The sequence below is a fragment of the Homalodisca vitripennis genome, chromosome 8, assembly GCF_021130785.1.
Source record: "Homalodisca vitripennis isolate AUS2020 chromosome 8, UT_GWSS_2.1, whole genome shotgun sequence".
NCBI lineage: Eukaryota > Metazoa > Arthropoda > Insecta > Hemiptera > Cicadellidae > Homalodisca > Homalodisca vitripennis.
The window spans coordinates 66,489,026-66,549,973 of NC_060214.1; the positions used below are offsets into that span (position 1 = coordinate 66,489,026).

General features: G+C 32.0%; 1 protein-coding gene across 5 annotated transcripts; it reads left to right on the plus strand.

Moving 5' to 3' along the window:
• The first annotated feature begins 4,507 nt into the window (after positions 1-4,507).
• Positions 4,508-60,575, plus strand: LOC124367660 (syntaxin-1B-like). 5 transcript variants are annotated; one of them, XM_046824662.1, is made up of 11 exons: positions 4,508-4,624; positions 25,570-25,632; positions 31,305-31,382; positions 35,510-35,609; positions 37,731-37,805; positions 39,142-39,312; positions 42,494-42,606; positions 44,967-45,104; positions 47,692-47,802; positions 49,073-49,138; positions 58,808-60,575. In XM_046824662.1, the coding sequence occupies exons 1-11, from the start codon at positions 4,604-4,606 to the stop codon at positions 58,904-58,906; spliced, it is 1,035 nt and encodes a 344-aa protein (XP_046680618.1). In that variant the 5' UTR covers positions 4,508-4,603; the 3' UTR covers positions 58,907-60,575. The 5 variants fall into 5 exon arrangements, with proteins under 5 accessions (XP_046680618.1, XP_046680619.1, XP_046680616.1 ...); XM_046824663.1 differs by lacking the exon at positions 4,508-4,624 and adding an exon at positions 4,700-4,732; XM_046824660.1 differs by lacking the exon at positions 4,508-4,624 and adding an exon at positions 6,140-6,236.
• Positions 60,576-60,948: the final 373 nt, after the last annotated feature.

Here is a 60,948-nt window from a genome sequence, read left to right on the forward strand (position 1 = left end):
AGAAATCAATTAAATTTTGAATTTTGATCTTAGTTGTAAGGATTTCTTAATTTTTTAATGAAGTTTTAAATCTCATGTATAAATATATATATATATACATATAAGAAAATATAACTGGTGCACCCGAACATTCAATACAAAATTATGTAGGTCACAAATATAGAAAGAAACCAAACACATACAACAGTTCAACATAAAACAACAATAGAACTCATATCACACAAAAATGTTAAATACCTTTTCAAACTATTATTTTAAATAATAGATTACATATTATTTAATATCTGTAACATATTACATAGTCATAAACAATCAAACATGATTATCAACAATAAAAATCATCATGCGCATTTATAATGATTTAATTTTCTTCAGTTTTACTACAGTTTTCATTTATAAATTACAAATTTGTCTGCTTTAAAAATGTTATTAATAACAATTACATGAAATTACTATAGTGAAAAATTACAATACTTTATTATAATTATGTTTATTTGAACTGTTCTCTCACCACTTACAGTGATAGTTTCCATTATATAAATAATAAAAGGTTGTTCTTTATATAAAACCATACCCCAAATATTTCATTCATTGACCAAACAGGCCTAATTGAGCAATGAAGTTATAAATAGAACTTGATATTGTTAAATCAAAACACAACAATAATAAAAGATCTCCTTCAAATAAAATATATAAATTTGTTCTCTTAATATGAATAATGTATAAGAGGTCTTCAGTGGAATTCATTTAGTAAAACATTATATGAATCTATTAAGTTACACAATACTTTCATGATTAATGTGACAAATTGTTGGAGAGCAACACTAGAAAATTTGTATACCATATGTCAAAAAGTGAACATTATTGATCTAGAATAAACTCTACAAAAACTATAGAATATTTCTACTTGAGTGAAATGAACCAAAATTACATGCAACTAATGTAATTAACTACATGCAACTTAATGTATGGTATATCGCTTTTTGTTTACCAGCTACCTGTATGTGTTTTTTTATTTAAAAATATTATATTTTAAATCTTATCAACCAACTTTAACCAAACTGTAGAAAAAACCCCAATGTTGACAGGATCTACCAATAAAAAGGTTTGCTTGATGTGCAAATTGAATTTTAAAGTGGTGGATATTTAAAATATTTGAACAAAAATATCTTAAAAAGTACTAATTTTACAACAAAATCATAACAAATACAATGACACTTGAAATATTGAAATAACTGACTTAATGCAAGTTTAGTCCATCAATGCATGTCCATGCATTAATATGTATGCATATGCAGTGGCGTAGCGACAGAGGAGCGCGAGTGGAGCGACCGCTCCAGGGCGGGGGGCGGCGGCGGGCGGACGATAAAAATTGCGGGAAGCAGCCCCCTTCCACGCGCATCACGGCCGCGCAGTGTCTTTGTGTCAGTCAGTCTGTCATTGACCTTGGCTGAGACAAAAGGCGTCCGTACAGACCCAACCGAGTGATTGACTTACTTCAATTTACCTTTGCGTAGTGATTGCAGATTTAGCGTTAGTGCAAAGTATTGATTATATTATTTATTTTGTTGTGATGTGATTTGTGTGGTGTTGATTTATTACCTTTGGTATATAATGTCAAAAAAACTAAGTGGTGCTGAGTATCGGAAACGAAGGTTAGAGAAAGGTCACGCAGAAAATCTTGAACTTAAGAAAGAAAGAAGTTATCTACCTACTTTTCGAGGGACACTTCAGTAGTTGCATATTCTCAAGAACCCACTTGTAGCTCACAAGTACCTACAAGCGATGAGGACTTGGAGCAAACACCTGTAGGCTTACCTGAAGATGCAGAAGACCACGTCCTTCTTCAGGAACCTTTTTCTAAGGTAGGCCTAGTTAAAGCTGAAGGTACCGATTGGCGAGTTGAACCTTAAAGAAAATGTAACAGCTGTTATAAGTTCTTCTGATAAGGGCAATTTTGAAAACACTCTTACAGCCAAACAAAAACGGCAAATAATAAAATTAGGCCCTCATCAGCCTAAAGGGCCATTTTCAAAAGAATCAGAAGGGAGAAATAAAAATAGCGGGATTTGACGAGAAATGGTAAAACCAATTGAGAATAAAACGTAATTGGTTTATGCTATTCAAAACATCCTCAATGTTTTGCTATTGTCAGCCATGCTGGCTTTTCAATATGGCCTATACTGATGTGGGATTTTTGAAAGGTACGTCTGCTGATTGGGCACATTTAGGTCGAAACATAAAAGACCATGAAGAAGATTCGCAAAGTCATACAATTGCGTGTGAAATATACTATCGCTGGCAGTTAGGCCTAACAGTTGATAGTGAGAATCTGGAGGGAGATTAAAAAAGCCACTGATTACTGGAGACAAGTTTTAAGGCGAGTGGTGGACGTCATTATTACGTTAGCTACAAACGACTTACCACTGAGAGAGCACAGATTGTGTAATGACGATGAAGATGCAACTAAATCGAAAGGAAATTTCCTTGAGATAATACATATGCTAGCAAGGTATGACCAGGTCCTTGCAGATTTAATTAAGTTACCAAAACGTAGTGTTAAACTACCTTAGTCCTCAGATTCAAAATTAGCTGATCAACCTGATTTTCCAAAGAGATAAAAAAAAGAAATCAAGGAAGAAATGAAAAAAAGTCCCTATGTGTCTATTATCTTTGATACAACTCAAGATATAGCGAAAACGACCAGCTGAGTACAGTGTTTTGTTATATAAAGATAAAAACTGACGAAGGCGACAGGCCAGTACAACTAGTCATAGAAAGAAGCGTTCGGGGGCTTTTTGGAAGTGGAAAGCCAGAAATCAGAATACTTATCAAATGTTGTTTTCAATATCATAGTAATATTGATAGTTATTGAAAGTGTGTTGCTTGAAACTATGGACATAATTTCTAAAAAAAACTTCAAAAGTACCGAAGAAGACTTGGAACACGCAACAAAAATGCTCGTAAATCTCAAAACAAAAAATTAACAAACTTAGGAATGAGTGGCAAACAGTTAAAGCAGATGCAACTAAGCTTTGTTTGCAATGGAAAGTTGTACCACATTTCATTGACTCAAGAACAAAAAAGAAGACAAGAATGTTTGATGAAGTGCAAGTTGATGACCCTATTAAAGACAATGAGAAACGTTTTCGGGTTGAGGTGTTCAACCGTAGCCTTGACATAATCACAAACACAGCTGACAGAGCGTTTTGAGGCTGTTACTCACATTATTAGTAGTTTCCAATGTCTGAAGCCTTCTGTTTTAGTTGGAGCAAGTGATGAAGAAATCTTAGAATCAAGCAAAATTTTGATATTAAACTACCAAGATGACGTCTCCCTTAACTTAGGTCCACAGCTTGTAAGGCTAAAAACTTGTTTTTTAAGTCGCGTGGGGAAAAACTCAAAAGTATAAGGGATCTTGCAGACACTTTAATAGTGCGTGCTCAAGTTGGTTCCAGCTTTCCAGATGTTGTGAATGCTTGTTTGATTTTTTTTGACACTACCTGTTACAAATGCAAGTGCAGAGAAATCATTTTCAAAACTTAAACTGATAAAGAACTATTTTCGCAGCACCATGTCCCAAGAACGTCTGAGTGCCTTGGCAACCATATCTATAGAGCGCAGCAGAGCCAGGCACATCAACTTGGACGACACAATAACACAGTTTGCTAGCATGAAGTCACGAAAGAAGATTAGTTAAGATAGTAATATGCGAGTTGGTTTTGTAACTACTTAACTACTATGTTCACGTTTTAGATAATGTGCTCAAATTTAAACTAGGGTTTTCAATACATATTTATTAAATATGTTGAAATTTGTACTTTCATTCCAAACCCTATGGAATTGAATTGAGATTTAAATACATATTGCTATACACGTAAACTAGGTCTCTTACAAGGAACAAAACTTTATAAAGAATAGTAGACTGTAAGTTATTATAAAAAATGATGTTTGGTCAAAGACGCCTTACATTGCTGATGAAATGATGGCCAAGAAAGGGTTTGTTACGGTAGTGAGGTGAGGTGAACTGTCGGCACTGATTGATCATGTAGGTAAAAGTTGGGGAAGGGGCGCCAGCGACTGAGTCGCTCCATGGCGCCAAAATCCTCACTACGCGACTGTGCATATGTGTGTATTTTTAGCACTTTATACAAACAAAAACATTTGATATTGAAAAACAATAATATTTCTGAGTATTAAAAGATCAGTTGGAAAACTAATAAATTAAATTGTAATAGTCAAACATACATTGTAGACAGCTAGTTATCAGTAGTTTTTAATAAAAGATTAAAGGCAAAATAGGAATGAATAAGACATTACAGTCCACAAATTACAATAATTAATTAATATTTATTTAAATAGCCAAATATTTAAAACATTAAATGGCAGGAAATATAGGAACATTGTTTGAAAACAGAAATATGTTATTTTATGAAACAATAAAAGTAGGTCTACTATCTGTATGAGTCAAACATTATTATTGTGATAAGGAATTGGGAGTGGCAAAAGACAGTTCTGTGGTCCAACTCTATTTTTATTTCAGTTGATATTGACTGTCCAGACTGCAACCCATACTTAACTGCCAGAGAAGTCATCTGATGTAATGAGGGGCAGCTCCAGAGTAGTAAGTATATTGGTGTATTTTATATCAGATGATGTTGACCATCGAGACTGTGACTCACAAGTTGTCAGAGAAGTCATCTATTCATGACTCATGAGGTGCAGCTCCAGAGTGAGTATACTGATGTATTTTTGGAGGATTGCAATCATTACTAGTATCTCATCATAAGTATATATGTATGTATAAATGTACACAGTGCATTTATATCCTCAGATAATTTCAAAAGAAAATATAACTAGTAACAGAATATTTTTAATTCATTTGAAATACAAAGTTATAAACACTTGTACCTATTTTCTTTATTAAGCCCTTTAACAGTTCCAACATAAATTCAAGGATACACAGAAGTAAACAATAATCTAATACGTATAAGTTTGTTGCGTTATATTTTGATTAACTTATCTTTGCCCAGAAATCTTAAACTTGAATATCAAATGAAAATGTTTACTTTTTTCCACTTGTACCACAGTCAAAGGTTTATGGGTTTGTTTCTCTGTGCTTGTATTTTTATCTAATAGGTTGTTTTTATATTCAATTAGCAGTTACCCGCGGCTTCACATGCAAATTTCAAAATCTAAGATTTGTAGCCTTCCTAATGAAAACACTTATGGTGTAATATGACAGAACATTATGATAATTTTCAAACAGAAGTAGGCAAATACCTGGTTGGTACTTATTATTTCAGTCCCCATGATTGAGATTCAAAAGTGAAATAAAATGTTTACTTTTTCTTACTCAAATATTGCACGTGTAAGAGTAAACATTTTTGGCTTGAATCAATTACATTTCTGAGGACACAGTTGAGATTGCCTGCCTTAATTTCTCTGTTTAAAAATTATATACATATAACGGTCTCGGAACTTCGGCTAAATAGCGTCTTTTATTGGCCCTTATAATTTACTTCCAGTGTAGGATATTTCCAGTGCCATCAGTTAAAATTGGCTGTTGTCCATATAAATAAAGTATATATACATGCTTCTGTCTGAGAAACCCTATTTCTAAGGATTTTTTATTAACAAAGAGAGAGAGAGGGGGGGTGGGGGGGGGAGAGAGAGTGGGAGAGAGAGAGAGAATGTGTTATACTTCAGTCATATATGAAGAATAACTGTAGTCAGTATTAAATATAGTAATAATTTATTTGAAATCGGAAAACTACTTTAAAAATGGTAGTTTATCACTGTTTTTTCTCATTTATTACTGAATATTATCTTCTTAAAAACATACGTACAAGTATTTTATCAAAACAATTTGTAGTATTTCTTAAAATTTAGTTTGTTACTTGTACATAAAATATATTACATTTTCCCATAGAGATAAATTAATACACAGTGTGAAATTTAATAACAGTTATTCTAATGAATTATTTATGACCAGTAATGTTTGGCAGCAAAAAACACACCAAACATTCAGTTCAATGACATATCCTTCAGAAACAGCTGTCCCCAAGGAATGCCAGGTATAGTAGTTTACCTGAAAGTAGAGGTGTGGGAGCCCCCTTCCCCCCCCTACAAGTGACGTCACTGACCTTGGTGGGCAGTCAGACAGACCTACTCACTCAGTCAGTCATGAGTGTGCTGTTATCATGACTAAAGATAGACTGTTGGAGCTACAAACTGTAAGTTTTATTTGTTTTGTCTAAAAGACCACTTGTTTGTTCACATTCTAATGTAAACATTTGCTGACAACAATAACTCTAATGTAACATATACAATACCGAAAAATTAGTATTTATAAATTATTTTAAATTGCATTATTTTGCTTTTATATTAATAATATATGTAAATAATTTATTTTTATAACACATTTTTACAATCCTTATAATCATAATAAATATATTTTAGCAAGAAATTATGCATAATTTTCCATAAAATCTGTAGTTTCATATCTTGATTTTAATATTCATACCTGTTGAAGACCCTTTAGATCAGGAGTTTGAAATAAAACATTAAAACAAGGTAATATGTAATGTTTGTTAGTTTGATTGAATCTGTTTAGTTAATTTCATTAAATAAACATGGTGTCTAAGGCCCATGCTTCTTTAAAACAATCTATACTGCTCAGTGTAGGCCCACTCGAAATATGTGTTAAATTCCATCATAAACCATTACTAGTTAATTTTTTTTATCTACTTTGGGTGTTGATTTTGTTTTAAATTTCAAGCGCCCCTGTAAAATAACTCAGAGAAGTAAAAAAAGTTATTACTTTGAAAAAATTAAAATTAAACCCATCAAGTTCTAAAAAGTGTAATATTAACAATAGTCATATAAAGATTGTTGTGTCCAAATGCCTTTTATAGAAACAAGCAAGACATAAAGCAGTTAAGCGGGACAGTTAGCATCATAATTTAAGCGGAAGAGTATCGACTACTAGTGGGCAGAATTAATATGTTATACCAGTGCAATATGAATCATTTGACAAGGCTAATTACAAAAAAGAGGCTGAAGTTAAGAAAATAAGTAATTTCTAAAAAAAAAAAATAGACCAAAACATGTAATAACTTATCAAAACATATCTTTTTGTAAAATTAAATACACTTTTGGTTTTTAACATACTTTATATACTAGGATATTACAAAATCACAGTTAGCATGATTAGTTAATATATTTTCTCAAAGTTTAAGATACTTAGTTAGCATGGACGTAGTCAGCGAGGGGGTCCAAAGGGTCCGGATTCTTCCCAAATTTTCTGTTTTCGAATTACTTTATTTTAAACAATTATTATTATTTAAATAATTCAGTATTACTGACATGTACTGCTGAAAAATCATTCTCAACATTGAAACGGGCCAAGAACTTTTTGAGGAACAAAATGAGGAATGAGCGGTTGATTGCACTTGCTTTACTTTTTGTACAGTATGGAAAAATATCAGCTTCTACAGAGTAACTACTAGATATCATATACAAAAGTCACTATTTTACATCTTAAATTTTAGAGTTTAAAAATTTTAATGTTTTTGTGGAGGTCCCCAATTTCGTCTTGACCCTACAAATATTTTCCTGGGTATGTTATTTCTAGTTTAAAAATATTTGAAAATACTGGAACTTAACTCATTACACCCATTGTTCCATCTAAAGAACACTTCAGAGGCAGTGGAAAATGTAACCCCTCTTTTTCCATTACATAAGTCTTAAACTTAAAGACTGTTGTACACAGGGCAACTTTTCTTTGTAAACTAAGAAAAATCTTGGAATTGGAATGCTTATTCTTGGTACTGCTAAGAAAAAAAAAAACACAAAAAAGCTTCTAGATAATCATAACAAGAGGCAGACTCCAAAGATTGTCTTTTCAAAGATGTGGTAACAATGAGATGTAATCAGGCCAAGTCGAGGATGGTTTGGCAACATTGTAGTGCTGTATTATTGATTGATGTGACGTATTGATATAACCATATTGGAGATCAAAACCACCAGTTTAGCTTATGTGTTAGGTTTTATGAATATTAATATGCTGTCTATTCTATGGTACAATAATATAAAATATTCAGAAACATCAGCGAAGCAGTTCCTTTTAATAGATCTCTATCTAGCTTGTTACTTTATTTATTTTTTAAATACTTCAGTGTTTGAAACTCCACAATGCTCTATTTAGAGTAAAAAAATTATAGAGAGTTTTCAAGAATAATAATCCAGCTCTTCCTGAAATTTAAGGATGAAGAAGAAAAAGTCCTATAATTATACAATAAACAAGATATTGCCCTCACTAAAAGTAATAGGCAATGAGCTTTCAGCTCTCTACAAGTATGATTTACGTAGGCTTGTTTATTTCTGCGTTTCAACACATGAAACTGTTTACTAATAATAAGTTCTAGTTTTTATATCAATAACAACAAGAAAAATTTAGGTTTTTGGAGCATTTCAAGCAAACTGTATCTTTGAAAATTCATAACTCGGAAATTTGTTACCTGAATAAGACCAAATACTTATTCAAGACATACCGGTATACCAGTGTAACATAATTGAGGTATAATTTTAGAATAGTATAAAAATGTTATTAATTACTATCTTAACTATTATTCTTGAACGGGAGGTCCACAAAATTCAGCATTGGTCACGTTATGGAGCTTTTAGTCATTATCTTGAGCATATAATTTTGTGAACCACTACATAAAAAGTTTAATTTTTAGCACAGATTAAATTGAACAGCTTGTGTTAATTTACCGTAACCAATAATTGCTTGTTTTAACGTGCATACTGCCAGACTGCCCAGGGCAATGTTACCTGATGCCTAGTGACAACAAACTAACACAGTACAGTACTGCTCAGAGCTCAGCAACTTACTCACGATTGTGTCTATTGATCATGTAGGGACTACTGTTACAGATACTTATCTTCCCTATAGTAAAAGTTGACGCAAACCAAAAGTAGCCGGTACAGGTTATTGATACAGGTACTTTACACAATTTACCACCTTTCCTGGTACATACAAAGTACTAGGACTCATTTAACAGTAACAGTAATTGGAACATGTAACTGTACCATTTCAGAAGTACTCTATAATGTATCATTCTAAATCAATACGAGTACATTTTGTACTCAGTTACTGAAAGTACCAGATACAGGTATAAGTCACAAGAAAAAGTAAGAACTAACTTAACTTTCAAAGATGCTGCTTGACAGTGAAATTCAAATATTTTGAGTTTTCAACCAAATTGAATTATTATAGTATGTGTAGTGGTGTGTGTTTCGTAATATTGTTACAATGTTTGAATGTATAATTAGATTATGATTGATTTAAAAATTTCAACACAAAATGTTATTTTTGTCTAAAATGGACTACTAGGTGATTTATTATTTTGAAAAAATCCGCTCTTGGGGCGACAGGTCCCTGTTCGCCCCCGTTGGTGCGGGCCCTGTTTATCTAATTGTCTAGAACCATGCCTGGAAACAGTTCTTGAACTAGTGGCTCTGTATAGCTCAGTAATTGTCTTTATGTATGGTACAGCAGTGGTGGCAGTAAGGATTTAGAGGCCCCCTTTGCAAGGTTATTCATAATACCCCCACTCTTAAAAACTGTATTTCGGTGGGGCTTCCAAAACCATTGCTAAGGGTTTGCTATTGCCACCAATGTGATACAATATTAATCATGAAACAATATTACACTTCAGCATAAACTAATATCCATGAGGTAAGTGAAGAAACTGGAAAAGGGTTTGAGAAGGAAGGCAACGCCTGATGGACGAGAATACCTCTCTCACTGTCAAATACATACTATCCATAAAGATGATATCGAGTTGAAGACATGGTTTTAAATCCACTCCTATAACTATAATATTTTTTCCCAGGTCAAGCATGCACATTAGCTACAAGTCTTTACTCGCTACATGGACAGCAGTACCTGTTTTAGATAGTCTTCCTGAGATGCACCTTCAAATTTATTGATACAAAAATTAAAATTTAGTTAAGTTGTTTTGATTCACTGAGTCTTCTTTTGGTCACATTTAAGATTTGAAAGCATTTTATCCAGCAGAGAATAAATGAACTCATCAGTAGCATAGCTAGGCTTTGACTGTAGGAGGGGATGAATGATTGAAGAGCAGACCACACGGGAGATTATAGAATAAAATATAAATTAGATAGACATAATTCAAACTAAAACATTCAACTGAAGTGTTTCAACGCTCAAACAAGTTGTATTGCTGTTATACATATATTATTTTAATTATTTTGGGGTACTATCACCCTTATCCCCTTCCCCTTATAATAACGTCACTGAAACTCATTACAACTAACTGTGAATATTAAACATTTTGTTTTGGTTTTGTGAATAGCAGATAAGAGTCCTTAAACAAAAAAAGATCGTAAAACACAGTATCTTTAATGTCAGGCTAAAATACTGACATTCAAAATCTAGTAATTTATGTTTGACGAAATAATAAGTTGCAATTTTGTTGTGAAAAGTCCTGGGTTTGACTTTATTATTTATAATCTAGTCTTGATTGAATATTTACTTAAAATGCCCATAGAGAAATACATTTTTTATATGTTTTATGGTATGAATGACTATTATTTTAAACGTTATGAGTAGACCAACTCAAAATCAAGATTGCGTGTTCGTTTAACATGTATCTTACTTAGCTTGGTACGCTAAAAACCACGTGTATGCTAGTATTCCAACTGTGTTTGTAGGTAAGCAAGTGCAAACAGTGATATCTGTTATCAACACATTGTTGGCACATACGTAGCTGATATTTGCGTCAAGTGGAGGCTCAACCTCATGGTATAGTTCTTGTTACCACCAAATTTTCAAATGTAACTAAAAACTATACTGGTTTTCAGAAGTACCTGATATTCATTGAGTAACTTAACTACTTGGATAGTAAGTGCCAAATTACAGATCAAATTTTATCCTCATAAATAGTACCAAAGAAATAAATTCAATTGCAAAAACTTTATGTAAAACCTGAGTTAAAATATTAACACTTGAAATTTGTTGTGATTAAAAAATTTTAAAGATGTAAATAGTAAAAACTTTATCTGAATTTACATTATTGTAAAGTACTAAACTTAGAGAGTGAATTTATGAAACCAGTTCATTTTATGATCCTATTACAGTTCAAATGAATTTTATTATTTTTTAAAATTTATCCTTGTATAATGTTTAATTAAAATTTTAGAGGAATACAGTTTGTGTAATTATTTTAAAACGTCCAATTGTGGCTATGAATATTTTAACTGCAACCTGAATTGTTTCTACATTTTTTTTAATGTTTATAAAAACTTAAGAAAGTAAATTTTCAAACAACATAGTTCAAAGAAAATTTTAGTATTTATCAGTAAACCTCAATATAAAATTAATTACAAATTGTTATACTTGTTGAGTTATTTAGTGCACATGCACACACAAATATGGACAGACATGTTTTGAAAATTTTTGTTGAATTTGATGGACCAAAAATGTATATTTGTGCTAAGAATACGTAATTCGATTTTCTATACCATCACAATACGTTATCACATATGGAGATAATCAACCTCTGCTAATTTTTCATATTCTATACTTGAGAATAAATGAAGACTGGATAAACTACAGGTACTTTGTGCTATTTTTTTTATTTTCATATTTTGCTGCTAAATATTCTATCTAAGGGCCAATGCAGTGTTAAGAGACTTTTGTGCCAGAAATGTTCAATATAGTTTCTACAGTTTCCAACAGAATGCTCTGGGTGTAAGTCCAAGAGGTCTAGCAGTGCTAACAGACCTAAGTGCCCTATCCATTAAATCACTTCAGTAATTAAGTTGTTTGTTAAGTAAAATGTCCTGTGGCAATTAGGACTATCTAAAATAGGTACTACTGTCCATGTAACGAGTAAAGACTTGTAGCTAATGTGCATACTTGGTCTGGGTAATAATATTCCACAAACCTCAGCTGCTATCACATTCAGCTGAGGTTTCAGTCTGTATTAGCTGCTCTAAAAACATTTTCATTCATAGTCTCAGGTTGTAGGTCAATGATTTCAGACAACTATGTCAGAATTGTCATTGGAAACCAATTATCGCAATTGTATTAAAAGCAAGAAAAATTATGCACAGTTGGAGGGGTATGTTTAAAACCATGTCTTCAACTCTATCTTTAGGAATAGTAATTATCTGACAGTGAGAGGAGTATTCTCCTCCGTAAGGATTTGCCTTCCTTCTCTCACAATTTTCCAGTTTCTTCATTCACCTTATGATATTAGTTAGTTATGCTGAAGTGTAATACTGTTTCACAAGTAATATTGTAATCTTTAACTAAGATGTTGAACTTAGATCTTTCTGCAATATGACTCACATCATAATTTTATTGTTAAGCTATGAAATAAGATAGATTTTTACAACTTTTTTAAAAAGTTCATTTATCAAAAATCTGTAAAATATATTTGCTGATTTTAAGATTTGGTGTGGTTTTTTATTGCTTCTGAAAAGTTTGTCCTTAGTACCTGTAGCTTTTCCAGTCTTCAAATATGTTCTCTGCAGTGTCACAATCAATCGATCAGTTTAATTATTTGTAATTTCAAAGTGAAATACAAAGGCATCAAAAAATTTACAGAATTTCAAATTACAATGTTGATAACTTCAGAAAATTTCGTAGTAAAATAAAATAAATGATCTTGATGTACAGTCGATCAATTGTTATTATAGAACTCGGCTAGGCTGTAGTAGGGTCGTTCTGTCAACCATTTGCTGAACTACCCTTCAGGTCCTGTCTTCTAATTTTTCTCAGTTGTTATGGAATATAAAATTATGTATTCTATAGCCAGGAAAGAGTGGTTGTTTTTAATTCAGGATGAGGTGATTCTGAGATGTAGTGAAGGATGAAGCATGTCTGGTGTGATAGCTGTGGATGTTGTTGTTTCATGGTAGATTTTTATTGTCAGCATACATGCTTACCTCTTAAATCTACAGGTTGACCATTGTCACGATTCCCAGTTCCTTAAAAGTTACACAACAAGTCTCTAGAGGTTATAGATCTGCAAGTATCCTCTTAGCTCGTTTCTACAGAACCAATATTAATTTCATGTTGCTGTGTGAAGTTCCATCTCAAATAATAAGGCCATATATCTAATGTGTGATTCACACAGTCCAAAATACACCATTGAAGTAACGACTGTGTCACAGGACATGAAGAGTCCAAAGTATTAAAACTATTTTATATATGTCTACAAACATATGCAGAGTGTAATACCTATGTTGAAATAGAACTCAGATTAGAAAGATAGCATGTTGTAATTCCAGATACCATGTTTTACAGTGAATTGTAAAAGTTAAATTAAATGTTTGTAACTCTGAGGTGAATTTGCATAGCTTCGCTTTTACTACTTAGGATAGATTTTAATTTTATAATTGAATTTAACTTAAGAGTTAATTACATTTGATCCCTCTATGTAAATAATATTTACCATAATAATAAATAATATATACCATAAATATGCAGGGTGAAGAAATTTATGGTATATACTAAATAACGTGTTTATAATTCAATTTATAGTAAAATTGCACTTTTGTATTCATAAAATACTTTTTTATCTAATAAGCACTTAAACCAATGCCTTCTTGATGACAAGGCCATCTAGCTGAACTATGACATCAGCATGTGTTCAATGGTTCTTCACATCCTCAGGTGGGTGGCAAACTGTCTGTATAAAAACTTGGACTGTAATCATAGGTCAAACAACATATAAGAAGGAAGTAACAAATTCACTTCCAGAGGTTTGCAGATGTAGTGTGATAAAGTGCCCAGTATTAGTCACTGTGCAGATTGGTAGTCAAAAACGTATTTGTAAGTGATGATAATATGAGAAAAGTTTAACTGTCAATCTTTTTACCTCAAAATTATCTGACAGCAAGGTTTTTATTTCAAGAGTTACCTGTACTGGCAGCCATCTTGATTTTAGTTCCTTAGTAACAATGCTAATCCTCAAACTAGCATTAACTAACCATAAATCTAGGACAGAGATGTTCTAAATATTGTGCGGACAGACAGACAGAAATGAAATTTTCCAGCCCTTTGAGTATTAGGCTTTGCTAACGGTCAACCGATGGTTTTTATAACATAAATAAATTAAATGAGCTTAAATGAGTAACAACACTTTCGTGTGTGCATATATTGTAATGGGAATATTTTGTACTCACTTTGTCTATCAATCAATGTATTCTACATACTGAGTGTGAAAATAATTATAAGCAACATACAACTTTGTTTTTAAATTTCCAATCTTCTGATTATACAGACCACAAGACAGCAAGTTTGCAATCTTCATCAAAAAACAAAACCTGTGTGGAAACCCTGCTCCCCACCACTAAATCTCTGCTCTATGTGTTCATTAACAGATAATTTCAAATTTTGAAGTAACAACTTCTTGATCATCCTCTTGAGGATTTCGTGATTATATAATTCACAAAGTGAGCATTGCTTCTTCGCACAAATTCAATTTATAGCTTTTAACTCCTTTTTTTAGTAATCTAAAATTTAGTTGAACAGGACAAGGAAAACACAGCAACCTTGAGTAAGACCTTACTTTCCCAATAATCATTACACATTGTACAGTTAAAGATTAATTGTACAAATTAACTAATTAAATTAGATTAGTTAAAAATTAGCTCTTAAATACAGAACTTATTTATTAGGCAACCTTGAATAAATACAAATAGGGATTTTCATTAGAGACATAACTTTAGGAAAAGATGCAGATACAATTACAGGAAAAACGTTACTGGGAAAATATGCTCTTTCATTTAGTGTCTGTGTGTTTGTATGTGTCTTTCCTAGAAAAAAAACAACTCCAAAACGGTTTGCGATTGTGTTGCTATTGCAGCAGCCAAACTCGCAACTAAAAATAAAGAATTATTTCCTGTATTTTCAAATTAGAGACTTTCACAAATTCCATGCCGAATTTAAGGAACATTGATAAACACAACAACATTTTCAAGAGAGTAAGACCTATTCATAAAACGATTATGAATGTACCTAATTTCTTATTATTTGATCATAAATAACTGAGAAAATTCATTGTTACTGTTAAAATGGACTTATCTCTCTTTATTTCCCTACCCACATGTAAAGGCATAAATAGACCACATAAATGTATTATTAATACGTCACTGTTGATTTGTATTAATGCATTTAGAAATAAAATAAAAATAAAGCCTTAGTATTTTTATAAATTAGTAAAAGAGTACTAAATTCAATCTAATTTTGCAAGGATATTTACATAATAGTCGAAGCACAAAAGTTACACTTGTTTTAGAACAATAGTTTCAAGAATACAGAGTTAATTACAGCATTGTGTTTTATGTAATGCGTTCAAGCACTTGCTGTATCAATTATCCACTGACTACTGTACTGAAATGGAGGGTTTCGTTTGAAGGCCATGCTACCGAAAGTTGTCATGTGTACTACCTCTACTCACGCCCAGTCATGCACAGCCTACCGTGACTGACTAGTTTCAATTTACAACAGCTATTTATATAATTCCCACTAATTGCTTTCCCACCAGTCTCACTGCAAACAACCTCATTATCAAGGAGGCACTGGCTCCGACATTTTTACATTGCAAAATTTGAGAAAGTAGGGTTAATTTTAAAACTGTTGCAAAGGCATGAGTCAACAAATGAGGTTATCTTAATTTGTGTGCACATTTAATATTAGATTAATTGTATACAAGACTGAGAATCATGAATGTTCTCATATGCAGACAGAGACGGATTTCCCACTAGACCATCGTCACCGGTTGGTTCGAAGTGATTGGGGGAGGCACTACGCGCAGTACGCGGCGGCGGCGGTGGTTACTGAAAACGTCAGTCAAAAGGACGCTTGCTTTACAATCTTGCTCGTAAACCAAAAACATAATTACTGCAATTTGTTTTCTAACCTCTCGGTTCGTAAGTGCATATTTTTATTATTTCACTGTATCAGGTATATGTCACGTTGTAAATTTAACAGTTGGCAACAAGCGTTGTTTTGTTGTCTGTCAAATAGGTCTTAAATGGGTGACGTTCACGTTCAGTAGTGTTTAGCGTCATCAATTTTTTAACGATTCTTGCTTAAAATTTAGTGTCATGGTAATAGTTTTTTTTCTTTCCCACTAATAATAAATAAACTAAACACACAAAGAAAACTATGTGGTTCGGGTTATCGCAAACTTGCTAGTGAAAGAAATAAAAAGAAACTAACCTGTTACAGACGTATAACCTTTTTTTTAAACATCTTGATAAACCTAATGAAAATGGAAAGGCTGCTCGTTATAGCAAAAACACAACGTGTCAGATAGGGGTCCAGACAGTGAAAATAACGATCACGAAACAAGTGTCGCTGAACCAAATAATGTTGAACTGACCAGTGATAACGAACTTAATAACGTCGACGCCGTTGTACTAGCAAGCGAAACTTCAGATATTATAGTTTGACAACAAACTGGAGAAATCCTTACCGTAAGTGACGACCTGATTGATTGGAAGATAAATTATTCTACAATTGTTATTAAAACGAGTGCTAAATCAGAACAAAGATTGTGACTTTCAAAACTCATAAAGAGAATTTAGTAGTCTAATAAAATAAGATATTTAAACTTTTTTCATAGGAAACTATTAAATGGAGAAACGATTTTAAAAACTGCAAGTTTGGTATTTTGCGCTTCCTGCCGATTATTTGGCTCTCAACAAACATGTTCCAAACTAGCCAGTGAAGGTGTTTCGGACTGGAAAAACCTCGGAGCGATTTTGTCCGCCCATTAAAATTCAAAAGAACACATTAACTCCGAATTAGTGCTACTGACCCATAAAAGATGAGTTGGAACGCTTACTTCTCTTGCAGACAACCATAGGGTGAAACAAAACTAAAGGAAGATCAATTTACCAGAAATATGACTCCCAACCGAATTCTTGAAGAGTGTCAATTTTGCACAACTCAAACAGTTTCTTTAATCAAAGAACCCTAACATTGAGACAGATTGATGATTGGATTAAGAGTTAAAGTACTTTTAAAAAGAGAATTGTTTTAAAATATAACTCCAAAAAGTTACAAAATATTTCAATAAATCATGAACATGCATTCCTAAATATTTCTATGAGTACCAATAAAAAGTGTTAGAGAACTTTATCCATTCACATAGGAACCATTAAAAACAGATCAAAATCTTGTATTGCTTATTATTTGCATGGCCTTAAATTTCTGTTAGTAACTGAATCACAGCAGCCATATCTCACAATGGCACATGACTTCCTGTTTGTTTTGGTTATTCTCAGTATCTATGATAAGATTTTTGTAATTTGTGTGTCCGGTTATGGATTTGATGAAAATATTGCATAAAATTGCAAATGTGATAAATCTATCGTATAGATGTTTATCTGTTAATTTAGATGGACTTCTGCTCACTTATGACTCCTTACTTGAATTTTAAAGTCTCAACAGAGTTTGCAAAATAATCAATCAATAATCAACACTTTGTTTATGTTTGATCAATTCAATATTTTTGTGAGTAATTACTTCAATTTATTGAACATATTCAACTGTCTAGACTCTGTGACGTGATTTTGAAGTATAGTAGATGAAGGTTTTGCCAAATTGGGGTTCAGAAGGTTCAATTGATTATTCACAAATAAGAGCTATGCGTATCTAGGATGACCTATGGGGAGGGGTTACCTCTAAAAATTTTCCGTACCTCCTAGTCATGCTGGTGTACAGGAGCACCCCCTCCTGACATCGGTATATGTTAAATAATGCTAATATTAAAAAGTTTTAAGTTTTACTACCGTCTGAGAGCATTATTATTATTCTTATTCTATGCTCTAGAAAAACGACTATAACATAAGTGAAAACTTCTCCCTTTTGGAGGCTATCTTAAGAATTATAAGACACATCCTCCACCTAGAATTTATACACTCTAATATGAGCTTACCCGGATACATATCTTGTACAAATATATGTAATATATTTTACTTGAAAATATGGACGTGTATTTGCATTACTTAAATAATAAGTATTTATATTTAATATTTTTTTTATTTCGAATCATGTCAACCCTGATAAAAAATATTGGGATATAAATTGACATGTACTTTTATACAGGATATTTTTACTGTGTATACAACTACTCAAATTTTGAGACATTAAATTGGTAATTGTTTCTTTTTACCGCGCTGAGCTCTTGGCGTTCGCGGCTAGCATTGCACATAGACGCGGCAGACGTTTGGCGAAGAACAAACATAGGCATACAAAATATAAATTTTAAATATTGATTTATTGTTTCACTGAACGATGGCAAATGTCCGGAAAAATCCTGTTTCCTTCACAATCCTTCCATCGTCAAAAATAACCTTCAAACAAAGAATAAATTTTAAGTTAACATTATTTACAAAGCACGATATTTCGTTACTTTAATTGTGTAGTTTGGGTTTTCATAGAAAAAGTGTGACAGAAACACGTTATAGCAATCTGTTAATAGTTATCGTAGTAATTAATAAACGTACACGAATATAAATTATTTTATTTTTATATACTCGTGATGATAAGGACTATTGCTATATTAGACAACTTATTGCTAAAGTAAAACTTTACCATGCCAGGGGCTTGATTGTAACTATTGGCAACCCTTTGAAGATAACCTAGAAAATTATCACCAATTCTATTTTGTCAACAATATTTATTTATATATATTACATAATATATAATTTTATGTATGTTCTAGTGTGTAAAATAGAACATTACAACATTACTAACTTCATTCAACTCAAATATTATCTACATGACCACGACATTTCTTTACTTTGATTGTGGACATTTTAGTTTATGTGAACATTTAATTAAAATAAACTAAATGGGTTATTCTATAACCCCAGATATATCTGAAATTCACCACTAAAGGGTGAATAAATAAGTTCATTATTTATTTTTATATGTAGGTCAACAATTTGTAAACAATAAAACATATTTGATAAGCATCTAATTATGTATACGTCTTACAAAATTTTGGTTGAAACAATACCGGAAAAGTGTAACAGTAACAGCGAGTGACATTTAATCACTTTTAAGAGTTGTAACATTTTAAATGGTAAAATTAGCAATCTAGAGATTTTGTTCTTTTATTTTTGTTAGTACTAACACTATCGGCATTCATGAATAACACAAGTCACTAATACACGACTAGCACCAACAACGAAAGCGATGAGAACTACATTAAGACTAAAATCGTGAACAGACTATTACAAATTAGACGTTCAAACTGTTAAAAGGGATGAGACTGGTAGGCAGGCTCGCTGTCTCTCTCTCTCCCAAAAAGCAGGAACTGGGGTCTATTACTATATCTGTCGACCCTCATGTTGAAGACGGACTCATAATTCCAAAAAATTATAAAGTATAAGTCTTGTGTTTTACTATATGTTAGCTGTTATAGTTAAAATAACAAATCGATTTTTTTAAAACTGTACTATGATACATTGTTCAACTACGAGTATACTGTCAGTTTAACACAAATTAAAAATATACCTTGAATATTTGTTTCAAAGGGGGGATTACAACCCCAACCCTCTGGATACGCCTATGTCTATGGATCCAATTGCTTAAATCCGAATTTTGAAAATGAAATAAAGATTTATTAGGAATATTTATTGAAGAATGAAAACATCTATAGGTAGATTTTACAATCAATTCAATAACAACAATGCTTAATCAATAATGATCATATTTAAACTATAGCTAACTACAATACAATAAACATGTAATAATAACAAATGTTTTTATTTTCTTCAGGCATAACTTATTTTTACAAATATATTTCAGGGTAAGATAGACCATTAGCTCCTGAAATGTATAAACACAATCAATCTCACGTTTCTTACTTTTCTCATGTATACTTACCATTTTTGTTCCATTTTAATGCTAAGCAAGGGTTACTAACTCCAGTAGTCTTCTATCACAAAGTTACAATGTAAATAATATGCAAAATAGTCATAAAATAAGGAGAAAATAAATGGTTTAACTTGAAGTTATTCAGAATGTTTATTTGAGACTCAGAAAAGCCTGAAACAATAGTGAATTAAGACACTTGCACTGGAATTCACCTTAACCGTTACACATTGAAACTTAATTTGTTTTCACTCAACAACTGTTTGGTCACTAATGTTGCTATATGGCACATTTTACAGAACAAATTCATTTAATTCATATTCACTGAATCGTTAATTTTCCTCAGATTGTTATTGCTTATGCAACAAAATATTTGTATTAAAGTTCTTATTTGTGGAATACATCTGAAAGAAATCTGTGTCAGTCAGACGCCTGTAGTTTAAAATAAGACATCTTGCAACAATCATCACCTAAGTACGATTAGCATTAAACAATGTTTGTAAGGGACAAAATGCAAGGTTCTATATTTATTCATTAATTGAAGAAATATTCATCTATTGCACAAATAAATCACGTTATATCCAAACAACCGGAAGTACTACAACAGGCCAGGAGAGCCAGGACCTGGTCACTGCACTACTGATGTATTACCTTGGTCCTAATTGCAGACACTAATTATGTCTTAACCACAGACAACCTCAGGGTTACAAAATTGAATTTACAGATGTTTGTAAAACCAACAACTTATTTTGATAGCATTTGGAAAAGTCCCAGGCTTCTTCTCTGACTTGCCGACAATGGCAGCAATCCATTTCCATAAAAACTGGTTTGTAAGAACTGACACGCTAGAGTTAACACTTACTTGAGGACATTAAAGGTCACGGGAATGGAAATTTCTCATGTTTATTATTATCATTATTTGTAATTTTTAATAGTGGAAATTGCTCATCACAAAAAAATACAATTCCTTTCACTACACTTTAGCGATAAAAATATACATATTCTAAAAGTAAAATTCTTTTTTACCAGATGTATTTTAAGTACTGTACAATATGTCATAGAATAAATGTTTGTACAAGTGGGATTAAGGGTTTATTTATGTCAAGTAAAAACATATGTACCAAAACTTATGTATAAAATTTAATAGAAAGTATTCCAGATAAGTTAGTTTAATATGTCACTTGAAAGTCATATTGCAGTGATAATTCTGAGGATTAACAAAAAGCAGCCACTCATAAAGAAATTTAATGTCAAGGTCACTAGTGAAATATCTAGTGAAAACTATTCAAGCTCCCATACTGCAACCAAAAATTAAGGAAACTAAAAGCATTTCATTACAGTGTATCAAACTGCTATGGATACAACTTATAACATTAATATAACCTATTGGCATTTTAACAGGGTAGATTAATTGTAAGGCATATTTACACCAACACTTTTTATACATAAAAGGCTTTTAATACATCCGACTTTAGGTCTCTGACCCTCCGATGGGCTTCCAAAGTTGCAATGTTCAGAGAGTTTTTTTTATTAGCTTACAGCTGAATACTAAAAAACAAAAAAAAGTTGCAACTTCATATCAGTTGATTGGTTATAACATCCACTATCGAACTTAAAATCAGCTTATTTCATCATGAGAGTTTACAGTCATAAGATTTTATTAGGTGTATTGTCATTGCTTTTGGAAAAAGGAGAGGCTGATATCTTTTTAGTCCTACTCTACCCATTCTCTAAAAATCCATAGATTTGTGCGGAGAATTTAACAAGCAGTATAATAGGGAGAGTCAGGATAGTAATGACATAGAGCAAGAACAGCTTTAGGCCTATCCAACCCGTGCTGCTGCACAGGGCTTTGGTTAGGGATTGGTGCAAAATGAAAAGAAATATTAAAAATAAATACTATAAAAATAGAATTTACCTTAAAATTAATTACATTTATTATGGGTGTTGATACCGTTTCATAATATCAATAGTACAAGTAATTCCAGAAAGCTTGTGCGTTATTACATGTACAAATTTTCCTCTCCTGTTCTGAGAACTGGTGTGATTCAACACACCTGCCCTGCTCCCTTTCCACTCGGTCCCTGTCTGCGAATTTGAATTTTACTCAGTTAAAAATTCTACGAATTAAACTACATTGTTGTGTAGTTGCAACACTGCAGAGTATTAAGGGGTCGGGAGGTCTTGCTCTCCAAACTTATTGAAAAATCAACTACTACAACGGAGTATTGAAGGAAACAGTAGAACATGGAAAGAGTTACCACACAGACAGACGGACAGGCAGGACATATTTTTTACTCCAAAATCAGGGTTTTTATTTGGAGCAAGATGAAGCTAAGTATCAAATTTTAGGTCTCCACAATCTTTTTATCAAGACTTGGTGCACACACAGTGGACAATGACTTTATTTTTAATAAGGCCATGTCTGGTTCTTCGTGGTTCTTGTCTGGTTTCTGACAAGGGTATAATTCTACTTATAACTTTGGCATGAAATAAATCTTCATGCAATTCATGAATTTGAATTCCTAAGAACTGAAATCTACGGAAGTTACACTGATTAAGAAGTAATCAGTTACTATCACAGTAATTTCTTTCTTCCGATGACCCTAAGACTGAACCAAACCCCAATCACTCAGTGGTGCTACTGACACGGTATGATGGTTGAGCTTGCACTTTGATCATTACCTGGTCAGTAATGATTAAGAATCTTACATTTACTTTGGATTACAACCAAATTTCATTTAGTTACAAATACGATTCATTGTCTAATGCCTTCTCTAAAGATATAACAGGGTAGGAGTATGCCACATCACTTCATCACTGTAGTGTAGCATAACAAGTCGCTGAGGTTCCTTGCAAAATTTCATATCCATAGCTCATTTCATTTTCAAGATCCTGCAGACAAATAGACAGACAGACAGTCAAAGATGACATTTTTTACACTCCCCCTCCCCCTCCCCAGCAGACAAAAGAGAAATTTTGTCAGCCTACTGCTAATAAGTTTCAAAGACGCTCAGCCAAACCCCATGGAATGACATGCAACCACCATTGAACTTATTGTTACATACATATATATACGAGTAAATAAAGCTCCATGCAAACTTTCAAGTCTATATGTCAGTTTGTTGGAGCAGATAGACAGACAGACAGAAATGAAATTTTCCTACCCCTTGAGTAATAAGCTTTCTTGACTTTCAGCCAACTGAACATTAATTTTAATCTAGCACTATTAATTACCTGATTGATTGATATAACTTGTTTGTGTTATGTGTTCTTAACATAAACCCTTGATATGTATCTGCATACACTAACAACACCCTCTCTACTTTTCACTCGTAACAAATACTTTCACTAAAACTATGTACAAGTGTTGGGAAATTTGAAGGTGTAATCATTAAGTACTGGACTTTTTACAACTATTTAAACAATGTATATTAAAAAAATAACCATTATGGGAGATTATAAAATGGAAGCCATGAGTTGAGGGGTGGTGGATTGGGGTGGATGACGAAATAGGTCTTACATGGGTTAAGTTTTGATCTCGGGCCACCCCTGTCATAGAGCAACAACATAACATTACCCTATGGTAAGTACACCACATTATAGGATTTGAACCAGCACGATCATTCAGACTTAGAGTCCGACACATTAGATGCCGTGACCAATTATGTGTAATTAACTTGCATTACAATGCCTACTACAATATTTATTTAACCTAATAGCATCCAGAATTTCAATATACTAAAAAAATTAAATAACAAAACTGAAGAGTGTTTTGTACAAAAACTGTTTCCTATAACTAAGTTGAATTTTCAACTAGCTCATCAAAAAATGATGGTGATTTCTCCTCAATGTGATAGATCCTATTTGTAAGAAAAGTGATGGTGCAGAACAGTGACAGCTAAACAAACTGTACTGCTTATTCATCACTAGTTTCTTATCTTTATAGGCTTCCTTCAACAGAGATAAAGAAATCTTATCAAACTGCAATGAAGACATAGCTTTCAAGTAATAATGTCACTATAACCTTCTAAGTCTGAATGAATTTTGTTGACCTATATTTAAGTACAATCTTAATGCACAGAATTATTTATGTATCCCTTTCCTACTAAATACCAAGTGTCCCATCCTCCCATCTAAATTTTTAACGGTTCATAATTATTAAAACTTCATTAGGTATTAGCAATGCAGAGGGCTTTTTGGTATGGACGTCTTAATTTAATATACGCTACTTACATACTGTATTTTGCTTTGTAAGCAATACCAAGTAAAGTGGGGAAATTTTGATAGGTTGAGATATATTTTCGGGTCCTAATGGTTTTAACTTTATTTTAGCACAAGATCAAAATTAAATAATATTGCAATTAATAAATATGTTCAGATTTTATTATAACAACTGAACTATTTACAAAGTGTACAAATTATTGAGAACATAATCTAAATTGCTAGAGGCTTTAAAAAAGCTTGTTTTTAACACACACACACACACACAAACATTGTTATTGAAGGATATAAGTATGTATTCATGCGTGTTAGTTGTTAGCAGTAGCAAATTGGAGAACATGGTGGGCTCAATCAATTAATTTGTGTCATAATAAATTTACTATAGTACAATTTAAGCATTTATATTTAAACATATTAATATACTGGAAAAAAGCATTTGTATCAAATATCACTTTTTGAATGTAGTGCTTAGTTGGAATAGTGGTGAATGACTTGTGCATGGAGAAGATCTTAAATAACTATTAAAAGTAAAGGAATGACTGTCAAAAAAATAAGCAATGTAATTTAGTAAGCCAACTTTAATTCCCGCACGCGCCATTATAGGGGCATTGGGAATGTACGGTTAAAAATGCATGTAATGATAGATATTTAAACTGCATGTACTGTTAATGTTTTGCATGTATTCAACTTGTAATACTCTGAATAAAGATCTTTTGAACTTGAACTTGAACTATAAATTCATACAATTAAGTCCAATAATTAATTTTTGTAAGTTTGTATTGATTTTTATGCAATGCATTTCTGCTATAGGCATTTCTAAGTCGTGTAAAATAGAACTAACTATAAAGTATTTGCATATAAACTATCTTTAAAAATCTTCATTTTGCTTTAAAGTGCCATCAAAATTAAAATTACAGATACCTTAGTAATGTTTCTATATTGTAGACTCTGCAGAACTACCTTGTAATATCCAAATAGAGAAATACAGCATCTAGTTTGTAAAAGGAGAAATTGCAGTGTGCTATATTTTGACTCTATTAATTTTAATACCGAAGGTAGACAGTTAACAATAGATCTAACTACTGTTAATTACATCAACATCCAAGGATGACCATTGTGAAAGAAAGCACAGACAGATATAGTGGTTAATGGTAATATTATACAGTTTCATCAACATGTCCGTGGCAGTAACTGAAAATGGCATACACTCTTAAACAACAGCATGTACCACCTATGGTACACTCATGTGGTATTGTATTCCAGTAGTACTAGTTTGTACTAGAGTTTTGGATCATAATCGTTTTAGTTGTCTTCATGATTATAGGTAAAGAAGTTTGTCATAGTAGAAATATCTTTACAAGATTATTTAAAGGTTGTGTGGTAACTTGCTATTTTATATGTTTCAGAGTCAAGTAGAGATACGAAGTGGACTAGGAAACGGAAATGCTGCTGTCAGCTTTACAACACAGGTAATAGTACTAGCAGTAGAACTACACATATTTACAGCAAGGTAATAGTACTAGCAGTAATACTACGCATCTTTACAGCACAGGTAACAGCACTAGCAGTAAAACTTCACATCTTTACAGCACAGGTAATAGTACTAGCAGTAATACTACGCATCTTTACAGCACAGGTAACAGCACTAGCAGTAAAACTTCACATCTTTACAGCACAGGTAATAGTACTAGCAGTAATACTACGCATCTTTACAGCACAGGTAATAGTACTAGCAGTAATACTACGCATCTTTACAGCACAGGTAACAGCACTAGCAGTAAAACTTCACATCTTTACGGCACAGGTAATAGTACTAGCAGTAAAACTACGCATCTTTACAGCACAGGTAATAGCACTAGCAGTAAAACTTCACATCTTTACAGCACAGGTAATAGTACTAGCAGTAATACTACGCATCTTTACAGCACAGGTAACAGCACTAGCAGTAAAACTTCACATCTTTACAGCACAGGTAATAGTACTAGCAGTAATACTACGCATCTTTACAGCACAGGTAACAGCACTAGCAGTAAAACTTCACATCTTTACAGCACAGGTAATAGTACTAGCAGTAATACTACGCATCTTTACAGCACAGGTAACAGCAATAGCAGTAAAACTTCACATCTTTACAGCACAGGTAATAGTACTAGCAGTAAAACTTCACATCTTTACGGCACAGGTAATAGTACTAGCAGTAATACTACGCATCTTTACAGCACAGGTAACAGCACTAGCAGTAAAACTTCACATCTTTACAGCACAGGTAATAGTACTAGCAGTAAAACTACGCATCTTTACGGCACAGGTAATAGTACTAGCAGTAAAACTTCACATCTTTACAGCACAGGTAATAGTACTAGCAGTAAAACTTCACATCTTTACAGCACAGGTAACAGCACTAGCAGTAATACTACACATCTTTACAGCACAGGTAATACGGACCTGGACTCAGCTTAACCTAACCGTTTATTACCTATTCATGAGATAATACAATGTTGAAAATATGTCATATCCATACAATTAAAATGTCAAAGATTAAAATTCATAGTAGCCATGTACAAACTCCCCCCGGTTTTACATATGTATTAAAAAAACTTTGACCCAGGCTAAGCCCATTAATCTTTATTATTCTCTAAGCATTCTCATCGCATGTCTTTATCAACTATGTAATTCATTGCTGCAGAAAATCACACAAGGATAATTTAACTGTTTTAAACTAAAAACATCAAAAGTGAAAATTAGTTTGAAATATATATTGTAAAATGATGCCTATTACTGCCCTTGATTTTTTTAAATCAATGTTTAACCACTAGATGGTTTTTAATAATGATATAAGTCACAACAAACTATTGATAAATAAATCATTTAATAATATTATTTTTGTTGATAAAGCCATTCCATTCAATTTAATTTCCTTTGTATTAGTTCTTTTTTGGCATCTCTTACATTTGTTGAAGTAACACTATTATCTTGATCTTTATTTATTGCATGTTTAATAATAAAATAATTTCATTCTTTAATAGTTTTAACAATTATTAATGACATATTTTATTAGCATTGAACATAGCTTATAAGTTGATTTGAGATTCTTAGATAAACACCCTTGTCATCTCGTAGGATGATGCTGTGTTATTCAATTTGTTACTACTAATTAGTTATGATCTGCGATATTTTTAAACTAGTAATCTTTTTTCTTCAATTTTTATTTTCACTCATATTATATAGTACTATCATTTGTTAAATAAAATTATAATTTATCCTTTACAAAATTTTTGTATTGAAGTATTACTTAATTAACACTAAAGTAATTTTCAATTAAAAATTTGTTTTATTTAGCGGAAAAATTTATAAAATAAAAAAGAGGAGAAAACCTAAATTATCTTTCAAAAATATTAATTTTAGCATGGATGATTTAATATTGTGTTAAATATTTTAAAATTTTGTCATGCAATGTTGTTTGTTCTGGAAAATAAAAAATTAATATTATGGTTTTAAAGTGTTATCTTTTATGCGTTATATTTAAAACTGTTAATCATGCAGGTTTCTTAGCCAAAGGCCTTTAATTATGGCAATTTGTTACGTGAATAATATTTCAATATCAATGATATTATATATTGATACATATATTTTATAAAATATGGACCTACTCATTGCTTTTAATTGACAAGGATTTGTAGTTCAGAATCAGAATCTCTTTATTCACATTATCATTAAGACATGTAATGGTGTCCAATAAAATTTTACAAAGAAATATATCTTCATGTCTCTTGCTTTACAAATTAGGTTTTGTAAGTTCATAATATTCTTTCACGGTGTACAAAGGTCGTTCCATCAACCAGTTCTGGAGACTTCTCTTGAGATTTTTCCCACTGAGCCTTTTCAAATGCTGCGGCAATGCATTGTACATCTTGCATCCTGTGTATGATGGCTTCTTGCTGTACTTGGTAGTGCGGTGCGGAGGGAGAATGAAGTCTGTGGCCCTCTTGGTGTTATGTGAGTGTAAGTTCTCACCTCTTTGATTTGCCATACAGTCTGCAATCTGTTATCACTGAGAGGACATATATACCTACAATGGTCAGTATTTTTTAGAGACTTAAAAGCTCCTCTGCAGCTGTCTTGTGGATTTAGATCTGCTAGAATTCTGATGGCCTTTTTTTGTTGGATGAGAATTTTGTTCAGATTATTTACAGATGTTCCCTCCCCACACCGCAACTCCATACTACAAATGAGACTCAACAAGTGCAAAATAGGCTGTCCTTGCTGCCTCAGGCCCCTGCAATCCACTTCATCCTTCTGATCACAAAGATTCCTGTGCTGAGCTTTTTACACAGATTATTTATGTGTGCTGTCCCAAGTGAGTCCACAGTCGAATAGTTAGACCAAGTAGCTTTGCTTGTTTCTCTTGGAGAGTATCTGTGCTTTCTAACACTGGATCATGCTTCCTACTAAAATTTATGTGCATTGTTTTTGAAGGGTTTATAGCCAAGTTGTTCTGAAGGCAGTACTGAATTGTTTTGTTTGTTGAGCATGATATCTGTGAGTACATTTCTTGTGCATTATCATTTGCAAGAACCAATGTCGTGTCATCAGCATACAATAATAGTTTTTTATGTTATTGTTGCCAAGGTATATAGGGAGGTCATTTGTAACAGTACAAAGAGGAAGGGACCCAAAACTGAGCCCCTGAGGCACCCCTCTGTTCATCAAATATGGCTTAGATCTGAAAGTTAATTTCTTGCCTTTCTCTGATGTTTGAACCTCAACAATTTGACTGCGCCCTTGGAGATAACTTACTATCCACTTTTTTGATGTGTCTTGAAAGCCTAGTGTTGACATATTGTTTAGAATCAGGTCATGCCCCAGACAGTCAAAGGCTTTTACTGTAGTCTAGTAACACAGCCGAGACATGCTTTTGTTCCTCTAGCCGATCTGTTATGTTACTCTACTAGACTTGTAATGGCAGTGACAGTTAACCTTCCCTTTAGAAAACCATGTTTGGCTGTCTGTGATCAAGTTTTGACTTTCGAGTTGTAATAACATTCTCTTTAGTGCAATTTTTTCTCAATTATTTTTGAGAAAAGTGGATACAAGCGATATTGGTCGATAGTTTTCTGCCCTTGTTGCTGGGCCCTTTTTGTGCTTGGGATATACCTTGGCCACCTTTAACAGTGAGGGAAATTGTCCACTGCTAAATGATTTACTTATTATGCTAACTATAGGTGGGGCTAACTGATTTGCACAGTGCTTTACCATCTTTGATGGAACTTCATCAATGCCACAGGAGAGCTTTTGGCTTCAGTGATCCAATAGTTTCTAAACACCTCGTTCTCCTCAGTTAGTGTCAGGCTTAGTGTGTGGTTGCATTGTGAATGTATAATGCCTTCAAAGGTTGTTTCCACATTGTGAAACTGATTCCTCCTGCTTTCCTCCAAAGTTAAATCTGCCACTGTCGAAAAGTAGTTGTTAAGATGCTCAGCGATCAGCATCGGGTTTTCTTCTGTTTCCCATCTATTTCCAAGTGAAGTGCAGCATTGGAGGAGTGGCTTCTCTGCTTCTCTGCAGTTATGATGCTCCACAGTGCTTTAGGTTTGTTATTTGATTTGATGAGGTGTTCATTAGGCTGCATCACGTCTCAGATCTCGAAGTTTGAGGTCATAGGTTTTTCTTTTTTTTCAGCCATTATTTCTTTATCTCTTGTGGTTCCTGTGAGTTCATACATGTGCAAATGATTTAAGAAAATCTTCTCTTAACTTATTCACCTCATCATCATACCGGGTTTTCTGCTTCCCCTTTGGTTTTGTCCTAGCTATTTTGTTTGGACAGGCCAGGTTTAGGGCATTGATCACAATCTTGTGAAAAGCATTATATGCCAGCTCAACATCATGAGCATATACACTTCATCCCAGGTTTCTTTTGCAAGTTCATTTTTTTTAAGTGGTCAAGGTTTTGTTGTTAAAACTTCTTTTATATGAGCTGCCTTGTTTATTGTAATTTGTTGTTGTAGTTAGGATTCTGCACAGCTGGCCAGTATGATCCAACATTCCACCCTGAATAATGTCGAAGCACAATTTGTCCTCCGGTAGATTTGTACAAATGCAATCAATTGATGTTTTGGTTAAGCTTGTTATTCTGGTGGCTGGTAGTGGTAGTCTTCTAATTCCAAAGGTTGACAGTTTCCTCTTCAAGTAGGCTGTTTCCAGGATTTGTAGAGTCTAATCTATCTATGTTGATGTCACCCATTAAGATTAGTGGTTTTACATCACTTCTTACAAGGTTAAGTATGTTTGATATGGCCTCTATTGCTTCCTTTACTTTTACTCGATGGTGGACGGTAAATGCCAAGAATGTGGAATGATTGCTTTTTTGAACTTACTTTAGCCAGTGCGGCTTCAAATACAAGTTCTGACAGTAGTCCTTTACGTCAATTTGTTCCACTTCCAAGTCTTGCGTATCCTCAACATAAATGGCAACTCCTCCCAGCTTATGGACATGTCTACTAAACTCAGTTATTAGACTATAGCCCTTTAGGTTTATAAGTTTTCAGTTTGTCTGATCAAGGCCATGTTCATTACAATCAGTATTGATGGATTTGCAGACACTCGATGAAGTGGTTTAGTCTTTCTACTTTTCTTGATAGGCCTCTCACATTTTGGTGTAGAATGCTAAATTGCTGATTTACTGTGTTTGATATTTCATTCTTGAGTTTAGGGATACTCTGGGTTTGTACGCTTTCTTGTATCTGGTCTTTTTTTGGCCTTCTATTCTTAAAAAATAAGCATCCTGTACGTAGTCACAGTTCTTTTTATAAGGTGGCATTTGTTCATTCTAAGATGATATGTGTTTTTATGATTGATACGCATGTTTAGGTCTTTAACAATAAAAACATTTTAATTGTGTTATGGATATTTTGCCATTAATCTCTGTTACAAAAAAACTTAACCATATTTTCAGTTTGTAACAAAACAATGGGAAATGTCTATATTGATTGTGTTATTCATTATCTATAATTATATGAATGCTGGAATTACACAATATATTTCGTCTTGATTTCTTTATTAACTAATTATATCTATTTTCTTACAATATACCTCTATATAAAAGTTGACAACCGTAATCTATTTCCACACGTTTTGTTTAGGAAGATGGCAAACCAAAGAAGAAAGCATCCAAAAAGGTGAAACCCGTCAAGAAGACTATTGATGCAATATTTAAAGAGGTAATGTAGCACTTCAACACTAAACCAATTCACTTTAAGAGATAGTATCTTTACTCTGATCTGTTTATCATTCTGTATTGTAACCCTTTAACTGCCGTGAGGCCAGGCTGTAGCACCATCAAAGCGCAGAGTGTAGTTGCTTGGTGATACTACCCAGTGCCAAGAATTTTTCCTATTTTCAGTAGGGTATTAACAAATCTTTAAATGCATCTTTTAAAGTAAATAGTTGTCAATTTATGTGAATTTTCAATCTAAAATTTCAATCAATGGTGGGTAATATAAATGTTTATCAATGAAATTCTGGGTGATAGGGGGAAAATATGTGTAGGAAATATAAAAAACCATTTTTGTATGTTTTATGTAATTTTCTTTGATCAAATCTTAATAATTTGTATTGATGAAAAAGTGGATCCAATTTTATTTAGTACTAGCTGTTTCCTGCGACTTCACACACTTTTCGTAAGATTTGTCCGTGTATGAGCACTTTCGATTCAAGTGAATTATATTTCCAATGCCAATGTAGAGTTTGCCTTGTTGCCACAATCAAGAAAATCTGTCAAAAGTGTGAGTTTATAGCCATTGTACACGCACATGCACTTTATTATAAAGTGGTCTAACACTCAAGCGTTAAGTTCAACGAGAAATTTATTTTAAAGACAAATATACATAAAAACTTAGCACCTTTAAATAGTGTTTGGCTATTTAATATAATTGCAGTTTACAATATGCAGGTACTTTGGAAACATATCTTTTACAGTGCTGCCTGGTGGCGAGTTACATTAATGGGCATAACATATAAACTTTCTCCGTGGAAAAAATACATATACCTTACTACAAATTTTCGTAATGATCGGTCAAGTAGTTTATGATTCTATAAAGGACTTGCAGACAAACATTAATTTATATATATTAAATTTCTGCGTTTTATTCTGCTAGTTGATTTTATAAAGATTTGTGTGAGATATTGATATATCTTATTGTTATTGTTTTATGCTGACTTGGAAGGCTTTGATCGAGATTTCCCTCTGGAAGTCACCATGTACTATATATATATATATATATATATATCAATATCTCACACAAATCTTTATAAAATCAACTAGCAGAATAAAACGCAACGTCCACTAATTCTCACATGATTAGAAGCAAATGGTGCCCGAATAGTTTTTGACTAAAATCCATAAGATAGCAGCACTGTCTTGACAAGCAAGATCCCGTTTCCAATCAAATATAACACAAATTAATACAATAAAATAGCTGTTAAGTGCTATGTTAACAGCTAAGCGTAATAACTTAGAAACAAGTAATCACAGGTGTGGCAGTTGTTCACAATACTAGTATTGCACAATACATTTCATGTGTGACGGTTGAAGAGTTAACACATTGACTGCGGTGGACACATCTCTCGTCAACCCCAACTGTCCTAAAGTTCGTACTTGACTCGTGTCATAGTGAAGGTGTTACAAGCAATAAAACAGTTGTATATATATAGAGAGTGAGAGATATTTTTGCAGTGGTGGCGGTTGGTGGCATTAGTCAAGATCCTTCTCCGCTATAAGCAACTATTGTAGAGATTGTTACGCAGATTAAACAAAATTCCAAGATCTGTGCGGCAATCGCATATAGTGTACGATATTGTAGAGGTAGTACAAATATCATTATGATGGCCAAACATCGAATGATGTCAATCTTCTCTATAAGACCTTCTTCAAACCGCACTATATCGTCTATCAGTAATGAGTGTCGAACCGACTCATCTTCCATCAGTGGCATGACATAATATACTGTACTATAATGTACAGTAGCCAATAGAAGGAAAATTATCAAACTACAGCAAAAGCCTTTTATATGTTTCGTTGTAATACATTTTATAACTTTTTGTAACTTTATTTTTAGCTTATATAAATTTTCATTGTCATAATTTGCCACCCTCTTAAATTTGCCCCCTTGTGCATAGAACTTTGAGCCCATACATTTACAGCCCTGTTTAAATGGTGTAAAATACTTTATCTTACTGGAGCATAATAAAATTTGGTGTTCCACAAGATACCATTTTGGACTCTATTTGTTTTATTATTAATATTCATGACATAACAAGCCATAAATATTCCAAATTAACTCGTTTTGCAGATGAACTTACTGATTTACTTACAACAAAGTGAGTAAAATAAGATTTGTCGTGTTGAAACAAGACTAGTGTGCACAGTAGCCTTGAGAATAGTGTGTTTAGCCTTGGAGGATTAAATATTTCTCATGATATACCTATTAAATGTATGTATGTATGTAAGGTGTTGCTTGAGAAATTTCTTTCTTTCTTTCAATAGCTTAGTGTTCAAGTAACTTGCTCTAAAACATGTGTAATTCATTTTTCTAGAGCAATCTAAGAATGGCGTAGTAAATATTATGTATATTAGTAGTGAAATAGACTTTCCTCATGTTTTTCTTGGGGTTTACATTGATAAAAACTTTAGCTGGAAAGTTTATTTATATTATATTTGCTAAAGGTTTTTCTCATTCTGTTTTGCCCTGATAACAGTGACTCCAACAGAGGATTGTACAATTATACTTTTATTTATATATACAATCAATTTTAAAGAATAGACAAGTTATGTGTGGAAATGCTGTGGGCTGGAATCAGGTTTTTTTATTACAAAATAATAATAAAGGTTTTTTAAACAGGTATAAGAATAATTACGAAATCTAGCAGAGCATCTTGGAAACTCTTTTTTGTTTATTTACATTTATTAACCTTGCCATCTTCATTCATTTATGAAACACTAATATATTTTAATAGTATGTATTTGCGTCATATTTTTTTAAATTTTCACACAAATTATAGTACTATACAGAGAAATTTCAATAATCTTAACATAGATTATTCATCTTTTAAAATAGTAGAATTCAATCAGGTATTAAATTTTGTAATAAATTTATACAAACCTACAAAAATAATATTCATTTTGATGGAAAAATTAGATAACTGTTATTGAAAAAGCCTATTTTAGTACGAATGATTTTTTTAAATTACACATATTTGGAATAATATAAATGTTATTTTATTCTATTAGTCATGTTTTAAACATAAAAATAATATATCTTAGTAACTTAGATAAAAAAATTAATATAGTTTTAGATTCGGATTATTTTTAATTAATGTGACATATACCAGTTACTGTCTGAGATACCGATGTAGCGTATTTGTTAAAATAAAGATTCTGATTCTGGATAAATATTTAAAAAGTGGTTTTAAATTGTACATTGTAAGTTGTGGAGGCAGATAAAAAAACCAATTGTAATAATGACATTTAGTTTTCACAGTAAGTCAAATAAAGTCTGTTCTTTCTAATAATATAGTTTTTTAGGCCCCTGGTAAGAAAAACTCTTCAGAAACTAGTGGCCTCCGGATAATACCAAAGTACCGTATATTTATATTAACCCTTAGGGAAGTATTGACGTTTTGGAACGTCACTACATGATTTTTTTCAAACGAGTGAATCAAAACTAACACAGAATAGTAAAAAATATTATTTTTAATAAAAATTAAACATTGACTTCTGACTTCTGATGAAAAAACATAACATTACAGAAGTGAATTTTTTAAATTTTGTAATAAAATTCTACAAAGCATGGATATACAGATATCCACAATCTTCACACTGAAAAGTTGTATCCTTCCTCTTCTTTTTTCTGGTTGAGGAATGGTAAAAGACGTAGCATCTCTTCTGAGATTTTTGCGTCCCACCTTCGGGTGTTGGCTGTAGGTGAGGAAAGTGTCTACCTGTGAGACGAGCGGGTGTTTGTCCTGATAGCAGCAGGCTACAGTACAAATCTCGACATAGTTTACATGGGAAGCAGTGCTCAGATGTTACGGATACGGAACAGCTGGCTGCTTTCTTCCACAGAGTAGAAAGGCTAGCATTAGCACAACATCATAGCTGAACAACGTTCAGAAACGTCACTACTGTTTTCACGCAAAATTGAAAATGACGTCCTTGAACATTAATTGTATTTTTTAACTTCTGGTAGATAGTAAAACATGTAGTTATGAATATTATCTAATACAGAATAGTTGTTAAGTGGACAGATTATACTTTTAACAGAATAAGTAACCTGTTATATGTTTACAGACTAGAGAAATAAGAGCATGGTTGGAGGCGATTGAGGAGGACACGAAACTTGTAAAGAGACTTCAGACTGTGATACTGCACTCAGCAATACCTGATCGAGGTATACATGGTTGTCTTTAACCAAGGGTTACATAGATTATATTCCATCTTCAGTCTATTTGGCTCATCGTCAAATCCAATAACAAAATGTTTTGCCAAAGTTTGTACAACTCAGAGTAAATACGAATGTTGAGTTTAACTGCAGTTCACCTTCCTCTTATGTGTAGCATCTGAAATCTAATGCTGTTGTAGACTTGACTCCTGAAATCTAGAGTCATGTTCGTCTGAAGGGATCCAAAAACAGCTATGGTGGGAAAGGCTTATTCATTGCGAATGTTGAGTTTAGCTCCAAGTTGTTTTTGTGTCTCTGATGTCAAAACGATGCAGGGAGGGGTTCGTTTTGAGCTTCTTCTTTTTTCGTCACCAACTGTTTTTGGATCCTTTCACATGAACATGACTCCAGATTTCAGGAGTCAAGCCTACAACAGCATCAGATTTCAGATGCTACACATAAGAGGAAGGTGAACTAGAGCTAAACTCAACGTTCGCATTGAATAAGCCTTTCCCACCATAGCTGCGTTATGTGTAGAAAACTCACAATTAGTTATTTCAAAAATAATAAATACATACTTTTTAATTGGAAAATGTTCTGTTCAGATGTCATTGACAGCGTCAAAAGCACTGTCATTTGAGAGTAAATAAGGACTGAGTGCGGAATACAAGCTACTCTTTATTTTGTTTTAAGCATTTAATTGCCTTTTCCATTTTGTTCCATTTAGTTTCTTGCTCTCCTGTGGTTTAAAACAGTTTTATACTCAATGCAAAAGTATCAATGTGATCTGTACATTTATTTATTTCTCCACCATAACTATTTTAATGTAAAAAATTACATAATTGAAGACACAATTCAAGTAGAATGTGAACTAAGAATATGTAGTTAAATAGTAGTAAATATAAATAGTACAGGACTTTACACAATTAGTGACGAAAACAATAAATAAGTAACAGCTAGAATGCACAATAATAGTAAAGTAACAAGTGCAGTGTATAACTAAGAAACAACAATAGATAATAATAAAAAATTAAGAACAAGAATATGGTAGTAAACCACACTGAACATGAACAATGAAATAATAATTGCTCTCAATGAAATTATAACTCCAGAGAAAATATTAGCCTTTCATCTTGTGTAACAAATCCATACAGTTTTCTTGTGTTTGTATACATCATCTATTAATATAAGTTTTATTATTATTCATTATCTCAGTAAACTTTAACTGTAATCAAAGAATATGAAGTAATTATAAGGAGTGATATGTTTTTTTATCCTCAGGTTTTAAATATTGTTCAAATTCTTTTATTTTTTATTAAACTTGAATTAGAGTAATAGAAAAAAAAGAAAAGAAAACTGTTTTTCACGTCTATATTTCAGGGGATCTAATACCCTTGGTTTTGGGAAGTATTAAACATAAAGTAACATATTGTAATACAATTTAAAATTACAAGAAACACGAAAACATAAATGTAAATACAGTAAATAACATTTGACAAAGTCCAGCTGAAGTTAAATTTCTCAAACTAAATCTTTGCGGAGTAGCTGATTTAAATTAAGAAAAGGGTGGAATGGCACTAATGTTTTTTTAAATATTTTGAATCTAGCAACACTTAAAAATTGTTAACAAAATTATCTTAAATTTAATTCAAATGGAATTTTTCAACATAATTTTACGAGGTTGCTCCATGTCCTTTTAATTTTTATCTGTTGTGATTATTATCATGGTGGTATTTTGTGGACTCCTTTGAACATAAAAAACTGTTCAATTTTAACTTGATCGTGTTCAAGACAATGTCTTGCTAATGGTTTGTCTTTGTCTTGATGGTAAATATCAAACCTATATCCTGTCATGCGAATTCTTAAATGATTAGATATTTGGCCAATATATTGTTTGGAGCAAAACTTACAGTTAATTTTGTATATTACATTAATAACATTGTAGTCGATGTTGCCAATACGTGTGTAATGTGTGTGTGTGTGTGTGCGCGCGTGTGCGTGCGTGTGTGTGCGTGCGTGCGTGTGTGTGTGTGTGTGTGTGTGTGTGTGTGTGTAAAATGATAAATAACATTTTACAAAAAATAACTACATAAAGAGAGGTTTTTTATATTTCAATGCATTTATTTACAGAAACCAAGGACAAATTGGCAAATGCAATGATCAAAATAAAAACACTTTCATTAAGGACACGGTCAAGTTTGAAAGGTAAGTTCCTAACATTTTACTTAATAAAATGAAATAAGAGTAAAACATATTTACTCGATTATTGGCGTAGGTAAGGCAGAAAAAAATATATAAAACACTATCCCCTCTGTAACATTTTATATTGCACCATTGGCATAAATAAAGGGAAAACCTAGATAAAATACTACCCTCTCTATACTATTTTATATTGCACCATTGGCATAGGTAAAGGGAAAAAACTATATGAAATACTACCTCCTCCATTACATATTGTATTTTTATTTTAACATAAAAACAGTTTATCTTAAATAAACTTTCAATACAAAGTTTGTTTAGTTTGCATAGGCATACAAAATTCTGTATAACATGCCGTATATTTTTATTTTTAAATCTTATAATTTAGAATTTTTTAATTTGAGTTTTATAAGGGAAAACTTTTAGAAAACATTATGATGATACATAACAAAATAATCCTGCGATTATTTTGAAAGTGAATGTGAAAATATTTTTTACCTTCACATGCATTTATTATAGTACAATGAGAAAAATCTGACATTTCACAGTTTTTTTGCGGCTGAAATTATAAAATGAAAAAGGTTACTGTAGGTGAGTCACGGGACAATCACTAACCCAGTACACGGTGTAGCTGAGTATTGTAGGGGTATCACCTTATTTTATAGACATTTAAGTCAGTAATTAGTTCTACAACATTGTTGTATACAATTATAGTTAGAGACTCAAGAGAGGTGATTAGTGCCTTGAATTTGCCGTTATGCCAAAAGACCAGGGATCGTCTAGTGACTCGCCCACAATAGTTACGTTTTGATCAAAGCCCTTTAAAATGGGAAATAACATTATAAATAACTTACAGATTTTAGCATACTCTGTACTTAAAATTTCATGTTAATATTATTAAATTGTTGTCAATGGTTGATTTTGTGAAGAAACTATTCTACTATAATCCGTTCTCTCACAATCAATTTAAGCCACTTTATTGGACACTTTAACATGTGTATAGGATTGTTTATTAAAATTCTTCTCTAAAATGTAGAATTTAATGGAACTTTTAGTACTGTTTAATTCAAATAAATGTATTCATATTATGAATTACTTACGAAAATATTCAACTCAGAGTCCATATGCTTACATAAATGTGATTAAAATCTGACTTGAATTAGGATATACACTCAATAAAAAATATTATGCGTAGACATGAATGAGCCAACAGTTGGAAAATAACTCACCCGTCTACTTCTGCAGATTCAAGAGCTTTCTCTCCTACACCTTTCTGTAACGTCACTATAACGGATATAGTAACACAACCATGGATATTCCTTTCACTCATGTTCTTGCACAGCCCTGGAGAAACACAAAGAGGAACAGCTGACCGCTGTCGAGACTCGAATGTTGTCGGTCCAGCATTCAACTCTCTCCAAACGGTTCCAGTCAGCAATGGCAGACTACCAGGCAGTCCTGGCTCACCATAAGGACCAGACAGAATCACACATCAAGACTCAACTAAGGATAGGTAACTTCACTTCATTTCTTAGAATAGTCACTAAAGTGCATTATTGCCACCGTATGGATTTGAAAGAAAGGATTCTCAGTATTTGCCAACATGTCTGAAATTCTGTCATCCATCAATCACTATCGGAAAATGCTTTTCATATAAAAATCCCGAAAATGTTCTTAAAATGTGTTTTAAATAAATTAAACAAAAATACTATTATTTTTAATTATTTTTTTTTATTCAAAGCTCTACAACTCCCTTGAACTATTGTATAAAAATATCTTATGTTGAGCATTAATTTATTTTGTGTAATGTGTGAATTTGTGTATTTATAAAATTACCCTATTTCTAATGTTCATATTTTATTGCAAACAAATCTAGAAAAAGAGCTGTCATACATTATGAGTATTAATTTTTATTTGAAACGTTCAGTTTTATCGTTTTACTAATCATCGAGCTTTTAAAATTTGGTAACTTCGTTAGTTTTGGGAATGCCAATTCGTTTGAAAGTACATAAATGCAGACTACAAATCATTTTTTATAAATAGTTCAGCCACATTCCTGATACACTCTTAATGCATTTTAAAATGTTGAAAGCCCATTTTTAGCTAGATCTGAACATAAAAAAGTTCTATAATTATTTTAACAACAGGACTTACTGTATATTTTAAGATTATGTTTTGTAACATGCATTGCTATTTCTATAATTTACAGTTTTTAAGTTATCATTGACTAATAGCATGTTAAATGAGGGTTTGAACAAAATGAATCTTGGGTGGAAGAATGTGAATGATTTGAGACAGTCAAATTCAATAGGGGGATGTTAATTCTGCTATGTAATCAACAATCTTACTAGGTGCATTTTGTTTCCTAATTGCATGATAACATTGGTACATGCACCCATATTAGTTGAATATATTCAGTGCTTATTGAAGAAACAGAAATACAAGTATTGCTGGGTTGGTGAAGTGTAACTTTGTATGTACATGTCATAATTCCTATCCATCATGTGGCAGTATAGTTATAAGCATGTAGTTGTGTAACTAACTAATTTTATTTACATTTGATGTATATCCTTTCATGGTGAGGGGAAGAGTGGGGGTGTTAAACCCAGTAAGAACATTTGTTAAATTTGGTTAAAATTGAAATATACAGGATCCATACACATATTGCAAAAGGGGCAAAATTAATTAACATTTACAACCTACAATAACCTATTGCTCTTCCTCAACAAAAAAAATGCAAATATTTCTTATTTCTTATAAAGTATATCATTTTCCTACACTGTATGTAGTATAGAAACAACATACTCTGAGGATTCACCTACACAAATGAAGATGTACTACTGATTTTGTTTTTTTTAATATCATTATATTATACTTTCCTTTTATGCTCGAAAAGTAAATTAAAAAAATAAAAGTAAATAACCTAAAAAAGAACAAAAATTGGGTGGGTGTTTACCATTGTTATGAAAGAAATCAAGAATATTAATAATTACAACCTGACAAGTTTTGAGTCTCTTACAGCCAACTGTCAAAAGTTTGTGGAAATATCCAAAGAATAAAAACCATAACCTACACAACCAATGTACCAATAGTTCTATCTTTGTTATACATTGCGATCAAAATATTAATTTTCTAAATGATAACTTGGACAATGCTAAATTTAATACTTGTTATCAACACTAATATTATTACTTAACTTGGAAGTATCAATAATATTTATTCAACACTAATATTCATATCTAATTGAATTTGGTTATATCAACTTAAATTATTGTTAATTACCCCTTCCTAAAATGATTGCATAGAATGCTCGTTTATCTATTGTATGTATGTCTTGTGTGATAACACACACCACCTTAACACCTTCATTGTGACATTGGTCATGTACCGACTTTAGGGCTACTGGGATAGTAGCGAGTGTCAGGGGCGTCACCAACCGATGGCTCAGGGGGGGCAAGCTGATATGGAGAATAAGAAAAGTATGATAGTGGTCGACATATTCTTTTTTTATTTGGTTAATTAAAACATAATTCTCGAAGATTTTGAAAACTTCACCAATTCAAAAGACCGGTTAAGTCAATGACTTAGGACTTTTGTTGCTTTACAGTTGGTAACTTTTTAGAATCTCGGGGGGGGGGGGGGGGCAGTTGTCCACCAAAGTCAGTGTGTTAAAATGTTGTTTCTGCAATTCAAATAAATAACATTATTCATTCGTATAATATAGATAAACTAACAATACCATTTGAACCTCAGTAGTAAATTTCTCGTAATTTTCCAAGTAATAATAACCTCAAAATGCAGAGAAAGTGTAGTTGCAACGGAAATAATGTTTAATTAACCCTTTTAGTGCTAATATTTTACTGGATGTCACAAAAAAATCATTAAAAATTAAACAGTGCACATTTTATTTATTTAGAAAAATTCTTTTTATTGATAAACATACGCAAACCTCTCACAAGGCTATAATTTACTATTTCTCTTATGGATGACTGTTCAAGACAGTGGCATTTACAAGAGTCTAGACTAAATGTGGCTGATCTAACAAATGTTACACCTAAGCATCCTGTCAGAGGTTCCGTAGAAGATACAACTCCCCTGACATATATTTTGAAAACATTCCCAATGATAGGGAGAAGATATTCTTAGTCCTACCAGCACAAAGTATGGTGGGAAGACAAGAAAATCAACATTCATGAGCAGAACATCCCAAGTGTTTTCCTTTTCATAACTGCTAAGTGTTTTGATTGTTTTGTAAATGTTATCCCACTTGGATAAACTATAAATTTTACAATATATAATGGATAGTTAATTTCACTTGCGTGTTTGTTAATTTTATCTTTACTTTTCTTTGACTGTATATTTTATGTAAATTCATGAACTGTTTTTAAGACTTAAAAAAATGTGCCATTAGATTTATAAAAATACTCGTATGTCACAACATTTTTATTTTTGTGAATGTATAAGTGTATGTAGATTGACATATTTGTTGATTTTGAAAACTAACAGTAGCTGTGGCTTCAAATAATGCGGTATCTGAGGTGGGTAAATGTGGTTTGCATACATAACAGTCCATTAGTTACAACAGAGCATGGTCACGTAACATAATAATAAACTCGCTCCATTCATACTCACTAACTCCAGTACTGACGAGATCGCTCGAGCGAGTAGTGAATGATGAGCGCCGACTGTTGTAGTCATACAGACAGTAACGCGGCGGCCTGCTGTTCTAGCGGGGGTCACACACCAGACGCCAGAAGAGCTGGAGGCTCTGCTCGACAACGAGACTACGCAAGTGTTTGTGGACAATGTGAGTACATTTTATCTGTTATTATAGTACCAGCTTTATGTAGAAATACGAGGGACATTCAGTAAGTAACGAGACAAATTACATCTGCTCAAAAAGAGTCAATTTAATCAATATAAAACTTTCGTTACTTTTCACCATAGTCTCCAGCAACATTTGTCCCATCTTTTTGCTAATTTTTAATTGCCCTTGACATAAAATTCTTGGGTTGATTTCGAATTTTTGACCTTTTCATTGAATAAGAAATGTTTCCCTCATTGACCCTCTTTAAAGGTCCAAACAGTTAGAAATCTGACGGGGCAAGGTTAGGACTGTAAAGAGAATGTGGAAGGATCTCCCACCCCAGTTTCTGAAGTGTTGCTTTCATCAGCTGTTCATATGTGAACTGGTGTTGTCATGAAGCAAAACCACGCCTTCAATTAAGAGCTTGTGGCATTTCGTTCAAATGACAGGTCTTATCTTGTTTTCCAGCATGTCACTGTAGTACTGGCTGCTGATTGTTGTTTGGCCTTTAAGAAAATCACAATAAATTGCCCCTTAAAAATCTCAGAATACTGTAAGCATTCATTATTTTACTGGCAGATGGCTGAGTCCTGAATTTTTTGCAAGTGGGAGAAGTTGTATCCTTCCACTTATGGCTCTGTCGTTTTGACTTTGGCTCATAGTGGTGAATCCATGTCAAATATCAATTTTTAAACTGTTGACTGATTTGAAGCTGGGTTTCTTTGTGAGCGCCCTTGTGTTGTCTGAGCACAGGTTTTCTACACTTACCGGTGAAACAGTGATACACCTATCGTCCTGAATTAATGTGTCAGTCCGAGATTCCACAGATCCCAACTTCTACCTGTCGTCCACTGCTTTGCTCCTCACAAACTTATTTACAGTCACTTTGAAACTGTTCTACTCATTTGTAAACATTCAATCGATTAAAACAATTATCTCCTTACACTTTTAACATTCTTTCATTGGATTTTACAACCTTTCTCTTCTTCCATGACTAAAAATCGGATCACGGCACGTTACTCTCCCACGTTGCAATTCTCAATGATAAGTCTGCTTGAGTTTCATTGTTAACTGATTAAATTTGAAGCTATGTTTACAAAATATGATTGAACAGCTGATCAGATACTCGTATCATTGTAAGGTTGCCAACATTATAAGTGTCTTTGAGCAGTAGTAATTTTCCTCTAGTTAGTAAAAGAACCAGTTAGGTTTTTTAGTTGTGAAAGAAATTTAATTTCATATTGCATGTGAAATTAAGTTGTACTCGTAATTAAAAAAAAAGAAATAATGACTTTGTTGATGAACCATGTTTGAATAATGTATAGAAAGTGTAGGTTCCTAATGTATAACTGAGTAATAATTTACAAAGTAGCTAGAACCAGTGGCATATATAGAAAATGATTTTGGAGGAAGCTGACACACTAGGTAGTTTAGGAGGAATAAAATACCCTTTAAAAATAGGGGCTTGAGGACCTCCCAAGGGACAATAATTTTCTTTCTTCCCAATTTTTAATATCTCATAAATGTATATCTGTATCTGTATCTGTGTTCTAGTTTAAAGGAAACTACTAGGTGCAATTTTATTTTTTGCCTTTTATATTTGGCTGGGGGGAGGCTTGAGCCCCTTAGTACTCCCTTCATATATGCTCATCACATGAGTGGTACAGTAAATTGATCATTACCAAAATCTTACCACATGTTTTTTTTTTCAAGATTTAGTAGTTTCTTTCAATATGCACAGCAGCTTCTTGTGTACATCTTACCATAACAATGTCTATCTTTATCAATGAAAATAAAATGTTTATAACTCCAGAAAACCCTGTACCAAAACAATTTGCATTGGCAGTTCTAAAATTTGTTATACCTTGGTATGATACAGTTTAGCAACGTGGTCATGGCGAGAGTTATATAGTTATGACTATTGAGAACACTAATTATTTAGAATATTACCATAAAAAAATTGTATTTTCAAGTCTTAACTTGTCTCAGTTTTATTTATTTATTAGATTTATAACATTTCTGGATCGATTCAACCCATGGACGCTAACAAAGAACTGTTGAAAACAATCAACAGTTGAAAAATCAATATTCCTCCTTTTGTTCTCTACTTCCTCCATTAAAGCTCTCTTTCTAGGAACTTTCATTAAGAAAATTATGAATTCATTCGTTTCTTTTGTTTCTAAACATTAAATTGCTGTGATTTCTGTTTCAATCTTGTTCTGTTAATATTTAAACAATCAATTATTCTCCAAATTTTATTCAAGCTAATCAGTTTACTTCTAAATGCAGATTTGCAATCCAGTTATTAGAAAAGAATGGCATTACTTGAGTATGACTCGTAAATGTAAACTCTGTATCAGTATGTACAAGAGACGCAAGCGATGAAGACGGCCCTGCAAGACGCCAAAATGAGACACAAGGAGATGCTAGAGCTGGAAAAGTCCATCAAGGAAATGCATGACCTCTTCACTGATCTAGCCACAATGGTGCACACCCAGGTAACATTCAGCAGATTGTAGTTCTGTACTTTTTTAAACATTGCTGAAAGCCTAGTTTCACTAAAGATTAATTCGGAACTGATTTAACCCTCTAAAGATCAGCTGATGATGAAAATTATTGAAATTTTTCTGGTACTTACTTTTGAAATGACTACTTTTTTCAAAAAGGTGTAATGGAGAAGATGAAGGTGAAAATAGGGAAAATGGAGTTTTATAAATATGTTATACGTAAAGTACTAAAAAGATATACATAATTTTTATCCCATTATTCACAATCAAATTGTCTACAATATAACATAATAATTTGATTAGGTACAAACAACATAATTTTTTTTTTTTTCGGTTTTAGTCTTTTTATTGTTTATTGTTAGTACCTAGTCAAAGTAAAAGGCCTTCCAACCTTTCTAGTATCTCCTTTTACTGCTGTAGTCAAGGCAAAATCTTGAAGCTACAAATTGTTCTTCAGCCTTTCTTAATGAAGCACCGTTTTTAACTTCTTTGATTGCTTTGTCTAATGTATCATCAGTGTAGTCTTTGTATTCCTAGCCCCAATTGGTCTTTTATAGATTTTACGCATTATGTGACCTTAAACAAAAAAGTTTTAGATACATGTATTTTGGCCTTTATATAGTATATAAAAATGTTCCTATGAGTCACTGTTGTTTTGTGGCCTTTGTTATCCCAACTGCAAAACACCTTTGAAAAAAAAAAAACTATCAGTAAATACTATCGAGAATTACTGTTTATACACAGTTTGAGGCTAGGAAACCAAACATCTACAATCCCTTTGGTTCAATACTGTAACTGAGATTACTAAAGTTGTTACATGTTTCAAAATGATAAATCTGAAGAAGTATATCAACTTACCTTTAAAAACCAAACTTTTACATTGTAACCAAACCAAAATTGTACATAGATCTGACTTCAAAAAACAACCTAGTTCCAGCTCAGACAGTGTTACCAACATTGTAAAAGAAAATATACCATATATATATATTTGATTGATACATAATAACGATAAAAACACAATTAGCTATGTAGAGACACAGCTTTAGTGACGTGATGAGAGAGCTGTTACACAAAATAAAGGTGTAGATGACTCATACTACCAACATGACTGCATAAAATGTTTGTAGAAAGGTTATAGGATATACATTAGCATATAAAATCATGATTTTACAGTGTTTCCTGACTTGTATACATTAAAACAAAAACAAGCTACAGATAACCGCTTTATCTTCTTGGACAAAGATACTTAGCAGGCTATAAATAACCTGTTCATACTAGAAGGGTTAGTGTATACTACAGGAATGAACCTGAATCTAATACATCATTGGCGGTCTTGTTAGATTGAGCAGAAGTACGTTTAATTGTACTAGTCATGTTATGTCCATTACGTTAAGTATTCCATTTTTATACTCATATCTGCAGGGCTGTGCTCAACTTTGGTAGGCCCCGGAAAAGATATTCAGCCGGGCCCCATAATGTCCTGCCACCACTCCAGAACAACAATGGAAGGGATCCATTGACATGACATCCCTTCAAGTGAGGCCTGACCTGGGCTCTCTAAGGGCTTGGGTCCTGGTAAAATTGTCTGATAAAACCGGTCTGAGTACGGGCCTGCATACCAGCGATTTATTAATTATAATAAGATTTAATTACTAATCTTTGATGTGATATTAGCAATAGTCATTCACATTTTTATTACACTTTAAATTACTGACACAATGGTGTTTAAATATGGCAAAACATAGAATTTAAAAACTTAGTAGCTCCTTAACGAGTTAGTTAACTTTTTAACTCACAAGTGGAAGTGTTGATCCTTAAGCTACACAGTAAAGTTAGTTTGTCTAAGCTCTGTGAGTGAACATGTTAAAAAACAATTATTGTCAAGAATAACATTGTTTTTAAATGTTATTTTATATTCAGAATTACAGCAAAATATACAGAGAAATTTAAAATGTTTTGGCAAAACAGACAATGGTAGGGAAATTTTCAAATTCTAAGTTTATATTTTAGAGAGCTACTAACATGTCACTTGTCAATTTAGTAGATTTTGTAAACCAAAGGAGACCCAATTAAAATAGACACCCTAATATTTATTTTGAAGTATTGAAGCTCTTTCATACACATAAACGTTTCAAAAATACAAATTTCCTATTCTATAATGACTTCTATGTGTAGAGGATAAGTACATACATTTTTCATCTTTATGTGATTCAACAGAAACACAATCTGGTTAAAACACAAATTTTTCATTTTGTGTTCATTGTCATATTATGGAATTACTTACTTTATTTGTGCTTTATCTTATATTTTATGATATTTCACCTGGAGGAGGATTTTCATGAATGATTCGTATTTAGACAACTTTCTTATGTGTACTAACATGTTAGTACAAAAGATATTTTTATTATTTCCACAAGTAATACAAATTTCTTTTGTATTTAAACCATGTGACTTCCATCAAGAATACAGCACAGAGTATTGATAAATGTTCTAGAAAACTTCTCTCAAAACAGGACTTAAGTTTAAATGATTGTTACCTAATGCGAACTGTGACAGAAACATCAGTTCCTTGTTTCAGGGTGAGATGATCAATGTGATAGAATACAACATAGAGCACGGTACCACCAAAGTCGCTGATGGTAACACTGAAATGTCTAAAGCTTACACCAAAAAGAAGTCAGCAAGGAGGGTGAGTTAAGTAGTTTGTGAATAATAAAATAACTGTACTCATGTTAACTCTCCGTACAATATCTGAATCAACTAAATAAAAATGGCAGTTCCTTGCATTAATTGAAACAATAGGGAGATTCAGATTAGTTTGTTGAAGATACAAATAAATCAGATTTTAATTATTTACTCACAAAACACTACAGTCAGCAAACTTTCCAGAATATTACTGACTTACACAAGAAATCTTTCGTCACACTTCATATTTTTATTTTATTATTCGAACCTTGTACAGTTTATCTACGTAACTACATAGATTAGTTATAATGTGTGCCATAATGATAGCAGAGTAATAATTATTTACTCGACAACCCTGAAATGTATTGTGTCCACTCCTACATTGAAAAATCATTTTACCAATTTTTAAGTTTTTTGTAAAACTGCTGTGTTGTTCTAATATAATACATTAACAAAACTCAGTTATACAAAATTTTTAAAATTAAATTTGAAACAATCCTTGATAATGTTTGACCCCAAAACATTATATTGATACTATCTTATCATAATATATTTAGTATTTTTTGTGTGGTAGTTAAAAGTAATTTTTTTAGAATTTATACATTTTAAGCCATTTGTTTACATTTTATAAAACTGTTATATATATATATAACTGATAAGTGAACATATAACCAATATGATTTATTATATGTTACTGCTTTCATGAAACTTCAAGGAGCACAATGTCAATAATGTTAACAAAATTAACATTTTTATTTATATCTTATTAACAATTGTGTATTTTGTACTATTTTATTACTCATGAACATGTAAATCATGTATGTTCTGTATATTATATTTTTCTCAACATCATCAGTCATTACATTCAAAACTGACATGAGCGATATCATCAAATAATAAACACAAAAACATACCAGCAACAGATTTAAACAGTGCATTTGATCCCATCACCTATAAAAGTCATTTGGAATGAAAGCATTATTTTAACTGTACAAAAAGAACTATAAAAGCTACAAAAATATAGTAAAAAATAATTAAAATTATTAGTGTGATTTTTTTTTTTTTTTTATTTTTATTTTTTTTTTTTTTTAATAAAAGGTTCAAAAATATCCAAATCATTACCCGATTCCCCTAATGTCTCTCGAACACCAAATACTTGGCATTGCTAGCATGTGAGAGCCTTGTGCCGAAAATGTGCCATTCATCATCTTGAGGTTGGAATATGATTTCACTAACTCCCCGGAAGACTTGAACTTTCTCTTGTACTTTTACAGTTAAAGCGCTTGAGGATTCGACCACTAGTGCGTCTACGTCACTTGTGTTTCAAGATTTATAAGTTGGCAAGTTAAAGTTTGGGGTGATTTTTACATTTTTCATAATTTAAGGAGAAATCCATATACAGAGGATGTCCCGTAAGTTGCCAAACTTGGAAAAGAACTTGGTTTGAACAAAAGAAGTTTAAAATAAACAAAGAAGTTTCAAAGAACATGTCGTTAAGTTATTACGCTAGTTTTACTATATTTCCCAGTGTGACCTGAATATGAGTCATATAATTCAGATGGCACAAACTATGACGGTTGAACAAAGTTAGGTGGCTATGGTGAGAGATGGAAATTGAAACATGAAAGCAGATTAACTTTACTTTTATTACACAAATTGATAGAGGCTTTGCATATGTTTCACTATACATTACAATGAAATATTAAAATATAGATATTTAAATTTAACTTATTGACATTTACATGCACAGTTCAAAGATTACTTTATAGATTCTTTATATTTTTTCTTCTGGAATGTTATATTTGCTAGTTTAACTGATATTTGTACTCAATGTTAAAAATACATTGATATGAATTACAGATAAAAAACTCTACAAAACATGATGCATAACTAACAAAATAAAAATGAATTAATATTCTTATACAATACAGACATATAAGATAAATCAATTACATTTTCAAAATATGATCTTTTTTGAATGGATGGATAAAGTTCTAGTTTGGGACTATTTATTGCATAATTTCAGGCCAAGTTCAGCTGATTATTTTTTAGCATCCATAAATATGTCAAGTAAAAACCAGGATTTGATTCCAGAACTCAGGGGTGATAAGCTGAGACGCTAATTATTCACCTACCATTAATTTGAAAATATTAATAAATATTCAATTTACCAATTACATGAAATATTGAATGGTTCTTCAACACAAATTATTTAACATACATTATTTGGCATATAATTATGATTCTGAAACACTGTTTCATTAGAAATAATTTATAAAAATCATTTCTACACAAGAACAACAATTTAAAAAGCTTAGTATATTGTTGCACCTTAAAATTCTGTCTATTTTAATTTAAGGACAAATTTTAGCAAAAGACCTAGCTTAATACCAGACTTAATTCCAAAAGAGTACAAAGATGACTGATACTTTCAAAATACATTTCTGTACCCACTGGATACTTGGCTTTGATCATTCCTGATTCCTAAATCCCCCCCCCCACTCTCTCTCACTCCTCCTGGCTGTCTCACACCCTGCCAAGTTGGGGAAGATGCCTCATTTAAGCTCGTATATCTGTCTTCTCATTTTCCATATCTCTGATAATAAAGTTTTTTATAAATTTAATTTAGGATTTTCTTTTCCCTATTAGTTCTTTTCTATCTTCAGTCCTGTAAGTTATAACTATAACTTTCTTATCAGTGAGACGAACTTTAATATGTGAGTTATGTTTCTTATCAAATCTATTTCCACAAGAGAACTCCATGTGTGTATTTTTTAAGTACTTGGTCTTTTAGTGATTTTCCAAACTTGTATAACATCTTGGAACTTTTCACGTTTCATACAAGAAGTTTCAATTAACACGTGTACTATCTTCCTGTTCAGGATTTGTCAGTTCATTTGTTCTGTAATAAACATTCATAACCCAAAAAGAGCTAAAGTTACTGTGATGTGATTCTGTGTGAAAATTTCTTTATTATGAATTAACTTGGTACTAAAATAGAAATAGTTTCAATATCCTAGTTATATTTAAAACATCAAAAATAAACCTTCACAAATCTGTTGTAAGGATATAAAAATAAACCAAATTGTTTGATACTCGTTTATTAGAGCATTAGACAAAAGAACTTGAAAAACACTTTTAATGTTAACCCTTTGAGCACCAACTCTAAGGTGTCAAGGCCTACTGTGAAGCACCAAGGTGATATTTGCCGGTATTGCAAGCTTCTTTAGAAGCTTACTGTATACAGTATATAATTTATATATATATATATATATATATATAATTTCAATAAACATTGAATCACAAAAAGTACTTACTCTGCCGGGAGTCGAACCCGGATCTCTCACTTGCCGGTTGAATGTGCTACCATTACACCACAGAGCGCTTTCTTTTTCCGATTCAATTATTTTGTATTTGGCCGTATCTGGTAGTTTATGATATATGAGGTAGGTTTATTGAAATTAAATAAGGCTATTGCCATTTATACAATTTAATGAAAATAAAAGCCGTTTGACAGGTATTTGGTCTTCCGATCATATGTTAGTTTGCTTATTTAAACGCATATGTGACAGATATGGCCAAATACAAAATAATTGAATCGGAAAAAGAAAGCGCTCTGTGGTGTAATGGTAGCACATTCACCCGGCAAGTGAGAGATCCGGGTTCGACTCCCTGCAGAGCTAGTACTTTTTGTGATTCAATGTTTATTGAAATTATATATATGTATAATTAAAGATATATAGATATATAGGTAAAGATATATAGATATATAGTTAAAGATAAATAAATAAATTTTTATTGCTTCGTAATAAATTAAAATGCTCTCTAAAAGGATATTCAACATAAACATACAATTCTATTCAGTTTATAATTTGTTTTGAAATTTGAAGTTTATTGTAACATTAGGCAAATAACAGAATTGAAGGATACTAGAAGGCATAGAAACATATTTTATTAAATTCAATAACTAATTAATTATAAAACCAAGCATATAGGTAAAATAATAATATATAATACATGTAGGTAAAATGATTAAGTTATAAATAAATATTTTTAAATAAGTAATTTTACTTTCTTTAACGTGCATACCCGTTTTAAGTAACACATGTTTTTAAAATGTACCATGTAGCAGTGCTTATATTTTTATAAAGCTTAAATAGTATAAATAAAGACGTTTTTAATAATGTGTGTACATTATAGAAGCAAAAACACTTTTTTATTAATGAATGACAAATATTTACAAAACGTCCTGAAGATTTATAATCCTACATCCATTATAAAAATCATTAATGATTTGTAGAGTGAAATTCTATTGCTCTTTGATAGTGCTATTTGTAGAAGATTGGGAATGATTTGTAGCAAAATGTAATAAATTGATATTTTCTCACCCCAAGGTGTATCTTTTGCAGTAGTCAAAGATAAAAGTTTCAAAATATTTCTAGTTTCAGATTTAATGAAGAACAGCATTGATTAAATTATTATTGATTCTTAGCAGCCTCAAATCAACACTACTTTTTACTGAAAATCAATAAAGTCTATTCAGAAATAAAATTTTTGTTCAACCATTATAGTTAAAAATGAATTTCAAAACTTAATTAACTTTACATTTTACCAGCTTCTTCTTATTAAAAACTAAATGCTTAATATATGATCAAACACTCCAATAAATTACTGACAAATTTTACTGTCAGCAAAATTCTGCACCATTAATAGAATTTCTCTTAATTATCTAATCACGATCTAAAACTTCTACTATTGTCTAAACAAATATTATTTCTTCTTTATTTAATTATTTTACTTAATTTTAAGTTTTAAATTTTTTGCTTTAACGCACATATCAACGTATATAGCGCTCTTTGTCACCATTTATTTTCAAATAAAATTATTGAAATTTTAAATCGCGGCAACTGTAAGACTTGTCATGATTAAAAAAGGCAACTATATACCATTGAATTTGCAATAAAAATACCTACATTTTCATATTTGATCTTTTGAGAAAAAGAATGATGGGAAATTTTCACACCCATTTACCTGTTCACACCTAGTTGCCAAGTATTATTGCCAGAAAAAAGGTAGGCAACGGTGTTGTAGTAAATTTGCATATGTATTGAACTTTCCATTCGTACTGAATTTAAAATGAAAAAGAATTATGGTATTCACGTAAACATTTTAATTAAATAATTTTTAATTCCAAATAGCCTTGCCAGGATATGGTATGGCAACTGACCGGGTTTCTGATTATTTATTAATTTTAAAATAAAAAAAATTATTTCATCTGGTAAAAGAATGAGAGGTCCATGTACACAGTGGGATCTTAGGATATTTGGGTTTATATTATTTCAAGAACTCTTTTCGGACAACACTGTTGTATATTATACATTATTCAATCCTCGACAATATGGAGGTACTAGAAAAATTAATAAACCTATTAAGTAAACTAAATTCAAACAAAAGCTCGTTTACAGAAGTTTTTGTTTGTATTGTTATATTAAAATAACAGTACAGGCCGAGAGATTCCATGTGGCGCGACGATGCGCTCATGTGGCGCGACGATGCGCTCATGTGGAGCGACGATGCGCTCATGTGGAGCGACGATGCGCTCATGTGGAGCCTACTGGTCATGTGGAGTGGAGCGGGAGGTCATGAGCTCATTCTGTGAGCCGGCTCCCCTTCACCACCACTCCCCACCTTGCCACCCGCGATTCCCCTCTCACGCATCTAGGAGACCACATGGAATCTTTCAGCCTGTACAAGTCTTACACAAATAACTGTACAAACATAACAATATACCAGTGAAACAGTAGTCGCAGAAAGTTATAATAAAGTAATAGTTGCAATAATTCAATATAATATAAACAGAAATTGGAAGGAATTGTAATGAAAAACGACTAAATCACTGTCAATGAAGGGATCAATAAAACGTTTCATATGTACTCCTTGATAGCATCACTAGGCACAAAATCATTCAATGAACAAGGACAACGGTACGGTCAATACCTGTTTTGATTAGCAGATACAAATATAGTTGCATGATGGCAGCACAAAGCAGAGAGCAATAATAAAGCAGTTGGTGTTCAAAGGCCAATGCCCAGTAGAGGGTTAGTTATGAAGTTACAGTTTTTTATAATTTATTTAAATTGAACAAATTTTTACCTTCTACATCTTGTGACGTGAGCTGAGATATGGCATGTTTCAACATTAGACACTGCGTCATTAGTCAAAAGTGCTATGTATTTTTATACAGATTGAATATTATAAATAATGTATTTTTTTATCGACAAAGGAAAAAACTGCTTTTAATAATAAATAATGAATATTGACTTGATACCTAAAGATTTATGTTGGTGTTTTTGGGGAAAATCGAATGACCTACCAGTAGGACATTGGATTTCTAAGAGTTAAAGTAGAGATAAATTAATGTACTTTTACATAAATTAGTTACACAATAGTAATACAAATATATTTCCCTATATTTCTCGTGTAAACACGATTAAAGATATAAAATTTTAAATCACAATATTTAGCAATCATTAACTAACTTGAAGAGAAATATCCAGGTACAATTACCATACCATAACTTAAAACCGGAGACTTTCAATCAATTACAATTACAAAAATTAACTTTATAAATGGATACAAACACTGAATAAAATATATTAGGAAACTTCTTTGTTTATTTTGATGTCCCAACTTGGTTTGGCATCTTACTTACGGCACACCCTGTATAGTACCTTGCTTTTTTCTGCTTGCTATAACAATTTCTTACTTTGTGTTGATGATTGCTGTGAGCAAGGTTCCTACCAGTAAGAAAATTTCCAGCGTCGTGTTGCATTACTCAGTGCTACAGTATATCCTGCTTATACCGTTTGAATCTAAATTGCTTTTGTTTTCTGCTATTATTCTGCCTCAACTTGGTTCGCCTGAGGTTTAGTAAATTTATTTTGACATGAATCCAAGTGCATCAAATTATGCTTTCTGCTCATGTTCTACTATCACAGCTAATCAACAAAGACCTTTTAGTGACAAAATTGTAGATCGTTAAAAAATTTTGGTAGTTCAAAAGGGTTAAAAACGTAAAAAAATAATTTTTCTGATTATATTTTTTCCAACTTGATACAATTAAAACTGGCTGTTAAACACACAAACATAGTTGTACCAACATGAGAAAACTAGATAAAGATACTGAAAGTTGCCACTTTAATGGTCTATAAGTTGTTAACTGACACGGATTTACATGTTTTACAGTAAGAGTTAAGTGTGTCAAGTTAAGAAAATTTATAATTCTTTGTTTGAAGTTTTTTTTTTGACAATGGAAGGATTGTGAAGGAAACAGGATTTTTCCAGACATTTGCCATCGTTCAGTGATTTTAAAAAAAATCAGTAACACTATGTTTCGAGATCTACAATCAGATCTCTTCTTCAGTTAAACAACTAACCTAACACTTAAAATTACAAACTAGGTTAAAATAAACAAATCATACCAGAGCATTGTGACACGCCCACCATGTTGTGCGTCAATTTCATTAACTCTAATAAAACATGCACTTAATAAAAAACAAAACACAACACTAATTAATTAAACTGAACTACAGAATACAGGTCACAATAGGTCTTCATTCACCAACCAACCACCTACGACTGACCAGAGGCCAATAGTAAATGGCAATCGTCAAGGCAGAAACAAGATGGAGGTAAAAAAGGAGGGAACAGGAGTGGGCTTTTTTATGGTTGGTTCATGCTAGATGAACTTCTTAAAACCATACTGTGACTCTGCATTGGTTTATTACAAATATCTAATCTGTTTGATACTTTTGGTTTTCTTTTTAATTCATTTTTTAGAATTGGCAACCAAAGCGGCTAATCTCGACTGATGGTTGGTCTGTGAATTTCTTTCCAAAACGTAGTGTTACTGATTTTTTGTATCACTGAACAATGGCAAATTTCCGGACAAATCCTGTTTCCTTCAAAATATATAGCCTGAGAAAAATTACCATTTGATACTTTTAACCCTTTTGATACCCTCCCATTTCAACCTCTACTAAAACAAGTGTGGCTGATGATTTATCATTTTAACATTTTTAAAATGTTTTCTATTGATTTCAAGAAAATCCAGATCGAGTGCTTATACAATGTAAATTGGCTCTTAACTCTTGGACTACTAGGGAGGCAGTAACTGTTTGTTTTCTCTACCTCTATATACTATTTTATATACCCATTCCAGTCAATTTTTTTATAGAATACTAGGACATTGTGAACAACATTCAAAAATGATAAGCAATTGCTTTCATTTTATTTTTTCTAAGTTCTGGTTGTTACAATTTTAACTAGATACTAGTATTATAACAGTTAGTTGTATTTAAACTATATACACTTCTTTAAGAACAAAATAGAAAATACGTATAGACATTTTTTTTCCATATTTTAAGTTTCCGTTTAGACGTTTCTCAAAAATAATAGATTTTATTTTTCTAAGCTGAATAGCAAGGAATAAGTTAGCCAAAGCAAGCCAACCAAAGAATGAAACTGTATTGGTTGTACCAGAAAATTAATTTAAAATTGTATATAAACTTTCTATCCTCTGTCCGAGCTGTTCCAACATGATTATTCCTCACCTTCCACCTCTTTACTAATCCATCACAACACACAAGACAATCTTTTGTGCACACTTGACATCATTAAATGGGACTTAGTTGATTCAATGTTTTCAAACGTAAACAAACTATTGCATGTCAACATCTGTATTTTAAATTTCGAATAAAACACAAACAGCTGATTTTAAGTCGTAGTTTTAGAACTCCAAGCAAATTGAATTCACTTGCGACCTATATTCATGACACTAGCTAATAGTGTATACGTAGTAATGTACGAATTGCGTGGACAGATGGTGGAATAATCATGTTGTAACAGCTCGGACAGACGATAGAAAGTTTATATACAATTTTAAATTAATTTTCTGGTACAACCAATACAGTTTCATTCTTTGGTTGGCTTGCTTTGGCTAACTTATTCCTTGCTATTCAGCTTAGAAAAATAAAACATTTTAAGTGAGAATACATACAGTGGGTACTATAAAAACTGATTAACAACATGTAAACGCTTCAACCAGTTTTTTGTAAAATATTTGTATATTTTGGCATATACATCAAAGGGTAACACATTTTGGTTTTATTAAAAGTATTTTACATCTTAAGAAAAAGCTAAACAGCAAACCCCAAAATCATCTTAGTCATATTAATTGTAATGCGAGTAAACTATGGAGACTCTTCAATAAAGATATTCATGATAATCCCAATTAAAACAAATATGAGTAATGAAATAATCAGTGTTTATCAAAAGTCACTTCAGAAGATATTAAAACATTGCCAATAAAAGCTAGCATTTTCACTTTTCCTTCCACAAATTTAAAATAAATAAATAATTCCACATCATTATTTATAACACCAATTTTGATTTTGGCTAGTTTTTTTAATAACAGACTTGCTATCATATTTGTAATGTCAGTTGTAATGCCCAGGGACATTATAGTTAACTGTAATGTAAGCTCACTAGTGTTTTTTAAAATTTATAGTATTTCTTTAATTGTTCTGTCCCAGTCTCCACAACAAGTGTCACTTTTAGCCATATCATATGACAATAGTACATGCAGATGTGGGAGAAAATTTTCTCAATTTGATTATGATCTGCTAAAATTAAATTGACGGCTTTTATATGGGTTCAGTATCTGTTTACAATATTATTTATCTTACTTAGCAATTCTGATGAATAACTTCATGTATGTTTGGATATTTATATATATATATATATATATTATTGAAAGTACAGTAAAGATTGGTATTATTAACAACGGTGAGATTTAAAGGTGCATTTTCAGAGATAAATATTGAGTATTGCTTTAGCCACTTAAAGAATATCAATTTTCATTTTGGTTGATTTTCTCATCATTTTTTAGTTATCGGCTAGCCCACACTGAGTTCATAAAGTACTTCTATTCAATTAAAAATTATATCACTCATGAATTGGTATTAATTTCTAAACAAAATCTTTTCTCTGTTACTTCACAGTAGAGACTTACATTTAAAAAAATGTGTTCTAGGTTATTACCACTTACAAACAATTAAAATATTTCATAAGCTTTAAATATTTATTAACCGCTTCTTTGTTCACAACTATATTTTCAGGGTGATACTTTCCCGATTTTTCAAAAAATATATTAGCATTTCAGCATTTAGAGAATAAACTATTCAAAATTACCTATGCACCTTCAATTTGATATTTATGAAGATAGCCTTACATGACATACTGTGCAGAACATTTTTTTATTTAAAAATATCATACCCATCTGAGACCATTAATGTTAAATTATTTTCATTCCCATATTTGAGACATCCATAAGAATCTTGAGCCTTTGATTAGCAGATGTTTAAAAAAATATGACCCCATCATATCAATGTATAACACATTAACTACGGTAGTCACTGCAATGCTTGCTGTATCGTTAGAATACTCAAGGTCACTAGTACAGACCTGCAGTTAAGGTGTTAAATGTACAGTACTTTACTAATTAAGAAATTGATAAAATAATGAATTAACTGACTTCTAGGACACCACAAGATTGTGATATGCAGTGAATGTTTTTAATTTACTGATTACCTTATAATTCGTTCCACAGATCTCTATTTATATATATATATATATATATATATATATGACACAGTTGAAATTTGGATTTACATATATTTAAAATATCTATAAAATGTAAAATTGTATTCCCTATTTCTTTGTAATAGAAGTGTGTATTTGTTACCCAACACTGTATACCAGTCTTAAGTAGGCTGAAGATAAAACCTACACAGTGAAACCTGCCTGTCTGACAAAGAACCTATGTTAATACTGTAGGAGTGAATAAGAAAATCATACAAAAGCAAGCAAAATGTCTTTCTGTGTCATATGATACATTGCACACAATGCAACGGATATGACCTCTAACTTTGTTATTGTTTTTATTCCAGAAAAAACTGTGGTGCTTCATCTTGGTCCTGTGCATTGTTGGTATTATTCTGGCTTACGTAGCTCTTCATACTCTCATCACGAGCATCTTCACATTCTGAGTCTCAACAGCAATCCAAAACTCCGCTGTACAGAGACAGTAGACGCAGCTTTCAGCTGACTGAGCTGAGCATACAATTTTAAAATTGGAACCCATTCCTCACTGCCCAGAAAATTTAATACTGTGCCACTAGATTTTTCCAATGTGTTATTGCATTTTGGAAAGGAACCCTTTTGTAAAATTTTTTTAGTTACATTACATTTTTACATCATATGTAGTATTTATTCCTTAATTTTAAGTGTCTTTACCATACAAATATAATCTTGCAGCAATTTCAAAGGGAAATTAAAACTTTTAAGTGACAAACAAATAAAGAACTTCATGAACATTTTACTATACTACAGGTTTTATAAACATGTTTGGCTCAAGATTTACATTTGAAACTCAAGAGGTTTAAAGTTTAATCTCTCTGATTTGGGGAGTGAAATCAGTTTTTACGATGTTTTGTATAAAAGAATTGTATATGAAACTGATCCATATTGTAATACATTATTAGAACATGATTGCATTATTTAAAAATAGGACAGTATTTAACTAGCAAACGATTATTGTTTCAGTGACAACTATCTAATGCAACTCTCATTATTCTTATAATCTTTATAATACATTAGAACCTTCCTAATCCGCCATAACCAAGACTGAAGGTAGGGTCAAAACATAAAAGGGTTAGATTATCAGGGAGGTGTCGGTATTGTCAGTTTTTTTTGTGTGATTTCCATATTAGCTTCTAACCAATACTCTGAAATGAATCAACCTTGTCCAGTCTCTGTAGTAATTTCAATTTTTCACTTGATGGAAAGAGCTATTGTCACACCTCCTACCTTTGCAAGTGGTGAATCGGATCATATGAGAATGCTTGGTAATCCGATGTATATTGACACTCAGCCTTTATTCGAGTCAATGCCTAGACTCTCTGAGTCTACAACCAGCATAGAACAGGTTGCCGATACCAATGTGAAAGCAACTACATGACTCGACGTATCTTGGTGCCACGCACAGTAGTAGACCATGTACTCCATTACATGTGAATGCTACACTTTTCTCCCATCACAGCTACTGTAGCATACAAACTATAATTCTCTGATTTAAACACACTGATACTTTCCACGAAATGAAACTTTAGCAAAGAGCATCAGACAACGACACGTGCTGGCTCACGAAAACAAAAATAAAACTGAAAGTAAGTAAAGACTTGTCGTGGTGTCACTGACCGTAAATATACTGTAGTCTGTGGTGCGGACTAGAGGGGTTCTATTGTTAAGTAAGTTAACCACTGTAACACATTTTTCCTTGTATAATGTGCTTAATTAATGCCAATTGGGTCCAAAATATATATAAAGACTAATACAACTTTTTCACTACAAACTTGGCAGATTGTAATGTATACGAAATTAATATGACAAGACTACATTTTAAGAACTTGAATCCAAAATCAACAGAATTTTTAATTTAAAAGCTAGCACAATTTTGTGATAAATTTTTCATAACCAATTTAATTTCTCAATTTGTATGGATCACTTTTAAGATGTAAATATCATTAATTTAAGATGTACAAGTGAAAATTTTGTAAAAGTCATGAGCATTATAACTGTTACGATATGTTACAATGTGCGAGTAAATGATTCTGTATGAGTATTGTATTCATTTTATTAAATTGAATGTGCTGTTTTCATATGCATTTTAATTTAAAACATGTCTCCCAAAAAATTATGGAAATACGCAGTTCACATAATTTTATAGTATAGTCTACATAACTTACGATTAAGTTGTGTCCACCAATCACTGCATTTTCTGCAGTAATCATTTTTATTTAAGATTGACTTGTAACTACTTACAAACAATGAATCTTTTTATTTTTGTTCATTGAGTTCAAATAATTAACGTTAAAAGATTAAAAATATAATTAAGTCTTGGCGAGAGAAAACTGACAGCAATAGATTCTAGTTGACGCTATGCTGGATGGAGTCAACTTAGAGACTTCTAATGTTTACAATTCATTGTTAAGGCTTTTAAAATGAAATGTCACTTGATGAGGTTACTCTG

Coding starts and splice junctions, on each gene's coding strand:
- LOC124367660 (XM_046824660.1), top strand. CDS start 6,204: ATGACTAAAGATAGACTGTTGGAGCTACAAACT. Junction 35,610..37,730: donor CTCAGCAATACCTGATCGAG/GTATACATGGTT, acceptor ATTTATTTACAG/AAACCAAGGACAAATTGGCA. Junction 37,806..39,141: donor GACACGGTCAAGTTTGAAAG/GTAAGTTCCTAA, acceptor GTTCTTGCACAG/CCCTGGAGAAACACAAAGAG.